The sequence below is a fragment of the Oncorhynchus gorbuscha genome, linkage group LG18 (assembly GCF_021184085.1).
Source record: "Oncorhynchus gorbuscha isolate QuinsamMale2020 ecotype Even-year linkage group LG18, OgorEven_v1.0, whole genome shotgun sequence".
NCBI lineage: Eukaryota > Metazoa > Chordata > Actinopteri > Salmoniformes > Salmonidae > Oncorhynchus > Oncorhynchus gorbuscha.
In genome coordinates, this window is record NC_060190.1 from 23,316,271 (window position 1) to 23,375,683 (window position 59,413).

Here is a 59,413-nt window from a genome sequence, read left to right on the forward strand (position 1 = left end):
GTGTATTTTCAATAAATATCTCAGGAGTAAAGCTGGAATATTGGAGACAAGTTATGTAATAAAGGTCAATTTTGAAGAGATGGTTTTTATTCTTGTTTAAAGTGCAAGACAAGTAGGCTATTAGGCATAACAATGTTAATGTGCAATTCTGCCACGTTTTAACCTCATCTCCAGCACCCTACCAGTGTCTGCATATGTGAAAACGGTGCGTTTCTATGATCTATGGTTAAGATAAAGGTCCTAAAACATGCTCCTCTGTAGCTAGGTTTCCATCCTATTGGAGACAGATTTGAATGCGAATATTCTCAAATCTGCTCAAAACTATATGTGCATTTTCCCACCAGAGATTTTTCTATCAAAATGACTTATTGCGGATAAAAGACTGTGCGTGATGACGTAGGTCACATAAAATAACTTGGGTTAAATTCCCATGTATTGAATTAAAAATACGAATTAATTGGATTTCCATCGGTTTTGTCACAACTGTTGCGTTAGCACAATATAACCTATATACCTTACATTTGACTGTTTCCACTATCCAGTCTACTTTGTTCATGCATCAGGTAATTCATCGGCATGACATGCTTGGATGGAAACTTGGTTTGTGACATCACAGGGTATAGGATTAGAAGTGATTTTCAAAACCTGCAACGAGTTTCTAGCCAGAAGGCATAGCACACACCGGCCACGAAATATGTGTTTACAATACAGCGTTGGTAATAAGGCATTATTTGTTCGACCGCAACTTCAGGGGTAGCTAGCTTTAGCTTGGTACCTAGCTAGCACCAACACAACCACCCTGAAAACAATGAACAGTAGAAACTGCAGTCATTTTTATTAATCTTAGCCATGATTTTGGAATTCTTGTAAGTATTAGCTAGGTAGCCACTTGTTGTTCGCCCATTGAAATTGAACTTCAGTTCATTAAATAAATAGCTAGCCAGTGACTTAACCCTGTTGCCAAAGCTAACGTTTATGAGCAGCCAGCTAGCTTCATCTGGCTAGTGATGCTCGACCGGACTGGGTTATGTGTTGTGAAAATAGCCACAATAAGGATTAGGCACAATAGTGAAATGTGCGTTTTGCCTTCAAAATAAAAGTTACATTTACATTACATTTAAGTCATTTAGCAGACGCTCTTATCCAGAGCGACTTACAAATTGGTGCATTCACCTTATGACATCCAGTGGGACAGTCACTTAACAATAGTGCATCTAAAACTTAGGGGGGGTGGGGTGAGAGGGATTACTTAACCTATCCTAGGTATTCCTTAAAGAGGTGGGGTTTCAGGTGTCTTCAGGTGTTAATATTTGAAAGTGATGCAGAATACTACAATTGATGGAATCACGCCATATGTAGCCTAGATCAGGATAAACAATGCTAGAGTGTGGAGCAATTCAATTATAAACAAGTCTACTAAGTGACACCCACAGAACACAACTGTGAAGAATTTATGCAAATATTAGCATCTTAGTTCTTATTGTGGGAAATCGCCTCCCCAGTCAGTGCGTATTGACATTCATATCTTTATTTATTTAACTAGGCAAGTCTGTTAAGAAGAAATTCTTATTTATAATGACGGCCTAGGAACAGTGGGTTAATTGCCTTGTTCAGGGGCAGAACAACAGATGTTTACCTTGTCAGCTCTGGGATTCAATCTAGCAACCTTTCGGTTACTGGCCCAACGCTTTAACCATTAGGATACCTGCCGCCCCATGTCATTGATCCACAATCCATAGGTATGGCTGTACAGTGAAATAAGTATGCCCCCAGTGCAATTCTATAGTCTTTAACACATTCACAGTGTGATTTCAACCAATTTTTGTCAAATGAACAAATTGTCTATTGTTGAATTTATATAAGAACATTCCAACCTCGTTAAGCATGATCTATTCCATTATGTCATGATTCCACTATTTGTATTAATTTGCATTACTTTCTTTGGTAGACTTTTATTTTGAAGGCGAATCACAAATCCACTTTGTGGCTAATCCTTATTGTGGCTAGCCTCACATAGGTGGGTCCGAACAACATTAATCAAATAAGAACTGTCTTCGAAATTAGGGATATTTTAGATGATGCCACCTAGCTAGAAAGTTAGCTAACTATAGCTACTAAAATAGGTTGTCGTTTTGCTATGTTTTTGGGGAATAACATTGTTTGCGTCCATCAGCTAGCTAGCTTTTTTTATGACAAGCACTGTTCATAGTTTGGGGAAGTGTGACAGCGGTAGGTGCGCGAGACAACTTTACCAGCGTCATAGCATTACGTATCGGTGAATGGTTGTGACATGAAATACGAGTGATTGTGTAATCAAAAAAATGTATGAGCGTGTTAAATTATAAAGACCAAAACGGCGGGTATGTTCTTGCTCCTCACGTTACCGCGAATCTCATATTGTTTGAAAAAATAACTTTTGAAGATGTCATTGGGATTATTTTTTTTTCTTTTTTTTCTTTCTACAAAACATAAATGCGCCGTTTTCACATATGTAGACACTGGTATTGTCCTGGAGATACTTTATGAGTTTAAAAAGTGGCGGAATTACCCTTTAACACAAAAACAGTGGTAGTCAATGATTGGAAATACATGAGCATTTTCTGCCCATTCGTTTGCTGTCTATTCCTTGGGTGTATAGCTCACAGAAGGGAGAGTGGGGTATGTTGAGCCATTTGTACAGTCAGCATCACTACGTCAAGGGAAATATAGTATTCTTTCAAACAAAAATATCTACATATATTTCAAGATGTGTATCCCTGGAAATAATCAGAAGTCATGTAAACATAGTTTGTCCAAAAATGGGGTAAATTGAGCATCGGGACAGGGTAAGATGAGCCGCCTTATTTGTCCGCTAAATTCTTGATATGTTTAGCATGCCCAGAATCCATGTTGTTAGACAAGATCTTGTGTGCCTCTGCGACTCTATCATAGACTCTCTTTCGCACAGGTACATGGTAATTTTATTTTTTTCAATTCCAATGTACCTCATCAGTGTCATTCGGTCAATTTTTAAAATCCCTTGCTGCTGATCGTATGTACTTTTTCTCTTCTTTCACTTTCTTGGTTGCTCTTTTAAGAACCTCAAGAGGGGCCAGACTTCTGCTTGTTATACGTTTGTATACACGGGACATGGTGGTGTCTGCTCTGTTAACAATAAATTCATATGCATGACACACTGGCTCTGTAGCTCAGTTGGTAGAGCATGGCGCTTGTAACGCCAGGGTAGTGGGTTCGATCCCCGGGACCACCCATACGTAGAATGTATGCACACATGACTGTAAGTCGCTTTGGATAAAAGCGTCTGCTAAATGGCATAAATTATTATTATTATTACACTGCAGAAACACTATGCATATTATGCATAAAACGGACAAATGTAATCAGTATTTGTATGAGGTATGTTGAGCAATTGGCTAGTTTGTTCCCACAATAATCTCAAATGTATTTTTATACGAAGTTGTATACATTCACAACACTTACTTTGAAATTAGCCACTTTTTTTTAGAAATACATTTATTGATATCAGACACTGGACGTAGATCTCCTCATTCTCGCGTTCCGATTGGCTGAAGGGCTACTGGCTATGTAATCTGAAAAAGGGGTCTGGAGTGTTCATAGTGAACATTGATTAAAGGTCCGCTCTCCGAAGGTCATCGCATTAAAACAAACAAAAATATACGAATTAATTAACAACAAGAAAAATGACAGCACACATCTTAAGATAATTAACATGTTGATAGTTAAGATGATTGTTGTATTTTGAAATCTTTAGCAGGCTATCACTTTGCAATTCATGTATGATATATCCATTCACTAAATAATACTGATTGATTAATTTTAAAATACGTAATCCTTTATTTTACAGAGAAAATTATAGTCTGTCTGTGTGAATATCCACCTTGTGTTAGACAGAGATAAGAACAACATCCCCCCCTCCAGAAAGTGAGATGGGTAGATAGGGACAACTGAAATGGACCGGAGGGGCAAGATAACGACATGGTATACCGCCTTATTAGACTAGGCCTCTGGGTTACATATAAAATGAGCTCATTACAACTTCTGCAAGAGAGGAAACAAGCTGCTACCAAGGTAAACATTTAAAAAACACAATTTAACATTGATTTGAAACTGGGAATGGAAACCTGTTTTCACTTTCTGATGGAGAGAGAGGGAGATAGTTTGTTTTTATATCTTCATTAAGGATAAAATACATGTATCTTGTTAGCGTCAATTGATTATGGTTGTGTATCTAAATAGGCCTATTAAATAGAATGCATCAGGGCGACATGAAATATGCAGTTTACTAAATTACATGGTTTAGCCAGAGGGTGTTGGACATGTGGCACAGGCTCCTGCTAATCATACTATTTATGTGCTCTCAGAAATGACTCAACTTGAACTGATATGCTCATTATCTGTAATACATCAAATATGCTCATTATTTGATTTATTTGCATAAAATACTTAAGGGTCAGATTCCATCAAGTATCCATGACAGATTTATACTGTCACTTTTTAATTATATGGACATGCTCACAGACAAATGTTTTGAAGATGTGAGAAATCAAATACATTATGAATTGCATCTGCCTTTTAATCCAAAACATTTTGTTGATGTTTTGTTGATGTTGATGTATTCAACATTAAATATTGAACTGGCACTATATTTTGTACTACAAGCAGTGTTTGGAGTATCATCATACCCATGGAGGACAGGGGAGAGGGGGGAGAGCCTGCAGCCGGTCTGCACTTTGTGGGCACGAAGGAAGACCTGATAAAAGCCAAGCGGTCGTTCAGGACCCTGGAGGGCAGGGACATACTGGTGCTCTATCACAAGGAGATTTTCTATGCTCTGGACTTCCACTGTTACCGTGAGTAGAATAAATGGTCCTTCCTGTGCTTTAAAGATAGCCTAAGTCCCAGATCTGTTTGTGCTGTCTTGACAATTGCCATTACCAACTCCTGGCACCCTGTATATGTGGCGCTAACATGCGTCTTTTGTACTGATATTGTCAACATTATGATTGTGACCACATTTTTTTGATAGGTGTAGACGGTTAATTAATATTGTGATCTAATTTTGATCAGATATTCCTGCCTACCTACGGAGGTACACTCTTTAAAAAAAGGTTCTATCTAGATCCAAAAGGGGTTTTAAGAACCCATTTTGCTTCCAGGTAGAACCCTTTACGTTCCAGATAGAACATAGAACTCTTTCCATGTACAACCCTTTCCATAGAGGTGTAAACAGCACTTTTGTTTGTTGTGCCAATGATAGGAGTTGGGCAAGTCTGCACAAACAGATCTTTGACTCAAGCTAATTCAAAGATGCATTCTGGAACATTCTCAGTAGCGGTTGTTAATGTACAGTGCCTTCAGAAAGTATTCAGACCCCTTGACTTTTTTGTAATTTTGTTACGTTATAGCCTTATTCTAAAATTGATTTTTTTTAAAAATCTCAGCAATCTACACACAATACCCGATAATAACAAAGCGAAAACAGTTTTTTAGACATGCAATGTATTAAATGTATTAAAAACATAAATACCTTATTTACATAAGTATTCCGACCCTTTGCTATGAGACTCGAAATTGAGCTCAGATGCCTCCTGTTTCTATTGGTACACAACTGTCTATAAAAGGTCCCACAGTTGACAGTGCATGTCACAGCAAAAACCAAGCCATGAGGTCGAAGGAATCATCCGTAGACCTCCTAGACAGGATTGTGTCGAGGCACAGGTCTGGGGAAGGGTACCAAAAAATGTATGCAGCATTGAAGGTCCCGAAAAACACAGTGGCCTCCATCATTCTTAGTATATATATGCCATTTAGCAGACGCTTTTATCCAAAGCGACTTACAGTCATGTGTGCATACATTCTACGTATGGGTGGTCCCGGGAATCGAACCCACTACCCTGGCGTTACAAGTGCCATGCTCTACCAACTGAGCTACAGAAGGACCAATGGAAGAAGTTTGGAACCACCAAGATTCTTCCTAGAGCTGGCCGCCCGGCCAAACTGAGCAATCGGGAGAGAAAGGCCTTGGTCAGGGAGGTGACCAAGAACCCGAGGGCTCCAGAGTTCCTCTGTGGAGATGGGATAACCTTCCAGAAGGACATCAATCTCTGCAGCACTCCATTAATCAGGCCTTTATGGTAGAGTGGCCTGAGGGAAGCCACTCCTCAGTGAAAGGCACATGACAGCCTGCTTGGAGTTTGCCAAAGGCACCTAAAGACTCTCATAACTTGAGAAACAAGATTCTCTGGTCTGATGAAACCAAGATTGAACTCTTTGGCCTGAATGCCAAGCGTCACATCTGGAGGAAACCTGCCACCATGGAGGTGGCAGCATCATGCTGTGGGGATGTTTTTCAGCGGCAGGGACTGGGAGACTAGCCGGCATCGAGGCAAAGATGAACAGATCAAAATACAGAGAGAGCTTTGATGAACACCTGCTCAGGACCTCAGATTGGGGTGAAGGTTCACCTTCCAACAGGACAATGAACCTAAGCACATAGCCAAGACAACGCAGGAGTGGCTTCGGGACAAGTCTCTGAATGTCCTTGAGTGGTCCAGCCAGAGCCCGGACTTGAACCCGATTGAACATCTCTGGAGAGACCTGAAAATAGCTGTGCAGCAACGCTCCCCATCCAACCTGACAGAGCTTGAGAGGATCTGCAGAGAAGAATGGGAGAAACTCTCCAAATACAGGTATGCCAAGCTTGTAGCGTCATACCCAAGAAGACCCAAGGCTGTAATCACTCCCAAAGGTGCTCCAACAAAGCCCTCAGCAAAGGGTCTAAGTACTTATGTAAATGTGATATTTCAGTTTTTTTTGTCATTATGGGGTATTGTGTGTACATTGAGGGGGGGGGACAATTTAATCCATTTTAGAACAAGACAGAAAGTCAAGGGGTTTGCACTGGGGAGCATCTTTATACCGGTGTGGTAGATTTACTTTGTTTTCTATGGGATATTTTCCCACATAACATCTGAATGGTGTGTCCAGTCAGCAAATTGTTACAGTGCCATAAACTGTTTTCTTATTCTGCAATACTCTGATCCTTTCCTCCTTGGACAGATGCTGGGGGACCATTGCAAAATGGAGACATAGAGGTGAGTGACTTAGTATTGTAAGCTTGATCCAAATGAATGATCCAGATGAATAAATATCTCAGGTGCCACATACAGCCGTGGTGCCTTTGATCAAGGCACTTAACTCCCAAACTGCTCCAGGGTCGCAGCTCTGCAGCTAGCCCTGTGCCTCTCCCGGCCTGAGTGTGTGTTCATGTGTGTGCAGGGCTGTAACCAGGGTTTGAGTTTAGTGAGGTCCCCCACCCCCTCATTTACTGCATTTATATACAATTAAAACACTTTAAAATGCTATTGGGAGAACAGAAAAAACAAAGCAAAAATTACCCCAGCCTCGATCACGCCTTGAGCACACCGACAGTGTTTTTGCATTTTGGTACACCAGAAGTATTCATTTCCAATGGGACGCTGCGTTTGCCTTGCAGCATTGCATTGCAGAGGCAGTTGCAGTGGGTTCTGTGTGGTGCATTGGTTGGATTTATCAAATTTACGCCTTGATCACACCTACAGTGTTTTGCGCAAAATGGTATGCAGCATCATCTGGATATGTGTGCAACAAAAGTTCCAACTCTCATCTTCTGCTACCATTTCTGTCAAAACGTCTACGCTTACAGTTTGACGCATATGATTGATAAGTCAAATGTATGCACCACACAGAACGCACTGCAACTGCCTCTGCAACGCAATGCTACAAAGCAAACGCAGCGTTCCCATTGGAAATGAATGTACTTCTGTTGTACCGAAATGCAAAACGCTGTCGGTGCGTCGAGGCATTATGGATGGTGTGACGCAATGCTGAGCCTCCAGAGGCACACAAAGGCCAAATTTAGCTCTGTGCCGCATCACGGAGCGCCTCTCAAATGTTTTAACAATACGGAGGGCTTCGTATAGCTCTGCATTGACATGATTGGTTGACGTTAGGTGATGGCGGGAGGTCCTTGACAACTTCACTCACAACAGCGAACAGCTCTGAGCTGCTCCGAGAAACGCAAGAAGTATGATGCCCTGACCTCTGCATAGGCCAGATCACCTTAAATGCTGCACGGCCAATGCAGATTTCGGATTGACCATGTAGTGCCTTCCACTACAATATACATCTCTGCCCGCTGCTTGACACCTGACTATTCATACGCAGCTACTCATCAGTTGTGCACTAATTTCCAGAGAGTCGGTTTAAAAATGGCCTTTTATCCGGCATCTCGCAAACACATCTCGCTTACTTGAGCCGACTCTTAGCTGGTGTTGTTGGTTTCACGGAGATTGGTGAATGTAGGCTACTGCTAAAAACGTAAATCCGGGGGATGCAGGCTAATGTAATGAACAATCCACTGTTCATGATCATTGTCTACTTGTTCGCAAAGAGGCAGGCGCGATTAGAACTCAGTCAGATCAAAAATATAAGCATTCTGAGCTTTGATCACCGCTGGGACCAACATAACCGTAATGGATTTTCTTTATTGTGTACAAAATATTTATTTTTTATTGTTGTACTTTTTTGTGTGTGTTCCAGGTTGGGAACTGTGTCAGCAAAGAAGTAATTGGTTTCAAATTTACAGTTTGCTCCACTATTCATGTACCCTGGTTGGAAACGAGGTACTAGCGACATACCTTTTCCTCTGTACGTGCACGCCCAATCTAAATATAATCTATTTGATAAATACCTTTTCTTGATTTCATTCTTCTTGCAGGAATTTGACGGCAAGCTGTGCATAGTGTGTCCAAAGCACAAGTACAAGATCTCTCTCGCTGAGGGGGAGGGCATCTACAGGGCCACCAACCCTTATGCCCCAGTGTCCACAAAAAAGTGGTACTCCAAGGGCATCAAGCAAAGAGTCCACACGGTGACCGAGACTGACGGGGACGTTTATGTCACACTGTCCCACATGTCCCGTTTTATCGATTCTGACTACTTCCAGGGAGAGAAGGGCAAAGTAGAGAGGGAGAGAATGGAGACCCAAGATTCTTCTAAGAAATCTAACACAACCTCCTGATGGACTGTATGTCAATAGTCTAAAATGGCTACCTCTCCTTGCCTCCTCATCTGCACTGATCTGAAGGGAAGGTAAAGGAGGGAAGGAGGCGAGGAGAGGAAGCCAGGTCCAACTATTAACATACATTTGGGGTTTTCTTGAAGTTTACTTGTCTTCAAATGGGGATATAGTAATTATGGCAACCTTGACATTTGATTTGTGTCCAGAGACTTGAGCAGCCAATCAGATCTCTTACATAAATATGCTAAAGGCAGGATGTGAGTGAACTGAGTTTAAAAACAACCAATCACATGTTTTCTTAATGTATGGGGTAGGGGTAACATTATCAGTTTTTTTTTTGTATACATTTCATACATTCCACAAGAATCTTTTTTTATGTGTTTTAAGCTGTTACGTTATCTTATACAGAATATCTCACTCACTGCTCAGCCGACTTGTGAATTGTAGCTCCTTCTCACGTGGGATGAGTTAAGTCTACAGAGCACAACACTCCTGGGGTTCAGTAATAAAGCTAATAAAATGAGTGCTGATGGCTTGTTTTCTTTTGGTTTGGATGTGTAGCAGCCTATTATATAATGGCATTATGTCCCAGTGGGGATGAGCAGGATTAAGAAGTAGGCCTAAGTAAGATGTGTATTCAGTGCTTCACAGCAGCCTTGAACTCCCCTTTCTCTTGTTCATAGGAATAACTATTGATATTGTTAACATTTAACTCAATTAAATCTGTGGAAAGAGAAAATAACCCAGAAACTCATTAATTACAATAATGCAGAAAAATACACTGAGTACACAAAACATTAAGAACACCTGCTCTTTCCAAGACATACTGACCAGGTGAATCCAGGTGAAAGCTATAATTCTTTATTGATGTCTCTTGTGAAATTCACTTTAACCTGTCTCCTCCTCTTCATCTAAACTGATTTAAGAAGGATTTTCAAGCTTTGAGACATGAATTGTGTATGTATGCCATTCAGAGGGTGAATGGGCAAGACAAAATATTGAAGTTCCTTTGAATGGGATATGGTAGTAGGTGTCAGGTGCACCGGCTTGCGTCAAGAACTGCAACACTGCTGGGTTTTTCAGCATCAACGGTTTCCCATGTGTATCAAGAATGGTCCACCACCCAAAGGATATCCAGCCAACTTACATTTACATTTACATTTAAGTCATTTAGCAGAACTTGACATAACTGTAGGAAGCATTGGGGTCAACATGGGCCATCATCCCTGTGGAACACTCGACACCTTGTAGATTCCATGCCCCGATGAATTTAGTAAATTTAGTGTATCTGCATGCATGTATTGCTATTGTAATAGGCTACATGTGTATCTCGAAAGGATAGCCAATAGACATGTGTCAGTTTCCTCTCTCTGAGAACGTTTTCAGCAGGTTGCAGCAGAACCAACCCAGCCGCTGCATCAATGGTCTGCAATAAGCACCAAATTAACATTATCCCCAGGACATAAATTCATTAATTTAAGAAAAAGATATTAATTACAAGAAAAACGTTCTGATGGGATGAAATGATAACCAAAAACATGGAAAACGTACACTGTTCAAATAGAAAGACTCAAAACACCATCATTGTGTACTGAAACCATGAAAAGTAGTGCACCTAAACTAAGATCTGGTGTTTGGATGGGCTTTGAATGTAAACCTAATGTAAGTATTTTGTTTTAAAACAGAATGGAAGCACTCTTAAACACTCAAAAGTGGATCTTCAATCTGAATATTGGCGTTTTTAAAAGTATTGTGGGAAAAAATGTGGGGTTTCAGTACAAAAATATTGTTTGCAGACTCTCACATAATCCTTTCCAGTGACTCATTTTAGAAATGTATTGAGTGTAAGAGCCAGAGCTGATATATTTCTCCATGGTTTGCTGAAATATGTTCATATTTTAAAGAGGATACAGAAATGTAATACTTTTCCTAGGGTAGACAATGGCACTAGGCATAGATTATTACAGTTTCCAGGCTCATTGTGAGATTATAAATTATGTTACAATCAAAATACTTCAAGTAAGTAAATTATAGTAGAGGACACATGTATAAAGCTGGTGTATGTGTGATAATATGGATTTGAACCTGGGTCTCCTGCTTGTCAAAACACTGCCTTAGTTCATTCAGCCAGTCTTCAGTCCTAACAGCTGTGCTGACTACCATTGTTACATTGAGCACATTGGGGCCGATTCAGTCTTGAGATAAATAGACTTAACATGGATTTGAGTCAATAAAACATGGACATTTGTTTTACTTGATCCATGTTAAATCAACATATGTGCACCTATATTTTTTTCAATACTTTATTTAGACAGATTAGAAACAGAAGGAGTGAAGGTGAGATATGCGGAAGTGGGGATTAAACCCACTCAAGTATATATCCACATGACTTGTAAGGAACTTGTAAATCACATTGAGTTAAACTCTGGGTCCCCATATCAGAAGACACATGTTTAGATTAAAGGTCAAATGTGAATTTCAAACATTGTGCTGCCATACTGATCAGAATTCCCACAGTCTGGGGCATGGGAGGTGGAGAGAGGGCATTCACAGCAGGAGTGATTATTCTTTGTTCTTGTGTAAAAAACAGGCAAGTGTATGTGCCTCCCCTCTCTTCGGGTCCTTCGCAAACTCAGACAGGCGAAAGCACACCAAACGCTCAGGTGAAACTTTCCAAAACAATCCAATAAAGTGTACGTCAATGAAAACTTGAGTACAAAATGTTTTCACATTGAAGAAGGAAACAGAAAAGGAATTCACTCAACATTAACATGTGTTTTGTGTAGCATTTCGGACGCTAATGGTTCAAGTCAAGCTGTCAAGTCAGGTTTTAGTCAATAGTGTAATAAGTCCAAGCCAAGCAGCCATTTTGATTAATTGATCAGTTTTCTTTACGCTAAATGTAGTTGTCAATTGACACGTTGTTTTGTGCATGTTTTTTAAATGCAAATTGCATCCGTTTTAGTTAATACTGCTGCCTTGTTTGCCTACTAGCTTTATGAGCTTCATCATTTTTTTATGCTTGCCCCACATGCTGCTACAGTGAATAGCCACTGCTAGTCTGCTCTAGGTTTCGCCTTTCATGCCACATTATACCCTACTTTAAAATGTAATGTTATCTTGTTGCTATATTTGCATAGCTTTATTAACATATTTGGATTATGCTTATTGATAATGATATGTTATAATTGTGTATTCATATATCGATGTATTCATATTATAACAGTTAATAAGTAATGATGTATTGTGATACTATTTCTCTGTCTCCACCCAGAAAATCATGAATATGGGTCAATTCTAACCAAAGCCAATCAAGACAAGGATCAGACTAATACCGACTGAAATGTCAATGTTCTCATCTAGCTCAATCCATTGCAACATGCACCATCTGAATATAAATACTCAGGTCAGAGATGTAGTTTGTACATGTGTAGAGTCATAACTACATCTCTGCCTATCTTCTCTAACCAGAATCCCACCGTAGATGGTCATCTTTCAGCAGCCCTATCTATACCTCTCATTCTTTACATGTATATTGTAGTACACTTAAGCCTCTTTCTATTGGCACTTTGAAGTCAACCCAGGTTGAGCTGGCATTGGTGGGCTAGCTCAAATTGCGTTTCCACTGCCTCCAGAAATGAGAAATTATGTCATGTTGCTAGATAGCCAATATGTGACTGCAGTTGGCTTCGCTGATGTTGCTAGCTAGCAGAATGTTGAAGAATTTAATTCGCCCTCACCATGCTGCATTTAACTTTACTCTATACTGCTGTCAGTGCCAGTCAGACTCCGAGCCATGCATTTAGCTTGCTAACGTTAGCTAGCTGGTTAGCGTCGTCACTAGCATTGCTAGCTAGCTTAATTCCTACCTTGACATTGGCTATTAGCTAGCTAGCTAACCAAGCAAACCAGACGACAGGCTTGATAAAATGTAGCTAGCTAGCTAGTTTTCAATGCGACCAGGACAGCTAACATTCCTGCTTAGTTCGCCTGCTAGTTTTTTTCAACTCTGATTGGCTAGCATTTGAGGTCTGACTGGTCTCATACGCGTTTATTGTGTAGTGCAAAAATGAATGAAGAATCCAGCTATGGTGGTAATTTGTGTCATGTCTGACTACTGCAGTCCTGCTTGTCCATGAACTAGCTAACAGCAACAAGCCCAGAATAACTATCTAATGTTGTCAGTATCCAGCAGTAATTAACTTGGTGGTTGTAAAATATTTATATATAACAACCTTGGTGGTTGTATAGTAATGGCGTCACCAGCCCGTCACTCGACCCAACTCGAATTTGGCCGTAATTGGAAATTGGGCAGGACTCCAATTACATTAGAGTGGAGCCATTCCACGTCGCCTTTTGCCTTGTAAGGGAAATGCCCAGACGCTCCGACGCTGAGAAGGTCCTGTACTTTCCCCAATCAAGCATTGGACCTGCAATTTACTGTACAACAACACCCAATCCTGAGAATACGAATACGCTAAATATGTTTCAGATCTTGGAACTGTCTTTATCAATCTACAAATGTGAATGACCTGTTAAGGTTTTGTTGTCATTTTATAAAATGCAAAGAAAATAAAGCATTTAAAGCTTCAATGTACTCATGAAATATTACTCTGGACAAACTTACAAAAGTATATTTTCACCAAACAATCCTTTCTCGTGTTCTTTGTTTGAGCATAATACTTTGACCTTTTGGAATTACCAATGAGAGGTTTATCAGCACCCCATACAAGAGCAGGGAACACAATAAGAGCGACTCTCATTTACAGTATTTTGAAACTCCAGAAGAAGGGATCTAATTCTGCACTACACAGGATTCGAAACACCAAAATAGTGTTTTGCAGCTTTAAAGAAAGGAAACAACACCAAACGAGAAGGGAACTAATTCTGTGCTAGATAGGATTCTAAACATTGTTATAGTATTTAGAATCTTTAAAGAAAGGATATGACAACAAAAAGAAGGGAGCTAATTCTGTGCTAGACAGGATTCTAAACACTGTTAAAGTATTTAGAAACTTTAAAGAGGAAACAACACCAAAAGAGAATGGAACTAATTCTGTGCTAGACAGGATTCTACACACGATTATAATATTTTTAAGCTTTTAAAGAGGAAACAACACACTATAACAGTGTTTGGAATCTTTAAAGAGAGGAAACAACACCAAAAGGGAAAGGATTTAATTCTGCACTAAACAGGACTTGAAACACCATAATGTTTTCAACCCTTTCTGGTAGTGCTCCCTGTCTCTGACAAGGTCTTGCACAACTCTTGATTAAGTGGTACAACACACTGTATCATTTTTCAGAACATCTCAGGGTCATGTTTTATTAATACTCCAACAAAGTTAAGGTTTTGTCTCCTTTAAGTTGGTGGCATCTCAGTTGCCACTAGTTTTAGTGTTTCAAAGGACTTCATTTTAACAGTGTAGCATGTGACAGGTGTAAAGGGACCAACCATGAAGTTACCAAACTACTGAAGAAGATTATCCCCTAAAATGGGTTTAGGGGATAGCTAGCAACTTATGAATAATTACCCATTCCTATAATTGAGCAGTGGTGACCCATCATTCAGGGCTACCCCACCTGTTTTGAGACTCACATTTTTAGCATATTATTTTGGCATTAATACGTGTCACATATATGTTTGCAAACACTGTAAGAAAAAACATAATTGAGTTAACAAAGCGGTATACAAACATGGTCACTTTTTTACTTAATTGAGTAAGGCATCTCCAAAATTTGCGACCAAGCTTTAACTTCCTGACTGATGTCTTGAGATGTTTCTTCAATATATCCACATAATGTTCCTCCCTCATGATGTCATCTATTTTGTGAAGTGCACCAGTCCCTCTTGCAGAAAAGCACACAGACAACATGATGCTGCCACCCCCGTGTTTCACAGTTGGGATGTTGTTCTTCGCCTTGCAAGCCTCCCCATTTTTCCTCCAAACATAACGATGGTCATTATGACCAAACAGTTCTATTTTTGTGTCAACAGACCAGAGGACATTTCTCCAAAAAGTATGATCTTTGTCCCCATGAGCAGTTGCAAACCCCAGAGTGGCCTTTCAGGTTATGTTGATATAGGACTCGTTTTACTGTGGATATAGATACTTTTGTACCTGTTTCCTCCAGCATCATCACAAGGTCCTTTGCTGTTGTTCTGGGATTGATTTGCACTTTTCGCACTAAAGTATGTTCATCTCTAGGAGACAGAACGCGTCTACTTCCTGAGAGGTATGACGGCTGCGTGGTCCCATGGTGTTTATACTTGCGTACTATTGTTTGTACAGATGGTACCTTCAGGCATTTGGAAATTGCTCCCAAGGATGAAACAGATTTGTGGAGGTCTAAAAAAACCAATTTCAGAGGTCTTGGATGATTTCTTCTGATTTTCCCATGATGTCAAGCAAAGAGGTACTGAGTTTGAAGGTAGTCCTTGAAATACATCCACAGGTACACCTCCAATTGACTCAAATTATGTCAGTTAGCCTATCAGAAGCTTCTAAAGCCATGACATCATTTTCTGCAATTTTCCAAGCTGTTTAAAGGCACAGTCAACTTGATGTGTATGTTAACTTCTGATCCACTAGAATTGTGATACAGTGAATTATAAGTGAAATAATCTGTCTGTAAACAATTGTTGGAAAAATTACTTGTGTCTTGAACAAAGTAGATGTCCGATACGACTTGCCAAAACTATAGTTTGTTAACAAGAAATTTGTGGAGTGGTTGAAAAATTTGTTTTAATGACTCCCACCTAAGTGTATGTAAACTTCTGACTTCAGCTGTATGTAGGACATATACTGAAAATAAATATAAATGCAACATGTAAAGTGTTGGTCCCATGTTTCATGAGCTGAAATAAAAGATCCCAGAATTTTTCCATACATACAAAAAGCTTATTTCTCTCAAATTTTGTGCAAATTTGTTTGTCATCCCTGTTAGTAATCATTTCTCCTTTGCCAAGACAATCCATCCACCTGAAATGTGTGGCATATCTAGAAGCTGATTAAACAGCATGTGAATTACACAGGTGCACCTTGTGCTGGGGACAATAAAAGGCCACTTTAAAATGTGCAGTGTTGTCACACAACACAATGCTACACAAGTTTTGAGGGACCGTACAATTGGCATGCTGACTGCAGGAATGTCCACCAGAGCTGTTACCAGATAACTAAATGTTCATTTCTCTACCATAAGCCGCTTTCAACGTCGTTTTAGAGAATTTGGCAGTCCGTTCAGCCGGCCTCACATCCACAGACCATGTGTAACTATGCCAGCCCAGGACTTCCATTTCCCGGCTTCTTCACCTGCGGAAACGTCTGAGACCAGCCAATCGGGCAGCTGATGAAACTGAAGAATATTTCTGTCTGTAATAAAGCCCTTTTGTGGGGACATTCTCTGATTGGTTGGGCCTGGCTCCCAAGTGAGTGGGCCTATGCCCTTCCAGGCCCACCCATGGCTGCGCCCCTGCCCAGTCATGTGAAATCCATAGATTAGAGCCTAATGAATTTATTTAAATTGACTGGTTTCCTTATCTGAACTGTAACTCAGTAAAATCGTTGAAATTGGTGCATGTTGCATTTCTATTTTTGTTCAGTATAGAATAGTGCAATGCGACTTCAAATTCAACATGCAAACTAAAGAGGTCCGTAAAATAATCTTAGTGTCCCCTTTGTCTCTTTGAATAGCAACATACTATGAGCCAGTTTCTCACCACAAAGGAGCATAATTATCAGTCGGGTTGAGAGTGATAGGCTTAGTTGTGCTTAATCGCCTGTGGAATAGCAGAAGTCAGTGGCCAGAAATTTGTGTGGGGGGCATATGAATATGCTCTTGTTAATGATCTCGTTCTCTTCTGCTGACCTGCAGTAACCTCCGATGCACGCTGATAGAGCCTCTGTCCCCTTATGTGACGCATTGTATTGCATCAAGACAAGACAAAGCCCAAGGTAACACGAATAAGAAAGCTCAACACGAAATAACTAAGAAATGGAATATTAAAATATGCTAATGCTTTTAACAAACATTGGGATGCACAATCAAACAATGCTGAATTAGCAAAAAATATATATTTTTAGGGGTCATGCCATGAAAAGGTAGTCTAATAGGCTCTTATGCCTTGATCCACTGATAGATTTATTGCGCAAAATAGTATGCAGCATCATCTGAATATGTTTGTAACAGAAGTTCAACATTCACTTTCTGCTACCATTTCTGTCGAGCCGGCTACGCATACAGTTTGACACATATGTTTGATAAATACAAGGTAGGCACCACACAGAACACACTGCAACTGAATCTGCAACAGAATGCTGCAAGACAAACATAGAGTTCCATTGGAAATTAATGTACTTCTGGTGTACCAAATTGCAACAGCACTTTCAGTGTGACCGAGTCATTATGTGCTGACCACACCGCACATTATGTGCTGACCACACCGCTTGAGTTACAAAATAAATGTACACATTCTTGTTATTCAATCATTGCGTCCAAACTGCTTGCTTGTCAATGAGCGTCTGCAAAGCCAGACACTAAAATAGAACTTGGTTCTATTTGTGATGCTTGAAGCGCTGCAAGAACTGCCTCACCCATCTCCTCATTGATTTTTAGGAGCATATACCACTTGGGTGATTGTTAAGGGAATTTTTATCAATGATGACTAATTATGTATACATTTCAATCAGGACTGACTAATCCGAATACTAGTATGTTACTGTACATGTATGAATTTTCTCTCTTGCTCCCAGTATTGAATTTAATGTAGTCAAGAGTTTAGAACGGTCTGTTCCTTGGTACAAATGAATGAACTATCTCCAGACTGTCTAGAATGCTTATCTACACTGACTGACCTTGGCTCTAGGCGAGGAGGGAAGGCTTGAGAGCTATAGAGCCTTTCTACCAGTGTCAAGAAGAGACGGAACATTTAGAAAACGCTGACGTCATTTTCAGTTTATAACCTGTGGTAAAATGTGTATGTACTCAGTACTCTCTTGAATAAAGGCTGTTACTTGACTTTAAGACCGGGACTCTGTCCATTCCTATAAAATAAGGGTCTTACAAATCCTTATGAATTGACAGAGTGTTTCATTTTAATTGGGAATTAAAACAGAGGAATTAAATTCCTTCAACAGTGATTTAAGCAATAAGGCCCGAGGTGGTGTGGTATATGGCCAATATACCACGGCTAAGGGGTGTTCTTATGCATGACGCAACACGGAGTGCCTGGACACAGCCCTTAGCCATGGTATATTGGCCATATATCACAAATCCCATAGGTGCCTTATTGCTATTATAAATGGGTTACTGACGTAATTAGAGAAGTAAAAATGTATGTTCTGGCATACTCGTGGTATACGGTCTAATATACCACAGCTGTCAGCCAATCAGCATTCAGGGCTCGATCCACCCAATTTATAATGAAAGATGAACTGATGTCCACACTTCAGTCCAGTTGGTGGTGGTAATGCACTTTAAAGTTGGTTGCCAACCACCATATAAAGTCCAAAGAAGAACAAGATGACTGAAGGAGGAGAGATCACTAGAAATTTACTCGGTTTACCCTTTTATCTGTGGATTAATTGTCGGAGTAGAGGACCTTGTGCATTTCAGGTAAAATAACAACCCAATGTTTATATCCCAGGACAAATTAACTAGCAACAGCAAGCTAGCTAGCTAAATTTCCATGAATATTTAATGCTTTTCGACCTGTCCCCAAATTACTATAGTTGGTTCAGAGTTTGTTTGATATTTGAACCTGCATGTCCTGATCACGTCTGGTGTGGATGGACAAAATCAACATGAGCATGATGGCGCACACAGAGCATGCGCACACCCGATCTAGTCAGCATGTTAGGCTACACACACAAAAAAATAATTCTAGTGCCAAATTGGGGTTATTTGGCTTGTAACCATAGCAGATACCTTTTGGGTGCTATATTGAACTATTTCTTTGAAGGTTCTATAAAGAACCATGCTCATGGGGTTCTAAATGGAACATTAATGGTGCTATAAAGAACCCTTTCCTAAGGTTCTACAAAGAACGGTTCTATATAGCATGAAAAACGGCTCCGCTATTGTTCCAACCTTTTTTGGGTTTATATAGAACCCTTGTTAATGGTTCTATAAAGAAATTTTCTCAATCTCAAAGGTTAAAAACACGTTTGAAGAACCATACATGTTTTTTTCCTTCTGGTTAGCTATATTATAATGTTAAAATTACATAGGTGTTAATATTGTGTTAATTGACAAGTTGAATCATGTGTGCTGGTGTCATGACTCCTACCGAAGGTGGCTCCCCTTCTTGTTCGGGTGGCACCTGGCGGTCGTCGTCACCGGCCTACTAGCTGACACTGATCCTTTTGTTTGGGTGGCGTCGTTTTCACCGGTGTGGTGAATTAAAAAGTATCGCTATCTTGAACTCTCTGTTTCCTGCGCCTGACTTCTTCCTCCACTACACCCCAGGCATTACAGAATCCCGCACCATTAAGAATGGAGTCAGCAGGAGCAGCTGCCAACCCCCTCCCATCGATGGAGGAACGTGTCCTCCACCACACCACCGTCCTCCATTGGATCGGATCAGGAATGGACCAGATGATGGAGAGAATGGACCGATGGGAGAGGAGTGGTCTCCTCTCTCCACCTTCAGGTCCCCCAGCTCTGGATTCCCCTTCTCCTCTCTCCCCATACCCCCGGCTCCAGTGCTCTCCGTCTTGCGCTCCCGAGGGAATATGATTGAGCGGCGGCGGGGTGTCAAGTGTTCTTGCTCCAACTGGAACCTTACCTGGCGACCGTGAGGCCCACTCCCTCGGGAGCGGAGAGGGTGAGTGTCCTCGTCTCCTGCCTGATGGGTCGTGCTTTGGAGTGGACAAACGCGGTCTGGAATGGCCCAGACTCGGCGAAGGAGCACTACCCGGAATTCACCCGGAGAGCGACTGTTCCACCTTAGGCAGGAGAAGAGGAGCGCCCAGGTTTATGCCTTGGAGGTCCGGACCTTGGCCGCTGGGTCTGGGTGGAACGACAGGGCCCTGATAGACCACTACCGGTGTAATCTCCGGGAGGACGTTCGCAGGGAGCTAGCGTGTCGGGACACCGCTCTCTCCCTAGATTAACTTATCGATTCAGGTGCAGCTGGGAACTTTATGGATCACGGCCTCGCCATCAAGTTGGGTGTTCCGCTCGTGCCGATAGATTCTCCCTTCCCCGTGCACTCCCTAGATAGCCGGCCATTATGGTCAGGGTTGGTCAGGGAGGCCACGGTTCCACTGGACATGGTGACGCAGGGGAATCATAGGGAGCGAATTAGTCTCTTCATTATCGATTTGCCTGTGTTTCCAGTGGTGCTGGGGATTCCCTGGCTGGCCAATCACAATCCCAAGATTTCGCAGAGACAGGGGATTCTCCAGGGGTGGTCAGAGGAGTGTTCTGGGAGGTGTCTGGGAGTTTCCATCTGTGCCACGTCGGTGGAGAGTCCAGATCAGGGTTCCACGGTGCGCATCCCCCCCGAATATGCCGATTTGGCAATCACTTTCAGTAAAAAGAGTGCGACTAAATTACCACCTCATCGACCGGGAGGGGATTGTGCGATAAATCTCCAGGTAAACGCTGGGCTTCCCAAGAGTCACATGTACCCATTGTCCCAGGAGGAGACGTTGGCTATGGAGTCATATGTTACGGAATCTCTGGGACATTCAGCCCTCCATCTCACCCGTCTCCTCGAGTTTCTTTTTTGTGAAGAAAAAGGAGGGAGGTCTGCGTCCGTGCATTGATTATAGAAGTCTAAATGCCATCACAGTGGGGTTTAGTTACTGTTAGGAATTTTATGAATAAATGACTAAACAATATCCCCATTTTAAATAGAACTGTAACTAAGTAAACTATACCCTGTTTTACAATATCTGATTAATAATGTTAGTTCATAAAGAAGGGATTATGTGGCATGAACAAGGAGTAATTAAACATAATGAACACCATGCCAACTAGTCTGGGGAGGAATGGGTTGTGGGTTAAGTAAGCAGATAGGGTTGTTAACCTATGGTTGAACCGACGAGACTTAGATAAGGCAGTGAGTGCTTTCCTAGGTTTTCTGTTAACTAGAATTATCAGCTAAGTGGTGATCGATAATGGTGAGGGGTCAAGAGTTAATTCAGTTATGTTGTGTGTCCTGTGTGTGTTAGTGGGTCAGAATGAACTTTTAAAGTTGCTCTGTCTTGGTCGGGAGAAGGAGATTCATTCACCAATGACGTCATATTTTGTATATAAGCTATTGTTCGTGGTAACATGGTAGCGCGCTCCGCGAATAAATACTATTATCCATTTTTGATAAGACTGGTCTCCGTCTATTTTATGCAAATAATAATCTTACAAATTCTCATAAAATAGACTAAGTGAATTCAATTAATGAAAACATATTGGAAATAATGAAATTACAGTAACAGTTACCCACTACCTCTCATCGCTACGGCGGTGGAATCATTTCACGGAAAACAGTTTTTCACAAAACTGGATCTCAGGAGCGTGTATAGTCTGGTGCGTATTTGGGATAGAGACAAGTGGAAAACCACGTTTAGTACCACATCGGGCCACTATGAGTACCTCGCCATGCCGTATGGGTTAAAGAATGCTCCCGCCGTCTTTCAATCCTTTGTAAACGAGATTCTCAGGGACCTGCATGGGCAGGGTGTGGTTGTTTATATCGATGATATTCTGATCTTTTCCGCCACCCGCGCTGCGCATGTGTCTCTGGTACGCAAGGTGCTTGGTAGACTGCTGGAGCATGACCTATACATCAAGGCTGAGAAGTGTGTGTTCTCCAAACGAGCCGTCTCCTTCCTGGGTTATCGCATTTCCACCTCGGGGGTGGTGATGGAGTGTGACTGCATTAAGGCTGTGCGTAATTGGCTGACTCCTACCACGGTGAAGGAGGTGCAGCGGTTCTTTGGGTTTGCCAATTACTACTGGAGGTTTATCCAGGGTTTTGGCCAGTTAGCGGCCCCATTACCTCACTGCCGAAGGGGGGCGATGCATTTGCGGTGGTCGGCAGAGGTGGATGCACCCGTGTTGGCGCACCCGGACCCCTCTCTAGCATTCATAGTGGGGGTGGACGCGTCTGAGGCTGGGGTGGGTGCTGTGCTATCACAGTGCTCGGGTACGCCACCAAAACTCTGCCTCTGCACTTTCTTTTCGAGGAAGCTCAGTCCGGTGGAGCGTAACTATGATGTGGGGGACCGGGAGTTGTTAGCGGTGGTCAAGGCCCTGAGGGTGTGGAGGCACTGGCTTGAGGGGGCTAAGCACCCCTTTCTCATCTGGACCGATCACCAGAATCTGGAGTATATTTGGGCAGCTAGGAGACTGAATCCACGTCAGGCAAGGTGGGCCATGTTCTTCACCCGATTCAGGTTTACTCTGTCGTATAGACCAGGCTCCCTGAACGTAAAGGCTCATGCGCTATTCCGTCTTTATGACACGGAGGATCGGTCCACCGAGCCTACTCCCATCCTTCCAGCCTCGAGTCTGATGGCACCAGTGTTATGGGAGGTGGACTCTGACATCGAGCAGGCGTTACGGGCGGAGCCTGTGCCTCCTCAGTGTCCGGCTGGGCGTAAGTATGTGCCGCTTGGTGTTCGGGAACAACTGATTTGGTGGGCTCACACCCTACCCTCATTGGGTCATCCTGGGGTGATGAGGACATTGCGGGGCCTCCGGGGGAAGTATTGGTGGCCTTGGCTAGGGACGTTAGGGTTTATGTCTCTGTCTATTCAGTGTGCACCCAGAGTAAGGCTCCTAGGCTCCTTCCTAGAGGGAAGTTACACCCCCTCCCCGTTCCACAACGGCCATGGTCTCACTTATCAGTAGATATCCTGACCGATCTCCCCATGTCTCAAGGGAAAACTACGGTTTTGCTGGTTGTGGATCGGTTTTCTAAGTTCTGCCGTCTCCTCCCGTTGCCCGGTCTCCCTACAGCCCTACAGACTGCGGAGGCGTTATTCACCCACGTCTTCCGGCACTACGGGGTGCCGGAGGACATCGTCTCTGATCAGGGTCCCCAGTTCACGTCCCGGGTATGGAGGGCGTTCATGGAGCGTCTGGGGGTCTCGGTCAGCCTGACCTCCGGTTATCACCCCGAGAGTAATGGGCAGGTGGAGAGAGTGAGCCAGGAGGTGGGTAGGTTTCTGCGGTCGTATTGCCAGGACCGACCCAGCGAGTGGTCTAGGTATGTCCCATAGGCGGAAACCTACCCCTCCGCTTGCCCTGCCGGAAGCTGGCGCCGCAATGTGTGGGGCCCTTCAAAGTCCTGAGGAGGATAAACGAGGTGTGTTATCGATTACAACTCCCTTCCTATTATCGTATTAACCCCTTGTTTCATGTGTCTCTCCTCAGGCCGGTGGTAGCTGGTCCCCTGCAGGATGGTGAGGTGCCGGAGGTCCCTCCTCCCCCTCTGGACATCGAGGGGTCCCCGGCGTACACGATACGGGCCATTCTGGACTCGAGACGCCGGGTGAAGGGCCTGCAGTACCTCGTGGACTGGGAGGGGTACGGTCCGGAGGAGAGGTGCTGGGTACCGGTGGGGGACATCTTGGATCCGTCAATGTTGAGGGATTTCCATCGCCTCTACCCGGATCGCCCTGCGCTTCGCCCTCCAGGTCGCCCTCGAGGCCAGTGTCGGCGTTGCTAAGCATTTGAGTGCAAAGTTTGCAACTCTTTCTTCTGAAGACATGAATATAAATATGTAAACATAGTCTGCTATGTCAGTCATAGTGAAGGTCTTTGACTCCTCTGCATCAATAGGGTTGGAACCATAGCCGCGGGAAGTAGGGGTGTTGAGGGCGCTGCAGCACCCAGGATAACATACAAAAATACAAAAAAATATATTTTAAATCATCACTGCACCCCCACCCCCAAACTACTTCACGTGGCTATGGTTGGAACCATGGTCTTCCATACACTGAACTAAAGCAAATGCATCACACAATCCAAAACATGTTACACTTCACCCCCTTTTGACCTCTACATCCAAGTCAGAACACCACTGTGACTGCGGACTCAGACTGTGTTAGTCCACTGAGCTAAAGCCGGTAGCCTAGCGGTTAGAGTGTTGGGCCAGTAACCGAAAGGTCGCTGGTTTGAATATCAGAGCCAGCAAAGTGATGTGCCATTCAGCTAGGAACTTTACCCTAATTTGCTCCAGGGGATCTATACTACTATGGGCGACCCTGTAAAACAACACATGTACCTGGTATCTGTGACAATAAGAACATTTTTTTTGTATAGGCATTAGCTCTGAGTGTCAACGCAGGTCTTCAGGTCTCACTCAGGCAAGGTTATTATCTGAGCGTGGTTCACCGCTTGTCTTGAGGTCCATCCCTCACAGTGAACAACCCCCTTAGGTCCTAGAGACTCTACTTATACTGCACATAACTCATTAGAATTGACTACAGTATCACACCGCATCAACCCTAACACCAATTAATCCACCGACTCAAGCTTAATCAGCATAACAGCCCACTTCAACACTTCTTCATTATCATGTCATTATCATTGTATAGGGCAACATGTCTTGGTGTGCATATGGTGTCTTGGTGTATAGACCCTATTAGCAATCATGTCATAAACTTAAAGTATTGCAAGTCAATTCCATACATTGGGAAAGTAAATTAGGCTTATTCGTTATATATGATCCTGAGAGACACAATGTTGGAGCGGTCAAATAGCCTACAGTGAGAATAGAGCCGTGTTTGTCACTTTTGTCGATGTTCCATGTTTTAAAGATTATCCGGCCTAATTACATTTTATTGGAATGTATTTGTGTTCACAGCCACTGAATAATGCTAATCTAAGACCATGTTGGGAAACTCCATCCCTTGATTAATTAATAACGGGAGCTGGAATAATGAGAATAAATAAGATTAGGTTAACCAACGGGCGAGATTTTTTTTCGCAGTCCGGAGAAAACACAGTGGGTGTGTGGAGAGGTTCGCCTAATGAGGTAAAGACATAACAATAGCAATTTGTGCTGCGCGTCATTTTGTGGCTGTAGATGTGTACTGCTGTTGGCGTGCGTGTGCGCGTGTATTGTTTGCTGCTGAGTCAGGCGCGTCCACTCTCCATCAACACGGTCTGTTGCTCTATCCCAGTCTCCCTCGCTCTCTCCGTGCATTACCTCCCCACTTTTCTTCCTCTGCCCAGTGGACTTTGTTTTATACAGCGACGTCAATTGTCATTGGATAAACGGTGGCATGAGTGCCAGGAATATTGAGGTGCTGGTTTCTCCGCGTCGTTTATTTAAAAAATATATTTTTTAGCTATTGACAACTTGTTTATTTTTTTTAGCGCAGTGGTAGTCCACGGCGCCGGCTGGATCCAACCAGTAGTGTTTACATTCCTTTACATTACCGTAAACTGTAAGAGGTTTTGCTTTATGAATGAACAACGAGAAGGAAATACACGGGATTGTGAAACTCTTCAACCACGGTCGCGGGGAGCGAGTCACCGATATGAGGGATTAACGTCCCCATACTCGGGACTCATTGCGGAAAAGCCTCTCACTGCGGACCCATGTGAAAACGCACGGTGGGAGAACGTGTTCAAGGCATTGACCAGCAGAAACCCGCGGTGACCATGTAAGTTGCTGTCTGCACCTCATGAATTGATGCAAAAGACAGGGTAGCCTACTTTCCTCCCGCGTTTCTACTGTGCGCTTGTACCACGCATGTTTTTGCCAATAATGGGCTATGAATGGGATAATTGCATAATAATAATTCATTTTTCAATTGTTTTTTAAATCTAAACATCCGACAGAGCATCGCCTGTCGGTGTCATTCGCTCAATGACACAACCTGATGCAGTGTCTCCGTGATAGACATGTATAATAAGAGGAAAAGGCTCTTAATTCCCTTCTTGTTGCATCTCTCACAGGCGCAGTATTAGAGACACGTTCACCTGACTTCCCCCTAATTCCCTCCTTTGCAGCATCCCACACTGCATTTGAGAGACACATCACATTCACCCTACCTACCCCCATAGTGTACCAGGCAGCACACCATATCTGTCAGCCCATCTCTGCTTGTCTGGTTCTTAATGGGTTTGACCCTGACTGTGTCCCCCCCATCTGGTGTGCTTTACTTACAGGTCCATTCATATTGTTGCGCTGGGCAGTGAGTGCCCCGGGGGAGTGGGGCCAGGAGAAGAGGCCATGGGTCAGGGCCAGCTCCAGGGGGGCCTGCTGTGGAGTTATTTGGGCCACGGCGCCATGGCCGGAGGGCCTGAGGAGAGCAGCCTGTCCAACCCGGCCTTCATGGAGTACACGTCCCACGTTTTTGGAGACGTCACTGTGGTGGTGCAGGACTGCCCTAGCTGGGTAAGTGTGTGTGTGTGTTTTGGCTCTGGAGATGTTGGGGTGGGTGATTATTTTTACATTATTTCAAAATGTTTTTCGCTGCATTGTTGGGAAGGGCCCTAAAGTAAGCATTTCACTGTTAGTCTACTTTCCTGAGCTTTGTCTTCACCCAACGGTGGCTAATCTTTTCCCTTTCAGAATAGATTTCATTAGTGGAGACAGATGTAGGTTATCAGGGGCCAAGCCAGACCAATAAGCAGGCAGGGAAAAATGCATTTGTATGGTCAGATGAATATTGTCGTTATAAAGGAGTGAGTCACTCTTCCAGTCACTGTTTGTGTTTGTTTACCTGGCTTCCTTGAGTGTGAGGAGCGCTCTCGAGATGCACATGCATTTTGAATTCCGAAACTGTTTTCAGCAAGGGCAGTGGAACAAATCTGACCACTTCTTCTCAGGTCTGATGGAGACTGATTACAAGTCGCAATTAACAGTTATTTTTTTAGGGGGAGTGGGGCTTAAACTGGATCTGGGAAACGGGCCCTATAATGTTGATACTAAAAACACCAGCCCCTTGTGTCACACTTAAACAGCCTTGGTTATCAGTGCAACTTGTAGTGCAGATATTTAGGGGTCTCGGGCATGACAGTACGTGGCCTTCAGATTGCAGGACTGCATAGGACAAAGGCAAAGCAGCTAGCAAAGTACTGCTTTGTGTCAGCTGTCATTGGCAGCCTAGCAGTTTGGAGAAAAATATATCCGTGTCCTGTAAAATGTTTGAATCCTCGACTGTAATGTGATTTGTGGATTCAAATAGTATTTAAAATGTGTGTATGTACTCTGTGTGTGGACAGGATCTGTTGGACAGTGACTGGGCCAGTGTGCGGAGCGTTCTAGAACAGGCTGACATCCTGGTCATCAAGTACTCGATCAACGACAAGATGGCCTTCCAGCAGGTGCGCAACGGATATGCCCCTAGACTCCGCCCCCTGCTACGTCACTGGGGCGTGCCCGTCATTTTGGTTGCTGTGGGCGCACGCCTAAACGGTGAGATCCCATTGGTCTATCCTTGACCACAACACCATTTTGTCCTGTTGGGACATGTTGTGTCTTCTTGTGCTGTATTACCATGCACTTACCACATGCCAGGTCATCATCTTAAATAAAATACAAATCTTAATGGACCTGCCTGGCTAAATAAGGATGATATTTTGTATCATGAGTCAAGTGGTGAAGTTTTGCTAGGTCTTACATTCCGTTGCAGTCAGTGGTTGCCTCATAGCACTTAAGAGTATAGAAATATTGACAATGATTGGTTATGTGGCCTCACACCATTCATAAAAGGTTATGACATCCAACCATGTTTATGACATTTGACTCAACACTGTTTTTACGATCCAATAAACCCAAACTAATATACAAAAATCACAGAATTTTGAGTCTTTTGAAATAGTCTTAATTAATTGATCTTTATATTTGCAAATTTTACAAATATTGCTTACCAAACGATTGCTACATTACATAGTCTCGGAGCAGGGAAAATTGCTGAAGGAGGGGATTTGTCTTTTCCCTGTCCTCTCAGTTAAGAGCATGATGCTCATCTTATGATTCAATCTCAAACAGGCCCCAGGATTTTGTCTCTAAGTAATGTCTTTGTGGCTAAAACAACAAACAAACCAAGCATCATTTGGTGCAAGAAAGAAGTAGGCAAAGTCCAAAGCCTGACACACACACACACACACACACACACACACACACACACACACACACACACACACACACACACACACACACACACACACACACACACACACACACACACACACACACACACACACACACACACACACACACACACTTTGATGGTACAGTGTGACATGTAGCATTGCCCAGGTTGGTGGTATTGAACTAGCAAAGTATTAACCATCAAGCCCACTTTAATGTCTATATGCGTGACCATAAGTCATTTTCATTTCAGCGGTATAAACAAATCCAGGACATTCATGATGGGTTACTTTTTAGCACAGTGAGATGGTTTTAGATCTTGCCAGAGCTTCATTGCAAGATGATAATAGTATTTGATAACTCTTTGGTGGTGAAAGAGGGGCCTTGTGGGATAGTGGTGGACCTGACACTATGTTTTTGTGTTGTTTTGTCACTGCTTTTATTGTCTATGCTAAAACTATCCCCTAATGAATGTGGAGAATGACAGCTGTGTTTCCTGTTGCCTTGGTTTAGGAGACCACCTAGGGTAGAGTCATTGCAGGAGACGTCACATACTGTACACACACACGCACCACAGACAGTGTCTGGCTTTCACTCTATGCCTGTAGTTTTATTAGCAGAGTGATTTATCCCTTGCATTTGGCACTGAGCAGACCGCCATACTCTTTCTGTCTCTCTCTCTGTCTCTCTCTCTGTCTCTCTTTCTGTCTCTCTTTCTGTCTCTCTTTCTGTCTCTTTCTGTCTCTCTCTCTGTCTCTCTCTCTGTCTCTCTTTCTGTCTCTCTCTCTGTCTCTCTTTCTGTCTCTCTTTCTGTCTCTCTCTCTGTCTCTCTTTCTGTCTCTCTTTCTGTCTCTCTTTCTGTCTCTCTCTCTGGCTCCTTCTCTGCTTTTATGCTGTTTCTGTATCTCTTTACTCCTCCCTCCATTTCCCTGTAATTTTCTCTTCATATTCTCACACGCTGACTGTCTCTCTGCATGTAGGCTACAGTATGCGCATGCACGGTGTGCCTCTGTGCATGCATTGTAAATCTGTCTGAATTTCAGTATGTGGTTATATCTTTGATGGATAAAAGAAAATCTTGATATGTTCTGCTGGAAGTTCTATGGGTAATATTTATTTTTTGCAGGTGTGCGTTTAGAGGAGGTAAATGTTGTCCTGTCTCACTCACCTCTTCTCTGTCCCCTCACTGTCCAGATGAGGGGCCCCCCTGCACGTGCCCCCTGTGTGCATCAGACTGGAGCAGCTGTGTCCCCCATAGTGAGGGCCTGCAGCTCTCTAGGGACCTGGGGGCCACTTACCTGGAGCTGCCCTCTCTGAACCATGTCTTTGTGGGTCGCTACTTTGGCAGCGTGGTGAGTGTCGGCATGAGCCAGTTATGAACGGATTATATTGTTTGATGGTGTGATATATGATTGGAGTGTTCTATGTTATCAATCATCATCGATGATGCAGATGGCAAATTATTGGCCATTGTACTAGTGAAGATAAGAATGGGGACCGGCTGCTATGTGATTCAAATGTTTTATTGGTGTGTGTGGGTTTATTCTAACAAGCGTGCATTTTGTGTATGTTTTCAGCTGGAGTACTTCATGATTCAGTGTTTGAAGCAGAAGGCCAAAGAGAGGCCGGAGAAGAGGCGGAGCAACAAGCTGAATGAGCCCCACCCCCCTCATCTGGAACAGCCAGGTGAGAGACTGGCATTGCAAGATGAGAAGTCCCTTTAAATCATTTATATGCGTCTTTGTATGGTATCAACTTTACTTGTGGTGTTCCTCAGGGTTTAATTCTCAACCCTTTCTTGTTCTCTCTGCACATGCTGCTGTTGTTGTTAACATGCTACTAGATATTATTGTTAACTTAAATTATATTTAACATTTTTAAATCAGCCAACCGTTTGAGTTTGAACTAAATCGATAGCAGACACAGATTAGTGGAATAGTGTTAAGATTTCTTCGACAATTGCTCCAGTATAGTAGATTCATTAATTGTGGGGATTTATTATTGCATGGATCCAAAGTCTGTGAGATCTGAGATGAGAACGCCAGGGCTATTTTGGGCTCATGGACTTAATTTTGAATTATGAAAAGAGAGTAATTGCCACATCCAAACATGCCACAGGAGACAAATAAAGCAATGAAAATGAATACAGACTCACCGTTTGCTGCTCCTAAAGAACAGTTAGTGAAGCTTAGTGATAGTACTACAATACTCAAGTGACGAAGATCATATCATGTTGGTTGAAACATTGTTGAAATGTTGTCACTTCAATAGAAGACAGCATTTCTGTGTAGCAAACAGTTAGTGGACAATTTTCTTCCTTTACTAAATATAGAATATAGACTTTCATTGCTTTATCAAAGTGTCGAATCATCTGTTAGTCAGCCCTTCACCCTATAGTGTTTATTATTTTATTCTTTATTCCTGTAAATGTGCTATTACAAATTTGACACCTATCTGTGTTCATGGACACAGAAATAGAACACACGGCTAAGCCGTCCGTGACCAGGAGTCCCATAGGGTGGTGCACAATTGGCCCAGCGTCGTCCAGGTTAAGGGAGGGTTTGGCCGGGGTGCTTTACTTGGCTCATCGCACTCTAGCGACTCCTTGTGACGGGCTGGGCGCCTGCAGGCCGATTTCGGTCGTCAGTTGAACAGTGTTTCCTCCAACACATTGGTGCAGCTGGCTTCCGGTTTAAGCGAGCGGGTGTTAAGAGATACGGCTTGGCGGGTCATGTTTCGGAGGACGCATGACTCGACCTTCGACTCTCCTGAGCCTGTTGGGGAGTTGCAGCGATGAAATAAGATCGTAATCACGTAATTGGGGAGAAAAAGGGGGCAGAAATTACAACAAAAAAAATCTAAAATAAAAATACGAACACATGGCTAAGCTACAGTTAACGTACTGAATATAGCAGCCTTCCATTTTGCTATTTACATTTATGTCTGATGAACTTTGGCCTGGTGATTGACAGATAAGAGCAACACTGCCAAAGTGGGTGCGTGGGTGGGCTGGCTTGGCTGGTGCCCGTCCAACTACTTAACTTTCTCTCGTTATAGTGCACAGTCCATGAAATATGAAGTGCATTGATTCCTGGACAGCCTTGCCTGTATACCAGGCTAAAACAGAGTGGCCATAAAAAAGTGATGAGGTGCACAGGGGTACAGGATGGATTAAGCATAAATAGGTTTATAATAGAACAATGATTTACATACCTTCACACTCTCTCGCTCTGTTTACCTTTTACTTAATATTCTCTGCTTTTCCCACATCCCTCGTTCCCACGCCCAACCCCCTAAGCTAACTGTCTGATCATCTTTCTGTTCTCCCTCTTTTTTTCCCTCATCAATCCTTTATTCTTTCACCCCCTCTTTCAACCTTCTCCCCTCCATCCATTTTCTGTCTGTTTCTTTCTCTCCATCTCTCTCTCGCTAACCTTCCCCATTTTTATTCCATCCGAGCCACATACGTTAACAATGTTGACACTTACTCCTCCCCTTTTCCCTCTGTGCTTTTACTCTCCTCTCTCATTCCAACATCTCGTCTCCTCTCTTCCCTTTTCTCCCACGACTCCCCCTTTCCTGTACCCATCTCTCACTCCATCCCTTCAGCGCGTCTTCCCCCCATCCGAGTGGAGGAGTCCAGCTTCTCTAAGGACCTACAGTGGCTGCTGGAGCGTGGCGGCCAGTTCGCCGACGTGGCCTTCTACTCTGGGGACTCTGGCAAGGAACTGGGCTGGGGGCACGCCGCTGTGCTCTGTGCTGTCAGTCCCTATTTCAGACAGCTGCTGCTGGGCCCCAAGGCCAGGGAGAGGCCCATATCGCGCTGCGCCTGCCGGGGGGATGGCCGGGGGGATGGTGGCCCCCCATCGCTGCTCTCCACCTGGGATGGGGGCCTGGGCATGGAGGACGGGTCGCGGCCCGACGGGCATCTGGCTGGACGGCTATCGCGCCTGGTGGTGAAGGACCCACTGCTGTGCCTGTGTCTATGGGAGACACTCATGTTCCTCTACCGAGGTAAACTACTGGTTTAAGTTCTGTTGTTTTGAAACAAGCTTAAATGTCAAAGTTAGTTTAAGTGCCAAGTGCTTTAAGCATGTGGATCAGCACTAGAGAGCGAGGCTTTAGCTAAGCGAGCTAATGTCTGCTTTGGTAGGTGCAATCATTTGCAGGGGATAATTTCCCATCACTGTATGAAACATCCTGCTATGACTCTATCTGTAGTCTCCATGGTGTGTGTGTGTTGGCTGTGCTTAGTCATGGTACCACATAAAGATCATCAGTGTTTAATTAAGATGATTTTACCCTCCATTTACCCTGCATTGTGAACCAAACTAACCAATTAACCTTTTCCTTGAGTCGACCTACCGTTGTCTTTGAGGAAATTTCAGCAGTTGATTTTCAGCGAGAAAGCTTTATGTCACAGCTTGGAATTAATCTCCCGAATGAGGTGTTTGTGGGATATTACCCTGCGCTGGGTGTTTAAATTAATCCTTGTATCAGCTAAAGTACCTCCATAAAAAGTGATGAGCTAATACCCCTATAACTCACCTCCTTCTGCTGCAATGGTCTGTTTGCCTTCATATATGAAGGAATACTCCACCCACCCCCTTCCACCTTCAAGGCTGCCTGAAGGACTGTTGTTTGATGATTTCAAGGAATATGCTAATTGAAAGAGTTTTCCTGCCTATTCCTTCGGATGCTAACTCACGGTCAATGGTTTTTCTTTCTCGCAGGTACTTTCGGAAAAGTAGGCCACTGTGATGTAGTTATGAGTGTGACTCCTATGCGACTCTGTGGATCTTTTCGTTTTTGCATTGGTGTTCCTACAATATTATGTTATATGAGAGAGAGTACACAAAGTTGTTTATATTTGAGTCAATAACCATGTTTCCAACCACAGTTTTTATGCGAGTGATGGAAGTTTCGGTACAATTTCATTCTGGTGACATGATGATCAAAGCTTGACTGCCATTTGACAAATAAATATTCTCGCTCTTATCCATAATAATCTCATCATTTAGACTACCCGCACAGCCTACCCGCACAGCCTACCCGCACTGTATCTGCGAGCTGTTGTCTAGAATGCATATGTCAAGACTAGAATAGGCCCATATTCTATTTAAAGCAACAGTTTTTGTGACAAAACCATCGGTAGAGTTGAAAATGCGATGGAAACATATTGCAATTTAGATTTGTATTCGGTAGATGAAAATGTAAGCGAAAAAGTACATTTTGTCTGCACTACGTCATCGCACACTGATTTTTATCCGTAAACAAGTCAGTTGGTGAAAACACTCCACTGGTGGGGAAATTAGCATATTTTCTTTATGCAGATTTATGTGGTAGCATATGTATTAGTTTTTCTGTGGTAGCCTATATATTAGTATTAGGGTTTATGTGAGTCTGTGTCCGGGGTATATATGAGTATATCTGTTTCCGTGGTATGAGTATTATAGTGTTTCTATGGTATGCATGAGTGTTTATACACTGAGTATACCAAACATTAGGAACACCTTCCTAATATTGAGTTACACCCTCCCCCCCCCCCAATTTGTCGGGCCGTATATTCTACAAGGTGTCAAGCGTTCCACAGGGATGCTGGCCCATGTTGACTCCAATGCTTCTCACACTTGTGTCAAGTTGACTGGATGTTCTTTGGGTAGTGGACCATTCATGAGACACACGGAAAACTGTTGAGTGTGAAAAATCCAGCAGTATTGCAGTTCTTGACACAAACCGGTGCACCTGGCACCTACTACTGTACCCCGTTTGAAGGCACTTAAATCTTTTGTCTTGCCCATTTACCCTCGGAATGGCACACATGCACAATCCATGTCTCAATTGTCTCAATCTTCTTTAACCTGTCTCCTCCCCTTCATCTACACTGATTGAAGTGGATTTAACAAGTGACATCAATAAGGGATCATGGCTTTCACCTGGTCAGTCTGTCATGGAAATAGCAGGTGTTCTTAATGTTTTGTATACAGACTCAATGCTGTATATGAGTGTCTGTTTTTGTGGTATACAGTGGCAGGAAAAAGTATGTGAACCCTTTGCAATTACCTGGATTTCTGCATAAATTGGTCATCAAATTTGATCTGGTCTTCATCTAAGTCACAATAGACAAACACAGTGTGCTTAAACTAATAACACACAAGGTATTTTTCTTATCTATATTGAATATATAATTTAAACATTCACAGTGTAGGTTAGGAAAAGTATGTGAACCCCAAGGCTAATGACTTCTCCAAAAGCTAATTGGAGTCAGGAGTCAGCTACCCAGGAGTCCAATCAATGAGACGAGTTTGGAGATGGTTGGTTAGAGCTGCCCTATAAAAATACTCACAAAATTTGAGTTTGCTATTCACAAGAAGCATTGCCTGATGTAAACCATGCCTTGAACAAAAGAGATCTCAGAAGACCTACGATTAATAATTATTGACTTGCATAAAGCTGGAAAGGCTTACAAAAGTATCTCTAAAAGTCTTAATGTTCATCAGTCCACGATAAGACAAATTGTCTATAAATGGAGAAAATTCAGCACTGTTGCTACTCTCCCTAGGAGTGGCCATCCTGTAAAGATGACTGCAAGAGCACAGCGCAGAATGCTCAATGAAGTTTCAAAGAATCCTAGTGTCAGCTAAAGACTTATAGAAATCTCTGGAACATGCTAACATCTCTTGACGAGTCTACGACACGTAAAACACTAAACAAGAATAGTGTTCATTGGAGGACACCATGGAAGAAGCCACTGTTGTCCAAAAAAAACATTGCTGCACGTCTGAAGTTAGCAAATGAGAACCAGGATGTTCCACAGCGCTACTGGCAAAATATTCTGTGGACAGATTAAGCTAAAGTTGAGTTGTTTAAAAGGAACACACAACACTATGTGTGGAGATAAAAAGGCACAGCACATCAACATCAAAACCTCATCCCAACTCAAAAGTATGGGGGAGGGAGCATCATGGTTTGGGGCTGCTTTGCTGCCTCAGGGCCTGGACAGCTTGCTATCATCTACAGACAAATGAATTCCCGAGTTTATCAAGACATTTTGCAGGAGAATGTAAGGCTATCTGTCCGCCAATTGAAGCTCAACAGACGTTGGGTGATGCAACAGGACAACGACCCGAAACAGAGAAGTAAATCAACAACAGAATGTCTTCAACAGAAGAAAATACGCCTTCTGGACCTCAACATGATTGAGATGCTGTGGCATGACCTTGAGAGCGGTTCACACCAGACATCCCAAGAATATTTCTGAACTAAAACAGTTTTGTAAAGAGGAACGGTCCAAAATTCCGCCTGATCCGCAACTACAGAAAATGTTTAGTTGAGGTTATTGCTGCCAAAGGAGAGTCAACCGGATATTAAATTTAAGGGTTCACATACTTTGCCCACCCTGCACTGTGAATGTTTACACGGTGTGTTCAATATAGACAAGAAAACATATAATTGTTTGTTATAAGTTTAAGCAAATTGTGTTTGTCTATTGTTGTGACTTAGATGAAGATCAAACTTTATGACCAATTCATGCAGAAATCCAGGTAATTCCAAGGGGTTCATATATTTTTCTTGCCACTGTACATGCGTTAAAAAGATCAATTGAACTCGGACAAATCAATGGAAACACCCCTATCAGGTCCCGCCGTGTGGGAAAGATTCTGAATCTCCTTATTGTCTCCCAGCAAGATTAGCATTAAGGCTAATGTTTATGTGTATTCACACTATTTTGGGGTAAAGATCAGAGTATAATGCTGATATGGATGTCAACACCAGTACATGTCCACGTCATTGTTACCAGTCAACTGCATTACACGTACAAAAGACTCCAACTACCACTTCCCATTTCTATATGGCTAGCCATGCTACCAGCTTACATGAACTGGAGTTAGCATTTAGCAAAAGGACAAATATTTCCATTTTAGTAACCACATTGTGGGCTTGTTAGAACGCTGACATCATGACGGATTTGAGGAATATCCACTTTGTTAGATCAGATTTTTTGAATGGGCAAATTTATTTCCCAATGGTCTGCGTTCCATTGACCTCTTTGCCGCATCTATATATACACTACTGGTCAAAAGTTTTAGAACACCTACTCATTCAAGAGTTTTTCTTTATTTGTACTATGTTCTACATTGTAGAATAATAGTGAAGACATCAAAACTATGAAATAACACATATGGAATCATGTAGTAACCAAAAAAGTGTTAAACAAATCAAAATACACTGCTCAAAAAAATAAAAGGTAGCTCAGGTAGTGCAGCTCATCCAGGATGGCACATCAATGCGAGCTGTGGCAAGAATGTTTGCTGTGTCTGTCAGCGTAGTGTCCAGAGCATGAAGGGGCTACAAGGAGACAGGCCAGTATATCAGGAGGCGTGGAGGAGGCCGTAGGAGGGCAACAAACCAGCAGCAGGACCGCTACCTCCGCCTTTGTGCAAGGAGGAGCAGGAGGAGCATTGCCAGAGCCCTGCAAAATGACCTCCAGCAGGCCACAAATGTGCATGTGTCTGCTTAAACGGTCAGAAACAGACTCCATGAGGGTGGTATGAGGGCCCGACGTCCACAGGTGGGGGGTTGTGCTTACAGCCCAACACCGTGCAGGACGTTTGGCATTTGCCAGAGAACACCAAGATTGGCAAATTTGCCACTGGTGCCCTGTGCTCTTCACAGATGAAGTCATGGTGTGGGGTGGCATTTCTTTGGGGGGCCGCACAGCCCTCCATGTGCTCGCCAGAGGTAGCCTGACTGCCATTAGGTCCCGAGATGAGATTCTCAAATCCCTTGTGAGACCATATGCTGGTGCTGTTGGCCCTGGGTTCCTCTTAATGCAAGACAATGCTAGACCTCATGTGGCTGGAGTGTGTCAGCAGTTCCTGCAAGAGGAAGGCATTGATGCTATGGAATGGCCTGCCCGTTCCCCAGACCTGAATCAAATTGAGCACATCTGGGACATCATGTCTTGCTCCATTGCATCACAGACTGTCCAGGAGTTAGCGGTTGCTTTAGTCCAGGTCTGGGAGGAGATCCCTCAGGAGACCATCCGCCACCTCATCAGGAGCATGCCCAGGCATTGTACGGAGGTCATACAGGCACGTGGAGGCCACACACACTACTGAGCCTCATTTTGACTTGTTTTAAGGACATTACATCAAAGTTGGATCAGCCTGTAGTGTGGTTTTCCACTTTAATTTTGAGTGTGACTCCAAATCCAGACTTCCATGGGTTGATAAATTTGATTTCCATTGATAATTTGTGTGTGATTGTATTGTCAGCACATTCAACTATGTAAATAAAAAAGTATTTAATAAGAATATTTCATTCATTCAGATCTAGGATGTGTTATTTTAGTGTTCCCTTTATTTTTTTGAACAGTGTATATTTTATATTTGAGATTCTTCAAATATCCACCCTTTGCCTTGATGACAACTTTGCACACTATTGGCATTCTCTCAACCAACTTCACCTGGAATGATTTCCAACAGTCTTGAAGGAGTTCCCACATATGCCTTGCACTTGTTGGCTGCTTTTCCTTCAATCTGCGGTCCGACTCATCCCAAACCATCTCAATTTGGTTGAGGTCGGGGGATTGTGGAGACCAGGTCATCTGATGCAGCACTCCATCACTCTCACACAGCCTGGCGGTGTGTTGGGTCATTGATCTGTTGAAAATTAAATTATAGTCCCACTAAGCCCAAACCAGATTGGATGGCGTATCGCTGCGGAATGCTGTGGTAGCTATGCTGGTTAACTGTGCCTTGAAGTTTAAATAAATCACAGACAGTGTCACCAGCAAAGCACCTACACACCATCTATAGCACATGCGGAGATCATACGTTCACTCACACAAATCTCCAATTTGGACTCCATGCCAAAATACAAATTTCCACCGGTCTAATGTCAATTGCTCGTGTTTCTTGGCCCAATTAAGTCTCTTCTTCTTATTGGTGTCCTTTAGTAGTGTTGTTTTTTTGCAGCAATTCAACCATGAAGGCCTGATTCACACAGTCTCCTCTGAACAGTTGATGTTGAGATGTGTCTGTTACTTGAAGTCTGTGAAGCATTTATTTGGGCTGAAATGTATGAGGCTGGCAACTCTACTAAACGTGTCCTCTGCAGCAGAGGTAACTCTGGGTCTACCCTTCCTGTGGCGGTCCTCATGAGAGCCAGTTTCATCATAGCGCTTGATGGTGTTTGCGACTGCACGTGAAGATACTTTAAAAGTTCTTGAAATGTTCCGCATTGACTGACCTTCATGTCTTAAAGTACTGATGAACTGTCGTTTCTCTTTGCTTATTTGAGCTGTTTTTTCTCAAACGCATTAAGAAGGAACTAAATTCCACAAATTAACTCCCTCATTGTCGTCACACGTCATCGGAGTGCGCAGCTGAACACTGAACACTCCACTATGGCCAAGACCAAAGAGCTGTCAAAGGACACCAGAAACAAATTTGTAGACCTGCACCAGACTGGGAAGACTGAATCTGCAATAGGTAAGCAGCTTGGTTTGAAGAAATCAATTGTGGGAGCAATTATTAGGAAATGGAAGACATACAAGACCACTGATAATTTCCCTCGATCTGGAGCAAGATCTCACCCCGTGGCGTCAAAAGGATCACAAGAACGGTGAGCAAAAATCCCAGAACCACACAGGGGGACCTAGTGAATGACCTGCAGAGAGCTGGGACCAAAGTAACAAAGCCTACCATCAGTAACACACTACGCCGCCAGGGACTCAAATCCTGCAGTGCCAGACGTGTCCCCCTGCTTAAGCCAGTACATGTCGATGCCCGTCTGAAGTTTGCTAGAGAGCATTTGGATGATCCAGAAGAAGATTAAGAGAATGTCATATGGTCAGATTAAACCAAAATATAACTTTTTGGTAAAAACTCAACTCGTCGTGTTTGGAGGACAAAGAATGTTGAGTTGCATACAAAGAACACCATAACTACTGTGAAGCATGGGGGTGGAAACATCATGCTTTGGGGCTGTTTTTCTGCAAAGGGACCAGGACGACTGATCCATGTAAAGGAAAGAATGAATGGGGCCATGTATCGTGAGATTTTGAATGAAAACCTCCTTCCATCAGCAAGGGCATTGAAGATGAAATATGGCTGGCTCTTTCAGCATGACAATGATCCCAAACACACCACCCGGGCAATGAAGGAGTGGCTTCGTAAGAAGCATTTCAAGGTCCTAGAGTGGCCTAGCCAGTCTCCAGATCTCAACCCCATAGAAAATCTTTGGAGGAAGTTGAAAGTCCGTGTTGCCCAGCAACAGCCTCAAAACATCACTGCTCTAGAGGAGATCTGCATGGAGGAATGAGCCAAAATACCAGCAACAGTGTGTGAAAACCTTGTGAAAGACTTACAGAAAACGTTTGACCTCTGTCATTGCCAACAAAGGGTATATAACAAATAATTGAGAAACTTTTGTCATTGACCAAATACTTATTTTCCACCATAATTTGCAAATGAATTCATAAAAAAATCCTACAATCTGATTTTTTTCCTTCTCATTTTGTCTGTGATAGTTGAAGTGTACCTATGATGAAAATTACAGGCCTCTCTCATCTTTTTAAGTGGGAGAACTTGCACAATTGGTGGCTGACTAAATACCTTTTTGCCCTACTGTATATATAAGTATTATAGTGTTTCTATGATATACAGTGCATTTGGAAAGTATTCAGACCCCTTGACTTTTTCGACATTTAAATCGTTTTGTTGTCCTCATCAATACACACACAATACCCCATAATGACAAAGCAAAAACAGTTTTTTTGACATTTACATAAGTATTCAGACCCATTACTCAGTACTTTGTTGAAGCACGTTTGGCAGCGATTAAACCCTCGAGGCTTCTTGGGTATTATGACGCTACGAGCTTGGCACACCAGTATTTGGGGAGTTTCTCCCATTCTTCTCTGCAAATCCTCTCAAGTTCTGTCAGGTTGGATGGGGAGCATCGCTGCGCAGCTCTTTTCAGGTTTGTCCAGAGATATTCGATCGGGTTCATGTCCGGGCTCTGGCTTGGCCGTTCAAGGACATTCAGAGACTTGTCCCGAAGCCACTCCTGTGTTGTCTTGGCTGTGTGTTTAGGATCATTGTCTTGTTGGAAGGTGAATATTCGCCCCAGTTTGAGGTCCTGAGCACTTTGGATCAGGTTTCATCAAGGATCTTGACATGCTGGTCATTTATGAACATTTGAACATCTTGGTCATGTTCTGTTATAATCTCTACCCGGCACAGCCAGAAGAGGACTGGCCACCCCACATAGCCCGGTTCCTCTCTAGGTTTCTTCCTAGGTTTGGCCTTTCTAGGGAGTTTTTCCTAGCCACCGTGCTTTTACACCTGCATTGTTTGCTGTTTGGGGTTTTAGGCTGGGTTTCTGTACAGCACTTTGAGATATCAGCTGATGTACGAAGGGCTATATAAATAAATTTGATTTGATTTGATTTGATCTCTGTACTTTGTTCCGTTCATCTTTCACTCGATCCTAACTAGTCTCACAGTCCCTGCCGCTGAAAAATATCCCCACAGCATGATGCTGCCACCACAATGCTTCACCGTATGGATCAGTTTCCACCAGACGTGACACTTTGGCATTCAGGCCAAATAATTCAATCTTGGTTTCATCAGACTTGAGAGTCCTTTAGGTGCCTTTTGGCAAACTACAAGCGGGCTGTCATGTGCCTTTTACTGAGGAGTGGCTTCCGCCTGGCCACTCTACCATAAAGGCATGATTGGTGGGGTGCTGCAGAGATGAATGTCCTTCTGGAAGGTACTCCCATATAGACAGAGGAACTCTGGAGCTCTGTCAGAGTGACCATCAGGTACTTGGTCACCTCCTTGACCAAGGCTCTTCTCTCCCGATTGCTCAGTTTGGCCAGGCAGCCAGCTCTAGGAAGAGTCTTGGTGGTACCACACTTCTTGAATTTAAGAATGATGGAGGCTACTACTGTGTTCTTGGGGACCTTGAATGCTGCAGACGTTTTTTGGTACCCTCCCCCAGATCAGTGCCTCGACACAATCCTGTCTCGGAGCTCTACGGACAATTCCTGACCTCATGGCTTGGTTTTTGCTCTGACATGTACCGTCAACTGTGGGACCTTATTTAGACAGGGGTGTGCTTTTCCAAATCATGTCCAATCAATTGAATTTACCACAGGTGTACTCCAATCAAGTTGTAGAAAAATCTCAAGGATAATCAATGGAAACAGGATGCACATGTGCTCACATTTGAGTCTCATAGCAAAATGGTCTGAATACCTATGTAAATAAAGTATGTTTTTACATTTTTTAATAAATGCAAAAATGTCTAAAATGCTGTTTTTTTGCTTTGTCAATATGGAGTATTGTGTGTAGATTGGTGTGAGAAATGTATTTATTCCATTTTAGAATAAGTCTGTAACGTAACAGAATGTGGAAAAAAGGGGTCTGAATACTTTCCGAAGGCACTATACGGTATGAGTGTTTATATATTTTAAATGAGTCTGTCTGTTGCTGTGGTATATATGTTATTTGTGTGCCTGTGGTTCTGGTGTGACCCAGGGGCGTGGGAGTGGGAGCACCTCCAGGAGGCTGTGGGGGAGAAGCTGAAGAACTCTCTGGCCGTGGCTCAACTCATGGACCGCGTCCGCTCCTTCATGGGCAGAGACAAGGTGACCCATGGTTAACATGGACTCGCACATGCAAAAAAATACACCCTGTGATACCCTATTCCCCCATATAACACAATACATGTGGTTTTGATCAAAAGCAGTGTACTAGCAGTGCACTAATTGATTGAATTGGGATAATGTTTACTCTCAGATTGAGCAAAGGGAATGGGATGTGGGCTGCCTTAACATCAGGAGACATGTGACATGCAGGTTCATAATTCGATCTGGTGACCAGGCTTGAGTTCCTTCTATTTCAATTCCATCAGAAGTGAAGTGCCACTTTTGCACTCATCATTTACATGTATCATTTCTCAATACAATACAATACGCTTGGTTCCAATCCATCTACAGGATTGACTAAGCAGTTGAAAGTCAATGATTTGTGTACTCTAAACCAGCAGGCTCTGGCACAATGCGAGCGATGTTATATCACTGCAGCATAATGAAGCCAATGGGTTTGATATGCAGACTGCTCTGGAAGCGAGCCTGCCTGCCAGTCTGTTTCAGCATTAGCCAGCTCCATTGAGGCGGTCTTGGCAGGGACGGCAGGGACTGTGGAGTTGGCCACTGCTGAGGCAGGCGTGTAGACGGACTATTTCTATGCCACGGGTGGGTGGTGGAGATGGAAGCTCAGAATGAATGGCACTCATGGTAGTAAATACCAACAGTGGTGGAATCCTCAGACATAACCCACGCTGTGTGTGTGTGTGTGTGTGTGTGTGTGTGTGTGTGTGTGTGTGTGTGTGTGTGTGTGTGTGTGTGTGTGTGTGTGTGTGTGTGTGTGTGTGTGTGTGTGTGTGTGTAGGGCTCCAGGGATACGCCTAACGCTCGGCCCGCCCAACTTGGTCCTCAGTCTCTGGTCAACCTCTTCAACTCTCCTCTCTACTCTGATGTCATCTTCATGGTGCAAGGCAAGTACACACACACACAAAGTAAACTTTTTTCTATTACACATGATTAACTGATTTCTTCACTGAGGGCCCTCAGGTAGTCAGTCCATTTCATTATTGCACCAGAGAAAAAATGCCATCAACATATTTAGGGTGCCTTGTATGACGTACACTTGATATACAATAGTCGCAGTGCTTTAGACATTCATGCCAGATTTTGTACAATTCTTCTGTTTTGTTTATAAGAGCTTAGTAATACTACAGACACCCTAATATTATGTTTACAGATGTTATATTATGTATACAATTTTATAAATGACTTTGCTGCAGAAACAGTACATCGTTTTTATGACAAACTCTCTCGCAGGGTGATGCCAAGCTCCAAGTTCATAAGCAATCATCTACAATAACCCATGTAATGAAATATATATATATATATATTTTTTAAATATGCTCGACACTTCAAAATGTATCCACTTTGCAGCATGTTCTTCACCTGCGCTGCACCCAACTATAGAGGGCTGTCATAAGTGACACAATGCCTGTCAAGACAACCATTATGTCATGCTTTATAGCTGTCATAAGCTCTGGGTTAATTTAAACAACCCGTTCGGAGACGGTACATGAGCAGATCATTCGGTAGATGTGAAGCTGTAGAGGCTTGTCTGTTTCTTTCAAGAAAATGACAAAATACAGTGAATAGCTTTCGCTATTATCCTCCACTGTATCGTGAAGAGGCTAAAAACCTTCCCCTTACAATAGAGGCATGTCAAGAGTGTGATTAGCAACACGTTACCGAAAGCTCCCTCTCTTCACCTGAACCATCATTCAACCCCGCTCCTCCTCATTCAACCCCGCTCCTCCTCATTCAACCCCGCTCCTCCTCATTCAACCCCGCTCCTCCTCATTCAACCCCGCTCCTCCTCATTCAACCCCGCTCCTCCTCAACTCTTCCCCAAGGCCTTGATGGCATAGAGAATGTGTTCTCAGCAAAGTAACCTGGTAAAGTAAGGACTACATTCAAGCAATAAGGTCCGGGGGGGTGTGGTGTATGGCCAATATACCACGGCTAAGGGCTGTTCTTAGCACGACACATCGCAGAGTGCCTGGACACAGCCCCTAGCTGTGGTATATTGGCCATATACCACAAACCCCCAAGGTGCCTTATTACTATTATAAACTGGTTACCAATGTAATTCAAAATAAATTGGTCATACCTTTGGTATATGGTCTGATTCAGGGCAATCAGCATTCAGGGCTCGAACCACCCAGATTATATTTAAAAATAGACTGTGTTTCAGGGAGTGTGTTACCAGCTCACCGGGCGGTCCTGGTGGCTCGCTGCGATGTCATGGCGGCCATGTTCAGCGGGAAGTACGCGGAGGCACGGAGTCGGGTGGTGCCCATCCACGGAGTCTCCTCTGACACCTTCCTCTCCTTCCTGGAGTACCTCTACACCGACACCTGCTGTCCTGGTGGGTCCACTGCTGCAGGGCAGGAGCAAAAACAGGCACTTTGTAAAGGTCCCACTCCGGGTAAACATGGGTTAGGGCTAGACATGGCCTTGAGACCAGGGGTGGCCAAACCATCATTCTGGAGAACTATTGTTTCAACCTTGTTCTAACTTATGCTGCGTTTAGATGGTACGAGGTAGACGGCAAACCCGGATATCATTGTTTTCAATAAAAGCATAATGGTAGACGGGACTTGTCGCCCGAGTTCAGATATTTCAATGTTGATTTGCCCTGTTTGTTACTGAAATCACCATAGCAACGTATACCATCGTGCTGGCTTGCTTTTGCATTCACCCTCTTTCTTGCTTTCTTGTTCCGCTATACCGATTGGTATGACGTTTTTTTGTGTGTCCCTAATCTAAACGCGGCATAACACTCAGTATTCAGCCAATTAAGGTCCTTATTATGAGCAGCTGATTCCCTAGAATAACAGGAAATTAGCTGTAAAAATTATATATTCTCTCAGCCTCATTGTGTAGAATAGCATGAGATTAGCTATAAAACGGCACATTCTTTTTTTTAAGTCCCATGGCAATATGTGTAGAATTGCAGGAAATTAGCTTTAGCTCAGACTAGGGGTGTAACAGCTCACCAAACCTAGTTTGGGTTGGTTTCGGTACAGTGGGAAAATGAAATGCCAACAGTTACTGCAGTAAATATTTGTTAATTTAAGAATATATTAAGTGTTGGTATTCCTGTTTCCATATACTGTATGATCATGAGTCATAATGATGAGGGCACAATCAGGAATACCAACACATTTTATTTTCTTAAATTAAAACACGATTACTCATGAACAACACTAAAGTAAAGTGAAATATGCTTGTGAAATCAATGTGTAACCATGGCTAAGATATTGTATAATGTTATCTTACAAAGAGAAAAATATGTGACTCTCACAAAGAGGGCGTGTCCGAGGCATGGTACTTCACATTTCCTACTCCGGGGTAATGTGATGGGCTATCACTATTAAGTAGCTCTCTGTAGCCCTGGAGATCCATCCATCTGTATTACGCAAAACACGGGGTGCATTGGCCAATTCATTGACAACATTTTGCTTTAGTTTGCTTATATAGAGGGCGGGTACTCCCAGTTTGCTGAAATGGGTACGAGAGAGCCACATTCATAATGTGGCTCGAGCACTTTCACGAGGTGCTGAAACCCCCTATTCTTCTCAACCACTGAGAATGCGCGCATATTCACGGCCAGGGGGGCAACTTTCACTGGGGATGGGCATATCCCCCCCCACATTCTGAAATTACATTTTTGGCCCCCCAGTTTTGTCATTGGAATGTGATACAAAACGTGGCGACGGTGTGCTTTAGGACCATGCGGACGCCTCCAAGAGGTCGGGTAGGCTGTTTGGATTGTTTATCCGACTGGATAAAAAATATATATATATAAAATACACACTTCTAAAGCCAAAGTTGCGCCTCTGTCCGCAGCTATAAACATACCTATCGCTCTAGTAATTTCTTTGGCCCGGTCAGAATCCGCTGCAAAGGGCTGCTTAAATGCAGAGGGGAGACAAAGTTGTGTTGTTTTTGTGCGTTTCTGTCTTGCTCTGTTAATAAGAAACATGGGCTGAAGTAGGCGTAAATGTGTCAACATGTTTGAGGTGATGGCAGCTGCATAGGCTATACTCATTGAGCATTGTCGACATACTCGCTCTGTCCATCACCGTTGTAATCTACTGGGAAGTGCAAATGTTCCCAAACTAGAGATTTAAATTATGGAGAATTCTCCTCCGACCCCACCACTCGCCATTGTACAGAACTAGCTCCCAGCTACGACAAAAGGATAGATTGAAATGCTCCAATTAAGATGAGAATTTTGATAACGTTGATGTTTTCTTATTTCATATTTACTCAAGCCTATAGGCCTAGAGATTTTATATTTTAAATATATATTTGTATGTATTCAGTCAGGTTCACAGTGAGGACCGAACAGAGGTCTCCATACCAAACGGTTCGGTACGAATACGTGTACCATTACACCCCTAGCTCAGACCGGGCCCCGCAAAACTGCGGTACGCCACTGTCCGGGTCCTCGGTGCTGCTCAGTAGAGGCTGTGACATGATTTACGGTGGATTTACATGCTCAGATGGTATAAATAGTATCTCTTATGGCCTAAAGGGATTTGACTGTCAGCTCCCAAAAAAATTGACAGGCTGGGGGGACATCAAAAGAAATTGGAGTGGACACTGACCCTAGTACGATATGATAAATAGTACTGTAATGCCCGATTTGTTTGGAGGGTGAGCGAGTGAGTGTGAGTTGTTATCTGGTCGTTGGTATATTTTTCACAGCTGTGTGTAATGTGATATGATTGACAGTACTGGTCTGTGTGCGGTTTATAAATCCCAACAATGGCATGGATTTCAACCACAATTTACGATCAAATCCGTGCATGATTTTCTAAATGAGGCTCCAGTATGTTTGACAGTGTCTATGTATGTGTGTCCAGCCAGTGTGTTGCAGGCCATGGCCGTGCTGGTCTGTGCAGAGATGTACCAGGTGAAGCGCCTGCAGCACCTGTGTGAGGTGTGTGTGTGCGCCTACCTCCAGAGCATGCCTAGCCGAGAGCTGGCATCAACCGGCATCAGTGTGATCCGGCTTCTCCGTAGGGCTAAGGTAGGTGTGTGAAAGATATTCTCCATTTCATCTTGGCACTCCTGTAGATCTGAAACGTTTGATAGGTGTGAGCAATATAGTGAAGATTCTCATACGCGTTTGATTCTTTAAAATCTACCAACATGGTCTCAGGGAAATCAATAGGATTTGGGAAGTTTATTTGTACCCCTCCTTTTAGTATGATATGTTACAAATGGAATAGTGGTCATACATCATCATTCGAATTGGAGGAAATATAGTATTGTAATGAAACAGGCAGGGAGCAGATCTCAAACACTCAACCTTCTAGCCCGAAGTCCGGCGTGCTATCGACTGTGCCCCAAAAAACATGCTCAAGCGGCAGAGTCGATATCCGCGCTTATAAACCCAGGGTTGTTACACTACTCCCTCCTTTCAAAGAGCGCGTCCTCATGCTAGCTTACGACTCTGTCTTATATGAACGCACTCCATTGGCCAAGCACACACACTGTCGTGGATGCAAGGTCCGATCACTTCTGACACCAATGTAATGAAACAGGCAGGGAGCAGGTCTCAAACCCTCGACCTTCTAGCCCAAGCGGCAGAGTCAATATCCGCGCTTATAAACCCAGGTTCGTTACAGTATCATACTACTGTAACAATGGCGCCGTAGAAGAAGGCTGACGTTTTACGTGTCCCCAACTGATGGTGTTTTTTTGTTCGTTTATTTGCAACTTGTTTTTTAAACTTATTTTGTACATAGTGTTCCGTTTATGTCTCTTATGATCAAAAATAACTTCTGGACTTACTCACCACGGACTGCCAGAATCCTTTTTTCCTTTTAACGAGTCTGACGCAAATGATATACTGCTTTCTCGGGAACAGGCCCAGATCCCCGTGATTTGGGTGAAGAGGTGGTGGAGAAAAAGGGTCCAGAGGTCGGACTGCCTTCTGAGAATTCATAGGCGATCGAATAAACCTACACTTCCTTCCATTCTGCTAGCAAATGTGCAATCTTTGGAGAATAAAACAGATGACCTAAGCGGGAAGATGAATCTACCAATGGTAATATCTTATGTTTCACGGAGTCATGGCTGAACGATAACACTATCAACATACAGCTGGCTGGTAATATGGCGGCGTCTGGTAAGACAAGGGGCGACGGACTATGTATTTTTGTAAATAACAGCTGGTGCACAATATCTAAGGAGGTCTCAAGCTATTGCTCGCCTGAGGTAGAGTATCTCATGATAAGCTGTAGACCACACTATCTACCTAGAGAGTTTCTGTATTTTTGGTAGCTGTTTTACATACCACCACAGACGGAGGCTGGCAATAAGCCAGCATTGAATACACTGTATTCCGCCATAAGCAAACAAGAAAACACCTACCCAGAGGCGGCGCTCCTAGTAGCCTGGGACTTTATTGTAGGGAAACTTCTCAGTTTTACCAAATTTCTATCAGCATATTAAATATGCAAACCGAGGGAAAATAATTCTGCACCACCTTTACTCCAAATACAAAGCTCTCTCTCGCCCTCCATTTTTCAAATCTGACCATAATTATGTCCTCCTGATTCGTGCTTACAAGTAAACATTAAAGCAGGAAGCACCAGTGACTAGATCAATAAAAAAAGTGGTCAGCTGAAGCAGATGCTAAGCTACAGGACTGTTTTGCAAGCAGACTGGAATATGTTTCGAGATTCCTCCAATGGAATTGAGGAGTACACCACATCTGTCATTGGCTTCATCAACAAGTGCATCAATGACATTGTCCCCATAGTGTCCGTACGTACATACCATAAACCATGGATTACAGGCAACATCCAAACTGAGCTAAAGGCTAGAGCTGACACTTTCAAAGGAGCGGGACTCTTAACCCAGAAGCTTATAAGAAATCCCGCTATGCCCTCCGACAAACCTTCAAACAGGCAAAGCGTCAATACAGGACGCTACTACACTGGCTCTGATGCTCGTCGGATATGGCAGGGCTTGCAAACCATTACAGACTACAAAGGGAAGCACAGCCGAGCGCTGCCCAGTGACACGAGCCTACAAGACGAGCTAAACTACTTCTATGCTCGCTTCGAGGCAAATAACACTGAAACGTGCATGAGAGCATCAACTGTTCCGGAAGACTGTGATCACGTTCTCCGCAGCCGATGTGAGTAAGACCTTTAAACAGGTCAACATTCACAAGGCTGCAGGGTTAGATGAATTACCAGGACATGTACTGCGAGCATGCGCTGACCATCTGGCAAGTGTCTTCACTGACATTTTCAACCTCTCCCTGTCCAAGTCTGTAATACCAACATGTTTTAAGCAGACCACCATAGTGCCTGTGCCCAAGAACACAGAGGTAACCTGCCTAAATGACTACCGACCTGTAGCACTTACATCTGTAGCAATGAAGTGCTTTGAAAGGCTGGTCATGGCTAGGCCTGATCAACGACAAGACAGCCTATAGGGAGGTCAGCACACCAAGACCGTCGTGAAGAGGGCACGACAAAACCTATTCCCTCTCAGGAGACTGAAAAGATTTGGCATGGATCCTCAGATCCTCAAAAGGTTCTACAGCTGCACCATCGAGAGCATCCTGACCACTTGCATCACTGTCTGGTATGGCAACTGCTCAGCCATCACTGGGGCCAAGCTTCCTGCCATCCAGGAACTCAATACCAGGTGGTGTCAGACAAAGGCCCTAACAATTGTCAAAGACTCTAGCCACCCTAGTCATAGACCGTTCTCTCTGCTACCGCACAGCAAGCTGGACCGGAGTGCCAAGTCTAGGGCCAAGAGGCTTCTAAACAGCTTCTACCCCCAAGCCATAAGACTCCTGAACATCTAATCAAATGGCTACCCAGACTATTTGCATTGCCCCACCTCCCCTTCTCTCTTTTACACCACTTCTATACTCAGCTGTTATCATTATGCATAATCACATTACTAACTCTACCTACATGTACATATTACCTCAACTAACCGGTGCCCCCACACATGGACTCCGTACCGATAACTCCCCTGTACATAGTCTCGCTATTGTTATTTTACTGCTGCTCTTTAATTACTTGTTACTTTTATTTCTTATTCTTATCCATATTTTGTAAACTGCATTGTTGGGTGGCGGCTAGCAAGTAAGCATTTCACTGAAAGGTCTACTACAGCTGTTGTATTCGTCGCATGTAACTAATAGAATTTGATACGCCATACCCGGGTCATACAATATCATACGAATTGGAGGACGTATAGTATCATACGTTATACAATATCACACAAATTGGATGTCGTTAGCACCCAGCAGGTTAGGAGAATTTACATAGCAGGTTAGTAGAATAAGGTTAAGTGGAAGGGTTAGCTAAAATGCTACAGTCGTCGCCGACACGACCATGCAACCTTTGGGTTGCTAGACGGTCATGTTATATGCCAACCCGTCCAACTGCCCTGCTTTTTGTTAAGTAATCGTAAGCATGATTTTATTGGTAATGTAACACGTCATAGCAAATAGAGGTAGGTACAAATGTAAGTAACATACCCTACATCTGTTTAATATGGTCAGGGTGAATTTACAGAAGTAAGAAGCCTAGGGGAAGGATTTTGGATTCAGCAAGAGTGTATGTGTGTTCTGACACAAAATAGCTTATCTTCAGTAGCATCCACCACATTGCGTTCCACTCAGTGGAGGTATAGAGTGAGAGAAGACAAGGAAGTCACTTCAGACTATTCAAATGATGCACCCCTTGATGTTTCAATGTTTCTAATATTCAGTGCCAAAAAAATAAATAATGTATGATTAAATAATTGTAGTTTTATTAATGATCATTACCACAAACCTGAGAGGATTTGGTTAAGGAAATAACTTGTACCGAACGCTGTGAAGGATTAACCCACCAATGTGCTGTCACGTATCCAGTTCTTTCTGGTCATTGGTTTAAAAACACTGGAGGCAGGGAAAGCAGAGAATATGCATGCATGCATGCATGCATGCACATTGCACATGCACAGGGTTGGAAAATGTCATTTTCCGTGTGGAAGTCATTGCTGGTGTTAATTTATTCCGCCCCATATATTCTAAATCTTCAACAGTTACACAATACATCTTTGCTCAAATAGCTGACTCCTCCCCCCTCTCTACCTCTTTCTCTCTACCTCTTTCTCTCTCGCAGTGCCACAACGCAGAGCAGCTGTACGTATGGCTCCTCCACTTCATAGCCAATAACTACCTAATCTTCAGTCACAAGCCCGACTTCCTGGAGCTCTCAGGTGAGAGATCAGACACAAGACACATTGATAACTCAAACTCACTAAGTGTGACTGGTGTTGCAAAATCCATGCTATGTCCAACTAAGGAAATGGACACGTGCAAGTCACCATGAGCTAAAACCGATGCCAGCTGTTGTGAAAGCGAATGACATTTTACTGACAGCTTTATGTAGACCGTATGTTAAAGGGAAGTAGTGAAGTGTAATCCATTTAGGCATAATGTTAGTTTTGATAGCACAAATTAAGTAGGGGACATATGAATTCTGAAAGAGAACATACCACAGGTCAAATAAGCAGTTCTGATTGAGGATGTAGTAGATTGTCATAACATGTAAAAAACATTTACACACCTTTACATTTTCTAAATAGAGCTTGCACACCTATGACGCTAAATTAGCATTGTTAGCGTTTACCTTTCTTGACGCTCGTCAAGCCACTTCATCCCAGATTATGACACATCTTATAAAGCCCACACGGGTTAATAAGCACACAGGGAAGGTTTAGTTGCATCTACAACAGGTTTATTTCCATTAACAATGTCATCGTACACCAGTGCATATTTAAGGTCAAATGGACGGATCTTTAAGGGCACAAGTGAAGTGATACACGATACAAAGACTAAATAGTACTACAATATAATTCACATTGGTCCAGCTCTTGGGTGTAAACACAAGTGTTTCAGGCAGAGCATGCATGTGGCTTGATGGCTTCATAGAAATGTTGGTTTAGGCAATGACGGATAAAAATAAATACTGGCACTGTGTGTGTACACACGCGCATCCATGTGTGTGAGAGAGCGGGGTGACATCGTCATGGCAACCTTGTTTTTTGTTGTTGTCTTGGTTGACAGAGGAGGAGCGGGAACAGGTGGAGAGACTGCGCTGGCCTTCCCGAGGTTACCTTCAAGAACTGAGCGAGTACCAGCAGCGCCGACGCAAACTCAAGAAGTCCCGCTGCCTCGTCATGTGACACCCACCCGCCGCCACACCCTGGAGATGTAGTGAGAGGCGGAGAGGAGAAGAGGAAGGTGTGGGGCGAGAGAAAGGAGGGGGAGAGGAGTTGAGAGAAGGCATTAAAAACAGAACAGAACATAATTGAGTCATCTGCCTCAAATGGACAGTGAAAAAGAGGGACAGAAAGCTAACCAGCTCGGGAGGAAACCCAGAGGGTTAAGCACAGAGCTGAAAGGTCGAAGTGGCCTGGTCGAAAGGCGACGTCTACGGGAGGTGACAAAAGACTGACGCACCCGAGGACCAACACGTGACTGTGTCCCCAGGACAAAATGACTGATTTACTTAACCAGGGAGAATTTCAAATGACTGCTGAATACCACTGGAAACCAGGGCGTAAAAGTCAATAATGGCCATGTTCGTCCTTTTTGCAGTCGCGCTGGCTGCATAGCTCATACGTTTTCTATATCATACTCATGTGGTTTCTGATATGTAAATCCTTCTCCAGGCATTGTGCACATGCAAAAAAGATGACCTGGAAAGCCACCATTATCTGTTCATGGAGGACTGTATCTGTAGCCCAATGAATAACGGTATAGAAATGGCCCTTTCCATGGAAAATAACTATCCATGGAGAATGGACAGTGATCCTCTTTGCCATCTCCACACAGGAGAGAGAACATTTTGGTTTTTAGCAGAGAATTTATAAAATGTGCCCGGAAACATTCAAAGGAACATGCTGAAATGTATCCAAAACATTTGGGAGTCTGTCTAATGAACGTGACCCGGGATTGTGCGTCTATAGAGGATGTCTGTATCTAATCTATACTTGACACAGAATCCTACAGTCCCAAATCAACCCAAGGCGCTACACCCTTCTCACCCAAGGCGCTACACCCTTCTCATTGAAGCCATGAAAGTTCACGGTCGACCATGGTACTGCAGGCATTTGTAGCAGGAAACAGGATCCCCCATTAGAGTAAATGGAAAAATGGCAATCTTTGTGTTGATAAAAAGAAAATTGTTTTAAATGCTTCTAATATACCAGATGTCCTTGAACCGATTATTTTCAAAATCGCACACAGAAGTTAAGGACAATTGAGTTGCTAATATTGGCGGCCTGCGGTACCCTGGTCAGCCTTCAACTTGAGGTACTCAATGAGAGGGGGCAGCACTTAGCTAGCCTGCAACATCACTTCCTGGAGTAGCTGAAACAGCGCATATGTCACCATGAGTCACCAACTTAATTTGGATTCAATGTGCTATTGAGTATTCACATAGGAATGAATGGTGTCACAGGATCGATGGCTTTGTCCATTCAATATATACAGTTATTGGCTACACCCTACATACAACTTAATGTCCCCTTCTTTTATGTCTGTTGTAATGGGTCATCAAGAAGTGCCTAGGGCTATAGGAGTTGATCTGGGACTAGGCCAACATAACTGTGAGTACATAATGGCCCTACATGGCTGTCTTATTGGGTTATTCTGCAATGGAGACATAAATCACCACATACACACCTTCTGTGGTGAACAAATGATTTAATCTGTTCATTGAAACCATAACCAAACACCTCTGGTTTGACCTCATTTTTGCCACGAGATTATAATTTGACAGTGCTGCGACTATTTTTGTAATGTGTACTGTCTGTACCAGGGGGTGTTCTATGTGGGTTTTTTTTAACATCTGGAGTAGAGCTAACTGCGTAATGCACCCAGCATGTGGAGACTAGAGGGTGCGGGGTGTTTAGTTTCGTGGCCCTCTAGCCACAGGGGATGGCCGTGTACAGTAATAGTTGTGACCTCTGAGTCACTGGGAATAAAGACATGTTTTAGAAGAACACGTTGGCACGTCACCTACTGAATCGTTGACATGCATCTGCTCGGTACGAGAGGTCTTCTGTCACGTGTGTGTGTGTGTGTGTGTGTTACTGCTTAGTGTGCATTAATAATGCACATACATATTCACATACAGCATGTCATGTGTTGAAGGTTAGTCTGAAGCTTGGTTGCTTTTGGCTTGAATTTAAACTACATACATTTATACACACACAATATGATTTGAAGCAATTTCAACCTCAAACCACAAAACACATAAGCAAATTACTTGCATTCCTAAGCTTTTTGTGAGTGTATGGCTCTTTATTACTCATGACCACTTATGTTGAAAATGTTAGAGTAGTTAACGGCTCTGCATAAGCTCTAAATCAATCAGCCTTGCGCAATCTTAACATTTTCAATTTCACCTCATCCACGTGCGTGTGACGGAGAGTAAGTCACATGTCGGTGTGAGTAACGTGCATTTATGCCCCCCCCCCCAACCCGGGTTGTATCAATGTTGCCAACAACATAAGTTGTGATTAACAGGCCAACTGGTGTATTGAGACATACTGTATGTTGGGATCTCTAGCAGAGAGGTTGAGGCATACCTTGCTGCGGGTAAAAATGCTTTCGTTTCACAGTTCGCTCCCCTCTGCCTTGTTAACAAGCTAAAATGCAGCATGCACCGAAAACGTCAATTTAATCTTGTGTTGCCAGATTCCGTAATCTCACATTTGCTCTGAAAGGGAAGGCTGAATTGAGGCTAACAACAATCTAATCCATACACTCTTTAGTCTGTTTCTGGAGGAGAATAGCTCCCTCTCTGTACCTTGGCGGAAGCTTATGACTTATGACCTTTGCCTCTGGGGTAATTCATAAGTCAAAACGGGTCCCCTAAATTGACAGAAATATTATTTAAATCTCGGTCCTTAGGCTATTTGTTGTTTTTATTTAACTAGTCAAGTCAGTTAAGAACAAATACTTAGTTACATGTGTCCCAAGGTGGCTGTGGAGGATCCGTTTGGCCAGCAGGTGGCGTGGTTTTGGCCCCTGAGCTATCTGTTCTCTAGCCTCCTGAAACACCACCTCAGCTTCTCCCAGTCTGGAGGCTTGCTGAGGAGCCACATTACTTCCCCACCCCTCACTCTCTACAACTTCCCTCTCTACATTACAAACTCTAATCCCCTGCCTTGTGCCTCCCTCACTCCCTTTCATGTGTGCACATACCTGGGGCAGTGTGTGTCACTGCAGCGCACCAATGGACTGCAGCATCCCCTCCAGTTTCCCACTTTCGTCCAGATCTGCCACGTCACTGCCCCCTCCCACACACTCCTCACCGATGAACACCCGCGGGACCTACACACACACACACACACACACACACACCACACTGTACTATTTATATTTGACAACTTTATACTTCTCTACATTCTTAAAGAAAATTATGTAATTTTTACTTCATACATTCCCTGACACCCAAAAGTACTCATTACATTTTGAATGCCTAGCAGGTCAGGAAAATGGTCTAATTCACACACTTATCAAGAGAACATCCCTGGTCATCCCTACTGCCTCTGATCTGGCAGACTCACTAAACACATGCTTTTTGTAAATTATGTCTGAGGGTTGGAGTGTACCCCTGGCTATCCGTACATTTTTAAAAACAAGAAAATGGTGCCGTCTGGTTTGCGTAATATAAGGAATTTGAAATTATTTTTTCCTTTCAAATCAAATCTTATTGGTCACATACACGTGATTAGCAGATGGTATTGCAGGTGTAGTGAAATGCGTGTGCTTCCAGCTCCGACAGTGCAGTAATATCTAACAAATTACACAACATATACCCAATACACACACATCTAAGTAGGAATGAATTAAGACGATATACATGTATGAGCAATGTCAGAGCGGAACGGACTAAGATACCGTAGAATAGTATAGAACACAGTATATATAGATATGAGACGAGTAATGCCAGATATGTGAACATTATTAAAGTGACTAGCGTTCCATTCCTTAAAGTGGTCAGTGATTTCTAGTCTATGTCTATAGGCAGCAGCTTCTAATGTGCGAGTGATGGCTTTAACAGTCTGATGGCCTTGAGATAGAGTCTGAAAAACAGCTTCTCGGTCCCAGTGATCTGTACGGCAAGGAACTTGAAGCTTTCCACCTTCTCCACTGCGGTCCTTTTTATGTAGGAAGTCCACGATCATCTCCTTTGTTTTGTTGACATTGAGTGAGTGGTTGTTTTCCAGGCACCACACTTTGATACTTAAGTATATTTAAAACCAAATACTTTTAGACTTTTACTCTAGTAGGACTTTACTGGGTGACTCACTTTTACTTAAATCCATTAATAAGGATAGTAAATTAATAGCTGAATACATTCACATGTGATGAGCTTCAAGCCAATCAGCGTTCATAGATTGCTGAGTCATTGCGATGGACGATCGAACTGTTATGCCGCGTTCAGAACAACTGGGAACTCGGGGAAAAACGAGCTCAGACTGGGAAAAATCGATTTGAACGGTCATCCAACTCGGAATTCCAACTCGTGAACTAGGGCCTCTTTCGAGAGCTCCAACTTTCCTACCTGAAAATCATTGACGTCATTCGTTTTTTTTGAACGGGAAATAACAAACAAATGTATCATGTAACGTTACAATAGTCCGCATATTTTTTTAAAACTACGGTATGTATTTTGCTATACAAAAAAATGAGACGTCGAGATATTACGCTCGTTATGAACTCCTTCACCGAAAAGCACTCTTTGTTCTCAAAAATCATCAATTGAACGACAGCCATCTTTGAGATCGCGCCCAATTGTCTGGATACAAAGTTACATGCAGTGTTGTACTAATCACAACAACAAAGGAATAACGAATTGAAATACTGGCAATACTGGACTGAAGACACTCACCGTCCGAGCTCCAGTTATCTCCAAAAAGTAGTCCTGTAAACTACTCATATCGCTCCGTCCAGTGATGTCAATAAATTCTAAATGCCCAGCTTTGAATTTGTACTTTGTCAATACCTCTTTGGCCGTAACGCAATACGGGCACGATGGTTTGAGAAATATTGTAACTTTGTCTCCTCTAAGTTTAGTTTCGACAAATTCCTGTGCCATTCTAGCGTTAGTTGAAAGACAAATTTGATATGAACAGCTCGGCGCGATTAATGTTTTGATGAGCAGTCTACTTCCGTATTGTGTCAGAGGAGGCGTGTTAATAAATCGTTAGGACATGTGTGAAGATAGCCACAATTGTGGCATATTCGGTTTGCCTTCAAAATAAAAGTGCCCCTATTGAAACTGATCAAAACGGACACATATAGTGGAATAATGCCATATTTGGACTAGATAATGTTTAACAATGTTAGAAATTAAAATAAATACAAACATTAATGCATGTTTCAATAAACAGTCAAAGAAAAACTGTTCAAATCCCACTGTGAATGTATTAGACTGCATAAATGTATTGGGGGCATACATACAGCTTAGAGGCCACTGCAAATATCAGTTTCTCTGGTTTTACTATTTATAGGTGTGTGTTTGGTCAAATTGACGTTTTTGTTTTATTCTATAAACTACTGACAACATTTCTCCCAAATTCCACCTGCTGTCCCCAGTCCACCTGCTGCTGCTCCAGTATTAACTGTTCTGCCTGCGGCTATGAACCCTGACCTGTTCACCGGACGTGCTACCTTGTCCCGTACTGTTATAATCTCCACCCAGCACAGCCAGATAGGGCCACCCCTCAGAGCCTGGTTCCTCTCTAGGTTTCTTCCTAGGTTCCTGCCTTTCTAGGGCGTTTTTCCTAGCCACCGTGCTTCTACATCTGCATTGATTGCTGTTTGGGGTTTTAGGCTGGGTTTCTGTATAGCACTTTGTGTCATCGGCTGATGTAAAAAGGGCTTTATAAATACATTCGATTGATTTGATTTATTTTCAATCACAGCTTTAATGCGTCTTGTCATGCTCTCCTCCAGTCTTTCACATTGATGTTGGGTGACTTTATACCACTCCTGGTGCAAAAATTAAATCAGCTCGGCTTTGTTTGATGGCTTGTGACCATCGATCTTCCTCTTTCAATGCGGTTCAGGTCTGGAGATTGGACTGGCCATGACTGGGTCTTGATCTGGCGGTCCTCCATCCACACCTTGATTGACCTGACTGTGTGGCATGGAGCATTGTCTTTGTGGAAAAAAACAAGTCAGAGTTGGGGAACATTGTCAGAGCAAAAGGAACCAAGTTTTCTTCCAGGACAACCTTGTACGTGGCTTGATTCATGTGTCCTTCACAAAGACAAATCTGCCCAATTCCAGCCTTGCTGAAGCACCCCTAGATCATCACCGATCCTCCACCAACTTTCACAGTGGGTGCGAGACCTGGAGAGGCCTACAAGCCACAGTGTCTCGCACCCACTGTCAAATTTGGTGAGTATGTCTTTGTGAAGGACGCATGAATCAAGCTACATGCTCTAATTTAAAATATATTTATTTGGAATTTGGGAGGAATGTTGTCAGTAGTTTATAAAATAAAACAAAAATGTTAATTTTACCCAAACACATACCGATAAATAGTAAAACCAGAGAAACTGATCATGTTGCAGTGGTCTCTTAATTTTTTCCAGAGCTGTATATGCACTGTACAGCCAAGCCCTAGCACTTGATCATGACTCTCAGTTCCATGACATTACACATAAGAGTCATCGAACGAAGACGTCTTCTGTACGGGGGAGTGTTGTTAAGAGCCCCAACGCTTGGTCTGAACATTAACTCGTATTCGCTTGCAGTACAGTTTTGAAAGCATAATGACCTTATCTTTCATGTCAGCGAGAAATCATTCCACAAATAAAAAGTTCAATTGATACACACCTTTTAAAGGGTTAGGGTTCCCACACGGCCATATCTTCATGTTACAGTCAACCACCTCTCTTAATTAGCTATTAGCTAATTAGCTTCTAACACCTGTGTGTAATCGGAAGACGGACGCCACAAAAGGGTTGTCACTGAAAAATACTGTTGGCTGCAACTGTGTTAAAACAGTGTACATACAGTAAATGTGTATTCTGCATTTGTGAAATTATTTTGATACAATACGAAAGTAGATATATTTATGTTTCTAGAACTATCGGATGACCCAAGCAATTGAGAATCGATTCATGTTTAGGTGGAGTATTTGGCTGTTTTGGCTTCCAGAGCAAATTTTGTTTTTGGCTTCCAGAGCCTTTAAAATGTAAGGTCCATGTAAGGTCCTTGGACTATAACGGGTAACATTAGACTCCTTTAGTCCCACTTTGGGCTATGTACTGCCTTACCTGCACCCATGGAATTGGGTATGTGCCTACTCAGTGACACCCACAGATTACAATTCCAAAGAGTTTACACAAATACCAGCTTCATAGATCTAATTGCAGGACTATAAAATGAACCACATTGACACATTAAACTCACTCATATTGGACTGCAAAGCCTTACCTTTAGTTTGTGCACCAATGACCAGGGGCGGCAGCGTAGCCTAGTGGTTAGAGCGTTGGACTAGTAACCGGAAAGTTGCAAGTTCAAACCCGCGAGCTGACA

General features: G+C 43.1%; 3 protein-coding genes across 6 annotated transcripts; 2 read left to right on the forward strand and 1 right to left on the reverse strand.

Annotated features, from left to right (window-relative positions):
• The first annotated feature begins 2,531 nt into the window (after positions 1-2,531).
• Positions 2,532-9,606, forward strand: rfesd (Rieske (Fe-S) domain containing). Of its 4 annotated transcripts, none has more exons than XM_046309822.1 (4): positions 2,532-2,658; positions 4,681-4,871; positions 7,081-7,115; positions 8,780-9,606. In XM_046309822.1, exons 2-4 carry the CDS (start codon positions 4,706-4,708, stop codon positions 9,080-9,082), a joined length of 504 nt encoding a protein of 167 aa, XP_046165778.1. In that variant the 5' UTR covers positions 2,532-2,658; positions 4,681-4,705; the 3' UTR covers positions 9,083-9,606. The 4 variants fall into 4 exon arrangements, with proteins under 4 accessions (XP_046165778.1, XP_046165777.1, XP_046165779.1 ...); XM_046309821.1 differs by lacking the exon at positions 2,532-2,658 and adding an exon at positions 2,669-2,825; XM_046309823.1 differs by lacking the exon at positions 2,532-2,658 and adding an exon at positions 3,568-4,089 and having other exon boundaries at positions 4,684-4,871.
• A 15,461-nt stretch (positions 9,607-25,067) lies between these two features.
• On the forward strand, positions 25,068-54,104 carry LOC124003250 (rho-related BTB domain-containing protein 3-like). Its single transcript, XM_046311344.1, has 12 exons — positions 25,068-25,704; positions 26,213-26,441; positions 27,272-27,464; positions 29,337-29,494; positions 29,720-29,828; positions 31,752-32,156; positions 41,696-41,805; positions 42,611-42,720; positions 44,001-44,170; positions 46,677-46,843; positions 50,964-51,060; positions 51,911-54,104. Coding segments are annotated over exons 1-12 (1,869 nt in total). The 5' UTR covers positions 25,068-25,702; the 3' UTR covers positions 52,030-54,104.
• On the reverse strand, positions 51,565-57,051 carry glrx (glutaredoxin (thioltransferase)). Its single transcript, XM_046311342.1, has 3 exons — positions 56,754-57,051; positions 55,061-55,189; positions 51,565-52,049 (listed from the first exon to the last, which is right to left on the reverse strand). Exons 1-2 carry the CDS (start codon positions 56,958-56,960, stop codon positions 55,076-55,078), a joined length of 321 nt encoding a protein of 106 aa, XP_046167298.1. The 5' UTR covers positions 56,961-57,051; the 3' UTR covers positions 51,565-52,049; positions 55,061-55,075.
• Between the last annotated feature and the right edge of the window lie 2,362 nt (positions 57,052-59,413).

Excerpts from the sequence above, each read along its gene's own strand:
- glrx (XM_046311342.1), bottom strand. The coding sequence starts at position 56,960 with ATGGCACAGGAATTTGTCGAAACTAAACTTAGAGGAGACAAAGTTACA. Across the intron at positions 55,190-56,753 it reads AGATAACTGGAGCTCGGACG|GTCCCGCGGGTGTTCATCGG; the intron begins GTGAGTGTCTTC and ends GTGTGTGTGTAG.
- rfesd (XM_046309822.1), top strand. The coding sequence starts at position 4,706 with ATGGAGGACAGGGGAGAGGGGGGAGAGCCTGCAGCCGGTCTGCACTTT. Across the intron at positions 4,872-7,080 it reads TCTGGACTTCCACTGTTACC|ATGCTGGGGGACCATTGCAA; the intron begins GTGAGTAGAATA and ends CTCCTTGGACAG. Across the intron at positions 7,116-8,779 it reads TGCAAAATGGAGACATAGAG|GAATTTGACGGCAAGCTGTG; the intron begins GTGAGTGACTTA and ends TTCTTCTTGCAG.
- LOC124003250 (XM_046311344.1), top strand. Across the intron at positions 41,806-42,610 it reads CCTTCATGGGCAGAGACAAG|GGCTCCAGGGATACGCCTAA; the intron begins GTGACCCATGGT and ends GTGTGTGTGTAG. Across the intron at positions 42,721-44,000 it reads ATCTTCATGGTGCAAGGCAA|TGTGTTACCAGCTCACCGGG; the intron begins GTACACACACAC and ends TGTTTCAGGGAG.